Below are 70,865 nucleotides of genomic sequence, written 5' to 3'. Positions count from 1 at the left end.
TTTCAGTTGTGGTAGAGCAGGCCATAAAGCGATTGACTGCAAAAGAGAGAATGTTTATTTAAGTGATGAAGAAAGTAGAGAGAGTGAGCCAGAGACTGAAGAGGAAGAGGAGGAGGAGGAGTTTGAAGAAGGTGAGCTGACTGATAGTGTGAGTGAATTAGATGAGAAGGAAACTGAGGAGCAAATGGAGCCTGCTGACAACGGTGATGCTGCAGTAGACAAAGGTGTGCTGGCTGAGGCTGGTGATGCACCTGTAGATGAGCCCAGTGTCCCGGGTGAAGGAGCCTCCGTCCTTACAGAAGGGCGCACAGCTGGGACTGAGGAGGCCCTCACTGGTCAGGCTGCAGAGGTCTGCAGTGATAAGAATGTCACCCTGCTGCAGGATGAAGGGGGCTGTAATGATACAGCAGGAGATGATCCGTCGTCTCCAAGTGGTGCTGCACTGCCCACTAATAATGAGACAAACTCCGACATGCCCACTGTAGATACCACTGAGGGCAACCTTGAGCTGTGCCTGGGCACTGAACAGAACACGAGCAGCAGCAGTAAGAAGGAAATCAAAGAGAGCAGCAGTGAGTGAGGCAGACAAGATGGATGTGAGTGTGGAGTCGAGGGAGTGTAAGGAGACCTCACAAATCACCACTAGGAAAAGAAAGGAAGCAGTGGAGTCCACCAGGGCAAAAAAGACTTTAATGTCGGACAATCGGTCCAAAAAACAAATTGTGTCAGTTAAAAAGAAGGATATTGCAGATAGCGGTGAAGGAGAGAATACCTCCGCCATTTCTGATAACACCTTCTCAGTGTTTGGTTTGGAGCCTAAAGGGGTTTACAGCACTAAGAGCATCAGGAAGTTCTTGGAGTATTTAGAGGGAAAGACGGGCGTTCAAGTGCAGGATTACTTTACAGACCTTGAACTCTTTTGAGCTCAGCAAAAATATAAAGCACAATGCAGCTAATTTAGGGTTGGACCAAAAGGAGACCACCAGGTCAAAAACGTAATGAGCAGAGTGCAAAGATCCTCAAAATAAGTCCTGATGGATGGTGCAGTCAAGCCAGTGAATCTCGTGGCTTTCTGGTGTGTTTTGTGGTGTAACTATGGCTGAGCTACACGGGGTACCCTAAATGTCAATGGCTGTCGAGGTCATTTAAAGAGGACCTTGGTCTGTGAGTTTTTAAGACAAAAGCACTCAGGTGTGGGTTTCCTACAAGAGACCCACTCAGATCCGCAGACTCAGGCTGCCTGGGTGCAGGACTGGGGAGGGACGGGCTCTTTCAGTCATGGCACCAGTGTGGGCGCGGGGGTGGCGGTGCTGATTACTAAAAATCACCAAGGTGACTGAGGTTATGGCTGGCAGACTGGGAGTTGTGCAGGCAGAGGAGGGCCCCCACTCGATGGTTTTGATTAATGTTTATGCCCCCAATAACGGCACTGCCAGGGTGGGTTTTAATTATTAGGGGTTTGGATGAATTTACAAATAATGAGATCGTCGTGCTGGGGGATTTTAATTGTACAGAGGACTGGTTTATGGATAGAAATGGGGCCGAGCCGCACTTGGGGTCAGTCAGGATACTCAAGGAAATCGCTGAGACCTATGACTTGGTGGACGTGTGGCTCTCACTTTCCAGCTGACAGACAGTTCACGTGGCTCAAAGGGAGCAGAGGGCACCTCTCATTGGCCCACTTAGATCACTTTTACAGTTCAAAACGGCACCTCAATTTATTAACTAACACTCTCATCACTCCTGTCGCTTTTTCCGATCACTCTCTGGTTTCTGTTACTTTTCTCCTCCCATTAAATCTTACTGGCACTTCAGGACAGTCACTTTGTGGAATGTTTTAATTTCTTCTGGAAGCAGTGGAGTCCCACCAAACTGCAGTTCGGATCCCTGAGACAGGTGGGGGACGTGTCCAAGGTGCAGATTCGTCAGTTCTGTCAACAGTACGCTGAACACGTCACCAAGGCCTGCATTTTAAAAATGAAGAAACTCGAGGAGGAGATCACTGAGATCCATCAGACTCTGCTAAATGGCTACTCTGAGGATCTGCTGGACAACCTGAGCACAAAGAAAACAACATTACGGATTTATTGGAACTTGAGCTCACGGAGCTTTAATACGTTCTCTCTTTCAACAACTTAACCACCTCGATGCACCTACAAAATTTTCTTTGCTTTGGAAAAGAAGGAAGCCCAAGGAAAAGTTATTCATGTCCTCCAAAAAGACACTGGAGAAGAGCTGAGAGAGCCTGAGGACATCCGGGACTTTGCTGTGTCTTTTTACGAGACTTTGTTTTCAAAGGAGCCGCTCAGTTTCTCTTCTTCAGCCACTTTGCTAAAAGGACTGCCTCACATTTCTGATGATTTAGCCGAGTTTATGGACAGCGACCTCACTTTTCAAGAACTCACAATTGCACTCGAGAGTCTAAATACTGGGAAGACGCCGGGAATTGACGGCTTACCAATTGAATTTTATAAACATTTTTGGCCGTTATTAGGTTTGGACTTCTTCGAGGTGGTACAGGACAGTCTGCAAGCAGGGGAGCTTCCGGTCAGCTGTCGCCGGGCTGTCGTCACTTTGTTACCTAAGAAAGGCAACCTCTGCCTTCTGAAGAACTGGCAGCCCATGAGCTTACTCTGCACAGACTATAAAATCATCTCAAAGGATTAGCGACGAGGCTGAGAAAAGTGATGGGCAGCATCATCAGCCCTTACCAGTACCTACTGCGTACCGGACAGACAAATCCACGACAACATATTTGTGCTGAGGGACGTCATTTCTGTGTCGAAAGCTTTCAGTCTCGATGTTGGCGTTCTGTCGTTAGATCAAGAAAAGGCTTTTGATCGGGTCGATCACAAATATTTATTTACAACTTTAAGAGCGTTTGGTTTTGGTTTACGTTTTATAAGGTACATCAAACTGTTGTATTCCAACGTGTTTGGAGTGTTAAAATCAATGGGGTGTTAGGCGGCCATTCGCTGTGACCAGGGGGATTCGTCAGGGGTGTCCTTTGTCAGGGATGTTATATGCCATCTCCATCGAACCTTTTCTTAGGCAGCTTGATAAACACCTGCAGGGATTCACAATTCCGCTGTCTAAAAATCTTAACGTTTAAATTTCTGGCCCATGCAGATGACGTCGTGGTGTTTATGGATTCTGATGCAGACGTCTCCGCTGTGTGTAAATGTTTAACACTTTTTGAAGGAGCATCTTCTGCTAAAGTTAACTGGGAGAAGGGGAATGCGTATTTATCAGGGACTGGGCACATCGTCCTCCACCAGTCTTACCATCAGGGATGGTCTGGAGTAGGAAAGCTTTCTGTTACCTCGGGGTTGTGCTGGGTGGTGAGGACACTGAAAAGGACAACTGGGAGGGCTTTTTACAACAGATTGACTTGAGGTTAAAGAAATGGCAGTGGATTGCACCTAAACTCTCTTTTAGAGGAAGAGTTCTCATTATTAACAATCTTGTTGCCTCCATGCTGTGGCACAGACTGAGGAGTGTTGACCCGCCAGCAGGACTTTTACACTCCATACAAACATTATTAGTTGACTTTTTTTGGAATGGCATGCACTGGCTCAAGAAAGGACTCATCAGTTTACCGGTGGAGGAAGGAGGACAAGGGCTGATTGATGTCTGCTGCAAGGCCGCTAGTTTCAGGTTGATGGTTTTACAGCGCCTGTTTTCTCTTTGGAACCCTAATTTGGAAAAGAATCGCTCTTTCATTTTTCTATAAGATTGAAAATCTGGGTTTTGATGTGCAGTTGGAGAAGGGAGGAGGAGAAGGAGAAGGAGAAGGAAGAGGAGAAGGAGAAGGAGGAGGAAGAGGAAAAGGAGGAGGAGAAGGAGGAAGAGGAGGAGAAAAAGGAGGAGGAGGAGAAGGAGGAGGAGGAGAAAGAGGAGGAGGAGGAAGAGGAGGAGAAGGAGGAAGAGGCGAAGGAGGAGGAGGAGGAGGAAGAGGAGGAGAAGGAGGAGGAGGAAGAGGAGAAGAAGGAGGAGGAGGAGGAGGAGGAGAAGGAGGAAGAGGAGAAGGTGGAGGAGAAGGAGGAAGAGGAGGAGGAGGAAGAGGAGGAGAAGGAGGAAGAGGAGAAGGAGGAGGAAGAGGAGAAGGAAGAGGAGAAGGAGGAAGAGGAGGAGGGCTGCTTTTCTGATCTGGAGGTGGAACCCAAATTGGACATGACTGGTGTGAGGGAGGACTCGATTTTAAGGCTTGATAGACAAGAAAATATTTTTTTTCGATCTTTAACTAAAAAAGACGTGTATGTGTACTGCATTAAAGTTTTTCATTTTCCAAATCTAAAAACACCATCATGACGCCCTGGACTGAAAAATTAAATGTAAAGGCGGAGGTCAGGCCAGCATGGAGAGAATTTTATAAACCCCTAATAATAAGAGAGCAGGCGATTTCCAATGGAGACTCGTACACGGGGTCATCACGACTGATGTGTTTCTAAGTACAATTCAGAGCGATGTGAGCGATAAATGGGGAGACAGAGACAGTTTATCATTTATTCTTGTATTGTACGAGACTGCAAACTCTGTTTTTATACTTTCAGACAATATGTGAACAATGTACTGTTTCTTTTAATGATCAGAGATTTATTTGGGGCATGAAATACAACAAAACATCAAAATCAAAAATTCAACTTTTAAATTATTTACTTGGGCAGGCGAAATTAGCCATTTTAAAAAGCCGTAATAATAAACAGAGTAGGACGTTACCAGATGATGTGCTGTTTATCTTTAAATTTGATGTAATTTCAAGAATTAAGCTGGAATTTACGCATTATAAAACAATGTGTAATATCGAGGAATTTGAAAAAGTGTGGGGAGTGAATGAGGGGCTGTGCTCTACTGAGGAGGGGCGACGAAAAATTAATTTGGAATAACGAAGAAGAGCGGGTGAGTGATTGTGATGTTAAACGTTAGAAGGATTAGACAGAGCACTGAATACTAAATACAGACGGCTGGACTTAACTTAATGTGTGGGGACCGGGAAGTAGTGGAGGAGTCCTGTCTTATTAAAGGAAAAAAAAAAAAACTGGGAATGAAAAGTATTGGTAGGCATCAACATTATGTTTTAATTAATGTGTGGAATAGGAGGAGTGTAAAGGTGGAGTAGTGGTGGTTGTCTGATAAAACTTTTTGTTTTATCTTGAATATTGGGATTGTTTGTCTTATGACTGTATATATTGTTAATGTTCAAAATAAAGGTCATTTTAAAAATAAATATCTATCTATCTATCTATCTATCTATCTATTATATAGCGCCTTTCACATTATCTATCTATCTATCTATCTATCTATCTATCTATCTATCTATCTATCTATCTATCTATTATCTATCTATCTATCTCTATCTATCTATCTATCTATCTATCTATCTATCTATCTATCTATCTATCTATCTATCTATCTATTATATAGCGCCTTTCACATTATCTATCTATCTATCTATCTATCTATCTATCTATCTATCTATTATATAGCTATCTATCTATTATATAGCGCTTTCACTCTATCTATCTATCTATCTATCTATATCTATATAGCGCTTTATATCTATCTATCTATCTATCTATCTATCTATCTATCTATCTATCTATCTATTATATAGCGCCTTTCACTCTATCTATCTATCTATCTATCTATCTATCTATCTATCTATTATATAGCGCCTTTCACTCTATCTATCTATCTATCTATCTATCTATCTATCTATCTATCTATCTATCTATCTAAACTTGTAACTATCTTTATATTCTGTCTTATTTGCTGCTTTTACTGTGTACATCACTTTGTCACCCTCTGGTTGCTTATAAATGTGGTTTAAAAACAAACAAACAACAATAAATGTCACCAGAAAATGCAGATTGACGGTAAAGGTGATGATCAGTAAAACTAAACCATTAGTCGTTGCTCACAGAATCTGCGTTCCTACAGTAAGTATGCACAATGGAAGTTTAGAAGTGATTTCTAGTAGAGACCTTATTTAGTGTGAAAAGTGTCTGTCGGTCTGTCAGTTATATAGCGCCTTTCATATCCATCTATTGCCTGTTTTGCATTTACAATGGAGGAGGAGGAAGCAATGGTTGACCGCTGACGCCACTTCCCTCCGTCTGTCCCTTCCAGCCCAGTTGGCACACACGCTGGTTTCAAGGCCTGGTCCCTCCAACGACAAATGAACTTTTCTTGGACTTGGTAGCCCTCTGGGGTTTTCTTTTTTTTTTTTTTCTGATATTTTTTCCTGCAGACATCGGCTCGATAATAATTGTTGATCCCACCCTGGACCCCGACACGATATCCAGTTACGGTGTCGCCTGTCTCACAAAATCTCTCAATGAGCTTACGTCTCCAAAGAAAAAGAGGTCAGGCCAGAAGAATCACAGTAACTTCAGACAGGGGGTTGGGGGTATTGGGGTCTGTGCAGACCCCTGGCCCACGTTATCACCAGCATTCAGAAGCAAGGAGGATCAAATGATGTGTTTTAAAGCACTCTGTCTCAAGTCCATGACACAGTAACCCTAATCCTTAAATAAGGACAAAGCCCCTCAAGCAAAGATCAAAAGGAGCCCCCAAAACTGACAAATCCAAAGAAGAGCAGGAGAGCCGAACAAACCAAAGTTCCCACGAATGCCCCTCAGCTGCCAGCTTAGTCGCTTATGTAGGTCTGGGGGTGGAGCCAGAGCTGTAGTGCCAGGGGGTGGGGGGCCCACCTCCTTGGGCTCAACATGTAAAAGACAAGGAACCCACAAAAAAGAAGAAACAGAAATATAAGGAGATAACAAAAGAATAAAATCAAACAACAGATCTGGTGGACAAAACAACATCAATGAGAATTAAAAAGAAATTCAATACCAGAATTTACAAAATTATGTTCAGGGGTCAACAAAAGAGGAAAGGCAGCTTGTGCCAGGAATGAAGCGCTGGCCGTTCCATGCCATAGCGTGTATTTATATAACAGGCAATGTTTTGACATTGCTGTGCCAATTGGGCTTCACTTTATATAGCGCCTTTCATGCCGTGGCTCTGTTCAAACCCACTGACATCAAAGTGAAGCAGCCCACCATGCCAAGGCGCTTTCTGCTGATGGTGTTCTTGTGTCGAGGCCTGCAGTTACCTCATCGTCAATCAGCACTGCGAAAAAATGAAATAACGGAGACGCGGACGGCGCTGGAATGTCTCCCCTCGTTTCTGATCCTGATTAACATCCTCTCCTGAGCGCGGGGGCTTCGGCTCCCCCCTAGGGTGGCACGGTGCCTGAAGTCAGATTATTATTATCTTCTTCCACGACTGCAGCTGCGTGTCACTGTGCCAGCCTAACAGGATGTGAAAATCAGCCGCCCTGCTGCAGGAGCTGCCAGGGCAGACGGCCCTGCTGAAGATTCACGAGCTTCTCGGAAGCCTCAGCATTTTCTTTGGGCCACCGACTCCACCTTTGTCTGCCCTTCGGTTTGTTATTATGTGTCGTCCAGTTTAGTGGAGTAGTGATATGATGGGGACAGTTAATGTGACCTACTGCCTGTAACACAGCACCACCACCTGGCACCGCCTGATTGGCACTCTGTACCACTGTATGGCACCTTAACGTAAAAAAACACCTCATAAAAATCAAAGTGTTACTGATTACGAACTGAGGGGCAGGCGGGCAAACCCCATTTTATAGTGCCCTGCTGGGCCACACTGAGGGTCAAAGGTGGAGTAAAAGGAGGCATCTAAAAATACCATGTTAATGGTGCCACCTAGTGGGCCTCGTGGACCTCTGACCCCCAAATCCTCTTCAAGGGCCCTCTCAGCTACTCATTATGAGGCTGGTGCCCCCTAGTAGCTCCATGCCCGGGCTGGACACCTGGTGCCACATGTGTCAGTGGGTGTCTGAGGGGCTCATGCACTCTCATGGGGCTGGAAGCCCACCCTCTAGAGAAGACCCTCCGTAATATCAAGGCTGAATGGAGGGCCACAAAGGAAATGATGCCCCCCTCCATCTTCCTCCTCCTCCTCGTCCTACCTGGTTATTGTTATTATTATTATTCTGTTTTTATCTTTCTATTAAATACGGTCAGTCAGTCAGTGCCCTAACACAGGGTCATGGGGTCTGCTGGAGCCAATCCCAGCCAGCAGAGGGCACAGGGGTTAGGGTTAGGGCACACACACCTAACCTGCATGTCTTTGGATGGTGGGAGGAAACCCACGCAGAACATGCCAACTGCATGCAGGGAGGACCTGGGAAGCGAACCCAGGCGGGTCTTCTCACGGCGCCACCATGCCGCCCATTAAGTACTGTATCCATAGTAATTGATAATCTTGTTTTTTTGCATAAAGCATATTGAGGTGTTTCTGCGGGTTATTAAATATATTTATGACTTTTATTATTACTGACCCCGCCCCCTCCAGGATTAGCATAGCAGATTCAGAATGAAAGAGCGCCTTGTCACTGATGTCACAGAGGACACAATGGATCCTCCTCTTCAGTTACATTAATAACATAAACGCCCACCAAAAGGAGACAAAATGGCGCCACGCACCCAGAACAAGTGGTGGACATGCCAACCTGCTTGGCTCTCCTCTCCTCTCCTCTCCACTGGCGACACCCGGCTGGTACGAGCCTCACTTGTGCCCTTACAACAGCCCACCGTCTACTGCAGCCACCGCTTAACACACACGGGTCCGTTACAGCTGGGCGCCTTCTTCTTCATAGCAGGTCTTACCTGATGCCACCTGGAATGTGCTCCTCCTCCTCTTCCTCCTCCATGTTCGTTTTCCCTTCCAGTTGCCCCGCTTGTTTCTCCATCATGCCGCTGTGTCTTTAGCTGTCGCTCATTTGGATTTCTGGGCTGCTCTGCCCTCCCAGATGTTCCCAGATGGCTGCCCTTAACGTCTCTTCATCATCTTCATCACCGGTGCTCTGTGTTTCGGGTGCCAGGCCAAGTCCAATACTTTCTGAAGTCTTTCCTTTTTTGCAGCTTTTCTTCAGATTGCTCTTTTTGTTCAATGGTAACAAGCAGGACATCCCATAATAGTAATAAGGTGACATCCTCCATATTCAGTGTCTTGTGTGCTGAGCTTCTTTATCGTTGCCTCTTGGGATTTTGATCCATAAGACTATAACATACGTTACTTAAGGACCAGGAAATGAGGTTGGGTGTCAATCCCATGGACCCCCAAAAGCCTGATAGCCAAAATTATGGCAGGGGGGTCCCTGAAAAAGAAAGTAAAAAAATGCTAACAGGAGACTGGGCGGCGCTAGACAAGAGAGTGACAGCAGCAGACTGGGCAGGATTGGATGTTTTAATAGCAACTGGCAGGGTGGAGGAGAACATGGCAGCAGAATGGGCAGGGCCAGATGTTTGATTGGCAGCAGAATGGGCAGGATGGTGTGCTTGACTGGCGGCTCATCGTTTAAATCGGGAGAGTCAGAAAAAGATGCAGAGTCCTTCTTAGGAAGTGAATACCTCGGATCGCCGGGCTGCTTACCTGTACGGGGTGTCACCTCGGTGATGATGAAGAGCGGAATGGCGATACGGTGACATCTGTGTTTTAGTCTCAGTTGGTATCACATGTCCTGTGACTCCTCGCCCCCGTCAGACTCTGAGAGTGCCATGTTGCTGTTCACTTCGCCAGCCTGTTATCGGGGGCTCTTTAAAGGGAGGTCAGAGGGGAGCGGTCAGTGCGCAGCTGCGGTGGTCTTTGACAGGCGGCGTCTCGGTGCACATGTCATGAAACGCAGCTTTTCTGTGTGATGCAGACTTTGTGTCCGTGTATAATGGACATCCTGAGTGACTGCAATGCAATTCGTAGTACCAGGGGGTCCAGTGGACCCCCACCCTTAAATGAACAACAAGGCTGAAGTTGGCTGCGTATCTGCCCGCTTCTCAGTTAACACAAGCTGGTATTTCTTAGTTTTCATCCTCTCCTTTAAAAGCATGTGTTGTCAGAAATGGAATTTTAAAGAGCAGCATGAGAGACCCCCAGGCTCACAAACAAAGATGACTGCAGGGACACTGAGGCAGGTGACGGGAGTCACCCGACCCTGGAATACTCGGGCCAAGTCTGGATGGGACCGACACTTTCTAACTTGAAGCCACTCCCTCCTCGTATAGCAAGGAGGCCACGCCCCCTCTCAGTGTTCACGCCCATCTTCACTCCTCGTCCCTATCAGGTGAATCTTCCAAAATGAAGCCACCAATAGCAGGACAGTAGAGAAGCAGCAGTCCCATTTGACACACGGTGGGGGGCTGAGGCTGGTGAAAGCAGGTGAATTTCAACTACAAATCTAATTACTGTAAACTCCAGACAGAAGCGGGAAAGAAATATTGAATTTAAATGAAGCAGAGCAAGTAAAACATGTCAGTTGTCGTGGTGGTAGCCTAATATTATTATGCCCAGTGGCCATTGGAGGGCCTGGACATTTCTAGGAGTTGAGTGTCCATCCGAGCCGACTGACATGGTGACACGGCTGAAGCCACGCCCCTTCTCTCCCCTTGTTGTCTTCAGTACAGCCAATCGCCTTCCTGCTTTACTGGTGGGCGTGGTCAGGGTAACATAGGAGCGCCAGGGGATTTGTGGCACAAAATGCAGATGTCGGGCTAACCTCTGATGTGCACATTTTACATATTTTGAGATGGGTGGGGGCACCGTGAAAGGCGCTATATGACATGCAGGGTGACCGACGGGGCACAGTGGAGCGACGCTCGCTCGCCGTATGGTGAGCCGTGAGCGTCGGCTTTCTGCTGTTCTTGTTATAACTTTGAAGTTGTTATTCTAGGGCTGTCATTTTCTTTTAACCAATCAGATTGCAAGTTAAGGGGAGGCCCCCGAGTTCATGTTCCCTAACAGCTGATTAATAAACGGGATTTCCTGAAGATTTTAAATGATAAGATGAGGCTCACTGGCAGAATGTAAAGGATTGTTCTGCATTTCCAAACTACTCCCACAAGGTGGCAGCATTGCAGCGCCGTCCCCTGCCTGGGCTCGCCTCTTATCTGCTGGAAACCCCAAGCTGATACTTTAAATGCAACTCCTAAACTTTACTTTAGTCCCCTCAGGGTGGGCACTCAGGATGACAAGCGTCTCGTTACACACAGAGATCTGCAGGGCTCTAAGCTCAAAGCATAGCTGTCCTCGAGCCGCCATGCAGAACACACGACACCTGCAGCTGCCAACCACCACAATCAGCTCCTGAGGGTCAGTGAAGCCCACCTGATAGCAGACTGGTCTGAAGCGCACATCCACCAATGAGAAAGCCTCTTCCTCTTCTTCCTCTTCATCTCCTCCCACTTCTGTTCAGCCTTCTCCATACAGTGCGGACCCCCTGCTCCACCTATTCCTTTCCTTTGCCCGTCCCCCTCTCGTTTGTCATCCCCTGTCCTCACATGCCCACCACACCTTCAGTGTTTCTGCCCCTCACATGTCCACAGCAGCTCAGCCGTTTCTGTTGTGCCCATCAATGTCTTGTTTCTTCTCTTTTGTAGCTCAAGTAGAAGGTTAAAAATAACTAGGAAGAAGAAGAAGACGAAGAAGACGACGTGAGGTTTAGTGATGACCAGGACTGAGATGTCAGCCTGCAGGGGGAGCCGCTGACAAGAATGGAGAAGTTGAAATCTCGAGGCACCAGAGCAGAGCTGACCCGGCGAGTGGCGAAGAGATCAGGAGTGAGATCAGGAGTGTGGAGTGAGCCACGGATGAAGGCGAGTGGTAAAGGGGAGACCACCAGTGATGTCTGGAGCTCAAGGGCAGAGAGGAGAACGTGGAGATGGCTGAGCTAACAAAGCCCTTCTCCACCCTTCCACTTTCTGGAATGTCACCGGGGGGTTTGGACGCCTCCAGACTTGGACCAAAGAGGTGAGGGCTTGTAGGAGACCCCTGGTGCGGACCGCCTCTAGTTACGCATTCCCGAGTCCTCACTCCGTCATGCACATTTGTCTGTCCTGCCCCTCCAGACCCTCTCCAAATCGATGCCCACCATATGCTGACCTCTTTGCTTTTCTCGCTGTTTCTCTATCGGAGGCACAGATGGCAGCAGGTGTTCCTCTCCCCTCGTCCTCTATGGGGGTCTCCGGCCTCGGTCTTCTCTCTCTAACCCGTCCCCAGATTTTCATTGTGTGTGACGTCAGCTTTGTCCCTCCCTATAAATGGATACGATGCCCCCGTTCCTCTGCTCCACTCCACTGTTCATGGACCCTCCTCGGGGGGTCCCACCACATGTCGACTCCCTCGTCTCCTAAACCCCTCCACACTTCTGCTGGTTCTTCACCAGGTCCTGCTGCCTTTCCATCCTACCTTCTTTTCAGCTCCTCCTTCTTGGCCCTGGCCTTTCACGGGGGGGCTCCGTCCCCCACTACAGTCACCCTTACAAAGGCCTACGAGTGGGCCACCTGTGTGGTAAAATGGAGCCCAGCAAGCCTCAAAGGAGAGGAGCACAGATGACCGTTAGAGAAGGTGACCAACGGGTCCAGCCAGAGCCGAGCCGCCCCTCAGTTGGCACAGTAATGTGGGCATTCAGAGATGAAAAGCAGCCCCTCTCATCAGTCGACTATTCACGGTGATTTTGTTCTGTTGCTGTCCGTCGTCTCAGGGTGGGACACAGAGTGGGATCAGGGACCCGCCATGTAAAGTTCAGCCAGCAGGGGGTGCCACTGAGCAGACTGCCTGTCAGTTAATGACTGAAGTTGGGACTCGGCAAATGAGAGAAAGGCTGCCTAATGGACACCAGACAAAGGGGCGGAGCTTCACGCATTGTATAAGATGGTCCAACAGGTAGGGGGCACCACTGAGCGGAGAGGTCTGCCCATCAGACTTGGCAAACAATTGAAAAAACTTGAAACGAAGCCTACAACAGAATACATTAAGAATCCCCCGAAAAGGGTCAACAGGTAGGGGGCGCCACTGAGTTGACCGTCCATCACGGCTGCTCTGTTGATGTCACAGCGTTCAGAACGCATGTGCAGTTTGGGGACCCCAGATGAGGCTGAATCGTTTGCTCCATCCCCAGTTTGCTGCACATTTATTTGATATTGTGCCTCCACTGCCTTGGTGCTGCCAGGGGTCCCTACAGTTAGAGCGGTGACAGGTGGCTTGGCCGTGTGGGCTGAGCTGGTGACCTTGAGGCTTACAATGCAAGTCATTCGGCCCTCCGGCACTCGGCCTCAAATGTTTCATGAGCTGACCCAAATGTGCTTCATATAGCGCCTTTCCTACTGTGTACCCTCCGTGCTTTCCGGGTCCATTACAGTTGTTTTGTTGGAAGCAGCAGGTGACACATGAAGCTTGACGAGGTGTCCTCGCTGCCAGCAGTCGGCCGTTCCAGCTGATCAGCGTTCATGTGTTTTCAGATTAATAAGTGACACTGTTGGTGACACTAGTGTAAAGATTAAAGGACTCCCACACTGATTGACAGAGCCGGCCGTGAGGTGGCTGTTTATCGACACGACTTCTCTGAGCTTTGGTGTAACTTTAGTCACATCTGTGGTCAGCTGCGCCCCGCAGGCCTCGAGGTGACCGATGAAGCACCTCGCAAGTCCTGCCATTTTACCTAAAAATGAAGTCAGTGATGAATATATTCAAGATTGTCACTTTGGGGCAGATTATGTTCATATAGCGCCTTTCACAGCTGCCTCCTGAACTGCCTGCCCACCACAATGTGGTCTGATGGGTTTGTGCCCCTTTGGCTCCCCAGCTCTGGGAATCAGAGAAACCAACAGTCCAGCGTGGCTCACATACTGGAGGAAAGCCAGCAGCTGGCAACGGGTGACCAAGGCCAGCTGTCCATCCAGCCGTCACCAACCAGGCTGCACAGACACCTTGGGGTCACTCCACACAAGAGGCAAATGACAGACGTGACAGAGCAGCACATCAGGCTGGCCTTGGCAGTGCCCAAATAGCGGCTCTTTGGCCATCTGTCACTTACCAAAGATTTGAAGCCACAGTGTAAAATATGGGGGGGGGCTCTAAAAAAAACACCAGGCTCACCCTAAACAAACAAATATGAACATTTTAGGAGTCCCTGAAGAAAATTGATAAAGCATCTTATAGTGGAATAAGTGACACAGTGGCCATTAGTGGAGCAGAGGACAAAGCGCATCGCAGGACGGGCAGGCGGGCAGGCGGGCAGGTGACATGAGAGTGCTAGAGGGTGGAATGGTGATGAAATGGGTGGGGCTAGGCGAGTGTTTGACAGGTGTATGGGTGGGGTTACAGGTGTGATTGATTAAATCAAGAGGGTTTGATGAAGAAGGCGCAGCCAAAGGCTCTGCTGGGGCAAACTGAGACCCCCCTGCTGGGTTTGTTAGGCCTCATTTATTCAGTCATAATCTCTGACCCCTTTACATTAAAATCTATATACTGTATATAATTCACTAAGGGTACGCACGACAGAGAGCCCCGCCCACTAACTCACAGAGCCCCGCCTACCAACTCTAAGACCATGGTATGCGCACAACAGGGCCCCGTCCACCAACTCACAGAGCCCCGCCTACCAACTCTAAGACCATGGGATATGCACGACAGAGCCCCGCCCACTAACTCACAGAGCCCCACCTACCAACTCTAAGACCATGGGATACGCACGAAAGAGCCCCGCCCACCAACTAACCGAGCCCCGCCCACCAACTCAAAGACCATGGGATACGCACAACAGGGCCCCGCCCACCAACTCACAGAGCCCCGCCTACCAACTCTATGACCATGGGATACGCACAACAGAGCCCCGCCCGCCATCTCAGTTGCTCTCGATCAAACAGCAATAATTAGCAAACAAACAAAGAGAACTGGCAGTACCAGTGCAGAATTCACAACTGGTGTGCCAGTTTGAAAAGAGAAGTTTTAAAATGTGTTATTGAATCGAGCTGACGGATCTGAGAGGGAAGAGAATTCAGGAGTCTAGGAGCACCAGGAGAGACGCTCGACTCCCAGAGCACCGAGTGTGACGTGTGACACAGAAAGTCGAGCTGCAGATGAGGATCTGAGTGAGCGAGAGGAGTGCCAGTCTGGAGGAGATCAGCGAGGTGTGGAGAGCTTGAAATGTTCAGAGCGGGATTGTGTGTCGTATTCAGTCGTCAAGAGGGAGCCAGTGACGTGAGAGAGAATCGGTGTGACGTGTTCAGTGGATTTAGAGCAGCAGGTTATCATCCTGGCAGCAGAATTTGAAGAAGTTGTAAGCGATGGATACGTTTGTGTGGGATGCCATCTAGAATAGCATTACAGTAATCTGTACGTGAGGTGACTCGGGCATTAACTGATACTACAGTGCTGTGTTGGGTAAGAACAGGACGACGTCTAGAAATGTGTCGGAGATGGAAGAAGGCAGTCAGAGAAATGTGACCCTTCTTACCGTTTTCCGTTCTTATTCTTACACCACCGTATGCTATGGCGGGTTTCGGCTAGTAAAAAAATATTTAGAAGCAAAAGAAAATCAAAGAACAGACACCAGCTTGACGGAATGTTCCAGAAACTGACACAGCAAAAAACTTGTTGAGGACCTTTAAAATGGGAAGAGCCCATAAAATAAACTTTATAGGGTTATTACCAGGCTGGTGCCAGGTCTTTATGGCCAAGTGGGGACATTGAGTGCGTCAGTGACTTGAGATAAAGTGACAAGAGGCTGTCTGTCCATCTTATTATAGCGTCACTGCATCTCTCTATCTGTTATATAGTGCCTTTCTTATCTACACACCGACCGCCCTGTTCACCTGTTTAGCTTAAAGTGCCTTTCATGTCTGTCTGTACCTTAGAGCTGCTGTCACAAGCATCTACAATATGTGCTTCATAAAGTGACACTTCACCTGTTTGGGTAATTTATGTAGTGCCTTCTATCTATCAATCCATTATATAGTGCCTTTCACGTCTATCTATCTATCTATCTATCTATCTATCTATCTATCTATCTATCTATCTATCTATCTATCTATCTATCTATCTATTATATAGCGCCTTTCATATATATAAATATCCCTCTCCCTATCCTTGTAGTATATAGCGCCTTTCATACCTATCTATTGTACAGCACCTTTCATGTCTATCTGTCTTACGTAGCCCTTCTCCTGGGTGGGATGGCAGTATAGCAGGCAGTGCTGCCCTCTGCTGGCACCTAGACCCTGGTTCATTCCCTAGCTGAGGGGTTTGTGCTATTGGCCATGTCTTTGTGTCCCCAAGTTCACTGTCCCTGTACTGCATGTTGGGGACTCTTTAAGTTCTCCCCTCCAGTTTTTATCTTGGCTCACAAAATGGGCAGCTGAGGTGCCCCCCTGGCGGTCACAGTGTTACAGCACATCAGGCTTTTATTGCCCTTGGTCCCCAGATGATCTACTGATGCTGCTGTTCATGAACAAAGACATTTGTGACAAAGTGCAACCTTACAAAGGACAGTCAGGTCCTCCGTGATGCTGGGGACAGATATGGACATTTGAAGACGCCCCCTCAACATGCTCAGCTTTTACTGCCTGCTGGCTTACAGATTAAGTGACAGTGTCACCTGTCATTGTGATCAGTCTGATATAAGATATGCTGAAGATGGCTCCTGTCACTTTATGAGTTTAAAGGTCCCACCATAAAAAGTGCTTGTTTTTGTGCCTCATCTCCTCAAGCAGGGCCACTGTCTTAGTCAGATGTCTGCCATTGCTGCTGATAGAGCTGGCATCCCATTTGAACCCGAGTAATAAAATGAGAGACAAGAAAGTGAAGGGCAGAGACGTCCACACCTGCTGCGCTCCACTGGACATTTAGATGAAGAACCAGAAAATGAAAATCCACAACGGGGGGTGACAGCCTTAGGGAACTGAATAAAATGGGGGGGTGAACTGCTCAGGCAGCACCAGCACTGAAGTGACCTGTGGAGGGGGGCGTAGGTGACCACCACTGTCCAGAGTGGCATATAAAGGGCACAGAGGAGACAACGCGCCAGCACGTTCATCTTTGAATATTCAGCTCGCTTGCTGGAAGCAAATTAAAATATTTGTGGCCTTTGTGGTTTATTTGTCAGCCCTGAACATTCAGCAGTCAGAGCCTGCCAGGCGCTCCCTCTGCCATTTCAAATTAGGAAAACACAGGCTGGCAAAGCAGTGCCAACGAGAAAGTCACAAGGGACATCTAGTGGCGCAATTAGAAAATGCACCTCCGTAATCTATAGGGAAAATGAATTGTGTCCTCGGGATTTGACTCCGCTGGCCGGGCCGCATGTTTTTCAGCGTGTCTAAGACCACCAGTGGCTTCCTGGCTTTTCTCCTCCACGGCGTTTGTTAGCCGCCCACCTGTGAAGGACCAAAGTCCATCGTTGTTTGTTTGTTTTTTTTTCAAAGATTTGAACAATGAAATGCCCCCCCATTTCCCCCCACCCCCTTCGTTCCGCGGGCCTTCAGCCCCACCCCCTACTCAGGTGCGGCATTTAAGGCGGCAGCCGCGCTGCGAGAGAGAGAGAGAGAGGGAGCAAACGAGCGACAGAAATACAGAGAGAGAGAAAAAGAGAGAGAGAGCGCGTGCGGGCAACAGAGAGATTGAGAGAGAGAGAGAGAGAGAGAGAGAGCGCGCGCGCGCGAGGACAGAACGGAGCGAACGCGCTTGGGGGGCTGGCAGCCGGGGGTCTTGAATCAGCAGAACGCGGCTGTCTTGAGGGCCAACGCTGCCTTCGCACTACTGCGCTCCTCCTTCCTCCTCTTCCTCCATCAGATCTCTCAGCGCGCAGACAACAAGGAGAGACACGCGCGTTGCCAACGATGGGGAAAAAGAACAAGAAAGGCTGCGACCTGAAGGGCTTCCTGAAGAAGAACTGGCTGCTCATCACCACGGTGGTCGCCGTGGTCTTGGGTGAGTGAGTCCCTGCTTTCCGTTATCGGCGCCTGAACGCGGCGTGACCGGCTCGATTCACCGCGGGAGGGCCCACGGAGCCGGAGATGAGTGGCCGCGCATCGCCGACCGAAGATGCGCTCCATCCGTGCGGGCTGGCACCTGACGCCTCTCTGGAACGAGCCGACGGAGATTGGCCAAGGCGGAGGGACAGGCGGCGAGCCTCAGGAGACTCTTAGGTCTGTCTGTCGGGGGCGTTGGGGGGTCGTGCCCGCAGAGATGCCCCCCTACCAGTTGCTGTGTGGAACTGAACATTGGTGACTGAGACGGCGTGGCCGCGGCGCGGGTGGGCGGAGGGCACAGTGGGTTCGCTACTGAGTTGTTGGGGTGTAGGGGGGCCGCATTGCCGCCCCTGTCTGCTCAGCACACGTCCTCTAGAGGGCACAGTCCCGTCTGCGGTATGGCGGCTCTCAAGCCCCGACGGATGGGTCGATACGGCGCTCGGCTCTACGGGCACTGGCGCCGGCCGCTGGGCCATAACTTCTCCGTAATGCTCGGTTTTGCAGTATGAGCCGTGACAGGTTAAGTGACTTGCTCAGGGTCACACAGAGGGGCTAGGATGGGATTTAAAGCTCAGCCATCAGCAACACGTGAGGCAACAGTGACAAGAGCAGTGCCAGCCATCAGTAGCTTGGGACTCGAACACAGGGCAGCGGTCCAGACAGACAGGTGTGTTATATAGCGCCTTTCACTGAAGGACACCTTTAACATCCAGCACTGGGACATGTGGCACTGACTCATCACCCCAATGCTGACCTCCATCATAACGCCCAAGTGCTCCGCTGTCCTCCTTCATTTAGAAATGAAATCTCAAGAATGTCCAAATATGCCCACCAGGCAGCAGGCCTGCCGAGACCCCCAAACTGTATGAAGAACAGATGCCGATGAGGATTAGTGAATTCTTTGACCTGCTGCGTTTGCACTCCGGCCGACCCCACAGTGTCCCCTCATTCTAGGGGGTGACCCGCCGAGTGACCTGAGCTGACCACTGAACGCGGGGGGTCTGAACCAGTGACCAGCTTGCATTGGTGGGGTCGGGACTTTCTAAAACGAGTAGCCCTGCCATGCGTCCCCTCCATCCGTCTGCCCACCCGTGTGAAGAACACAAACGGCGGCCAAGCGGTAAAGCTGAAGTGGCGGCCATCACGGCTTAACGACGCGCTGTTGCCATCAATGCCATGACAAGCGCCACAGAGCAAAGGCTGCCTGAGCGTCCATGGTGCCCATGGGGTCCTTTGAACCCCTGGCTCTGCTCCTTCTGCCGATGTCACACATTCACATTCTTTTTCTCTTACTTTCTGATTCTTTTCTAACATTCACCAAAATGTCACTCTGTCTCTCTTGAGCTCTGCTCTGGTGGTCTCGCTTTTGTCTCAGAGAGCTGCTGGCTTCCAAACACATGGGACTGCGACTTTCATTAAACCCCCCCAGAGTTCTCAGCCCTTCTGGCCACATAGGGGGCGCTGTCCTGCTCCACCTAGTCCTCCCACCCTTCAGCCTGGGGGTCTGCCGTGTTGCCACCTTCTCTCAGTTAATTTTTATTCACTTCTGGCTTCCAAATCGTCACCACTGTGTCAATGTGGACTTTACACCCGGAATGAAGGCCTCTGGTGATTTTATGTGGCCACTCAATAAATGGGCCATCATGAGGTGTGTGACTGGGTGGGCCATCAGAGGTGGCAGACAATAAACACACTCACACACTCACGGAACCTTCAAATCATAATACACTTTATTTATATAGCGCCTTTCTCGTACCCCAAGCACTTCCCAGAATCCCAAAGTGAACAACAAGAAGATTCACCATTGGTGACATCTGCATGTCCTTTATTTTATATAGCGCCTTGGAGCGGTGATTGATATTCCAGTTGTTTCAATTTGGATTCTTGAGGTCCTCCGTAGTTTCCTAGCGCCTTCTCCGGGGTACACTAAGCGCAGGCAGACGTGACGCAGACTCCCACTGACCTCCAAGTGGCCATTCAGTCCACCATTTCACTCTGCAGCACCGGGGTCCGCTCTGCGCCTCGGAGACTTTTATTGTCGTCCAGAGCCTCCTTTCTAGCACCTTGACCCCCCAGCAGGGTCTCTTAATACCTGAAATGTACCCTCTGGTGCCGACTGTTGTGTTTTTTAAGGGGTCCACTCTGGTTTTATAGTTTTTATGCTATTGTTTTGTTATTCTTTGTTGATTATTTTTGGTTATTTTGCAATCTTAATGTTTATTCTTTGTTATGAGCCTGGAGGGGCGGGGCCTCTTAATGCTGCAGCTGTAGGCCCCGCCCCCACGCTATTTAAGACCCATGAAGGTCCTGACAAGGCCTCAAAATGTCCAAAATCAGACCAGAGCCCACCACATCTGAACCAGTAAGCAGCTGAGTGCCCAACTCAAAAGGCAGCCTTTAAAGTTCTCTGAGTCAGTGGGTGGTCCTCCAGGTGAATGTCATGGTGACTCCGCCCCCTAGGCAATGGGCATTCCTCCAGCTCATTGCCACCTCAGAATCAGTGGGTGGTGGTCCAGGTGATTGTCATGGTGACTCCGCCCCCTAGGCAGTGGGCATTCCTCCAGCTGATAGCCACCTCAGAATCAGTGGGTGGTCCTCCAGGTGGACGGGGTGCCCAGCAGGTGGCCAGCTCCTTGACTTTTTCATTTGTGCTCTTTTCACAGGCATCGGCTTGGGCCTCCTCGTCCGCGAATATGCCAAGCTCTCCAACCTCGACAAGTTTTACTTCGGCTTCCCTGGCGAAATCCTCATGCGAATGCTGAAGCTGATCATCCTGCCCCTCATCATATCCAGCATCATAACAGGTGAGTTTGCATGTTCTGCCCGTGTCTGCTTGGGTTTCGCTCAGCCGCCCCAAAGTCACAGTCGCAGGTTAGGTGATCTGGTGACACTAAGTTGGCCCAAGTGTGTGTGTGTGTGTGTGTATGTGTGTGCACAGCCTGTGATGCACTGCCACCCAGTCCTTGTGCCCAGTGCCACCTGGGACCTCTGGACTCGATGAGGTTTATTATAAAGTGACATCACATGACTTTGTTTGCCTCTGTGCTCCTCAGAGTTTATTTTGGGACATTTTTGTAAAATGAGTCTTTTAATGTATTGTTTGATTGTTTGTTGCCCTCGTTTGACAGTTTTACTCCCTCTAGTGGACATTCTGAGTATTTTTGGGAGTTCACCACTTATATTAGCTCTGTTCGTATGTTGAGTCCATAGGGGGCCGGGCCCCCGCCTCACTCTTCTTTTCTTGTTTTCACAGGAGTGGCCGCCTTGGACTCTGAGATGTCTGGGAAGATCGGGCTGCGTGCCGTCGTTTATTATTTTTCCACCACCATCATTGCCGTCATATTAGGTAAGTCGCGTTGTTGTCCACTCAAGTTGTGTTGTTGATGCTCGTTCGTCACTTCTTTGCTTTGGCTTCATTTTTTGATCAGAAAATCAAATGAGACCAAATATCAAACATGAAAAGGACCAACTGCTCACCCCAAACCCTACGGTGTACAGACCCTGAATATTCCAAATCTGAAAGGCATAAAGCCGAAGTCAGTGGCACCAGTCAGGACCAGTCAGGACCGGCCGGGCCCTCCGCACTTCACATCGGCATTGGGCCTTAAGCGCCAGTCGAGGGGCAGGCTTTCGTGGCCAGCATAGCCCCATAAAGGGTGACAAGGGTCTAATGTCCAAATCTCAGACATGGGAGAGAGGAACCTAAAGACCTCTGGCCCACCATTAAAAGAAAAGGAAAAAAAAAAGTAATGGTCCGTATAAGTCAGGGTTTATTTATTTACAGAAATAAAACTGGAAAGAAAAGAAAGAAGTCAAAAAGAATGAAATAAAGAGAGAAACAATTAAGAGAATAAAGAAAAAGAAACAAAGCAATGAAAAGAAATACAAAGAGTCCGCCGTGAGCCACAAAATGGACGTCAACCACATGACCGGAAATCCAAAAAGTGCGGCAGGACGCGATGACAAAGAGGGGAAGGCCCAGCTGATGGCCGCCATGGCGTTGGATTTTGTTTGTCTGCTGTCTTCACTTCTTGGTCCAGATGTTTCTTCCTCTGGTTTAACTGCTCCTTGGACTTTGGGGATTGTGCACTGGATTTGCTTGCCTTTTACGTGTCCCCTCCTGATTGAAATTGATGTTGAATATAAAGAAGGTTTGTTTTTGCCATTGTGGGAGTTTTTTATGCTCCTCCTCGTCCTCCTCCTCGTCCTCGTCCGTTTTTTGACTGTCGTCCTTTGTAACTGGATGAGCTCACCCTCATGTTGCGGTTGGGCCTGTGAAGGCCTGAAGCCTGCTGCCCTTGATGGTAGGCCTCAGTGGTTGAAGCGTGGAGTCGAGCCTCGTTTAGGAAGTCGTGAAAGAAGACATGAGAGCAGGAAGAGATGAAGATTATCAGGAACGGTGAAGATGAAGGAGAATTCACAAGCTGCGAGCTTCCATTCCACTGAAGTTTATAACCTCACCAAAGTAACAGGGACTACTAAGGAGGTGCTGAGAGATTCAACAGGCTGACGTCAGACAAGCCACCAGCGGCAGGTCACACTCGAGGGGGCTAGTGGGTGAAGATCGAAAGCCCTGACGCGTGTTGATGACTGAATGTTCGTATTAAAAGAATTCATTTACATTTGTTTATTTGGCCAACACCTTCACCAGAAGCGACTTGCAACATTTCTTTTTTTTCCGAGTAGCTATAGGCCAGTAAGCTTAACGTCAAGGCCGGATTAAGACCCCCACAAGACCCCTTAGCAGAGACTCGACCGGACTTCTAAAGATGACAGCGTGTGGACACCTGATTGTTTGACGCGAGACCCCCATACTGATAATTGCAGATCGTTTTCATTGAGCATCTGGCGAGGGTCCTCCCCGTCGGAGACCCCCGGTCGCACACCCAGAACACCCTGGTTGTAGGGTGGCACCTGCCTGACGTGCATCCCAGAACAATACAGGAGAGGATGGAGCAGGACGTGTCTAGAAAAAGAGTGCGAGGCCAGACGAGGAGAGGAGCGTGTGCCACTGCTGACCGCGATTGGCAGGAGCCGTTGGATAAGGTGCCACGTGAGGGTGAGGGGAACTGCAGCAGAATGTTGGTATCCAGCAGGGGTCAGTGAATTAAAGACCTGACAAGAGTGCAAGCGATAAGCGGGCGAAGTGCGCAGAGGATCCGCTCGATTGTCACAGAAGGACTCGGGTGGGCAATGAAACTGAATGTAAAGACGTAGAAAACACACAATGGCAGGTGGGAAGGACTTGGGGGTCACGGTGGACTTGTCACTGTCCCCATCCCCGCAGTATGCAGCAGCAATCAAGAAAGCCAGTAGGGTTATATAGCGCCTTGACGTGTGGCCTACGAGGTTACGCTTAAGTTTGGTGACGCCCTGCTGAGACCTCCATGCTACAACAAGTGCTGATTCAGGCCTGAGAGGGGACCTGAGTGACGTGTTCAGGTTGTGGAGGAGGAACTTTAAAGTGAGCTTTCAGCAAGAACACCTGACATGTCGTAGGCAGCTCTGGTCACCCAACTACAAGAAAGACAGTGCAGCACTCGAGACCTGGTGCATCATGGGACTTAAGGACATGGCCGACTGTGACAGACTCGGAGAATTAAACCTGTGAGCAGAGGAGACGGCGTGGGGACCTCATCAGGTCTTCAAAATCCTCAGAGGCCCCGAGAAGTTCGACTGTCCATCTAAGGGGTGACTTGAGGACACCTAGTGGAGACTAAAGGAAGAGCACTGAGGACTCAAACTGGGAAGGTCTGGGAATCCGAAACGACGTACCGAGGTGTGGAGCTGAAGCAGGAACCTTGAGAATCTTTAAGAAGGATCTGGACGAGGTACGGGGGGCCGCTTTGCGATTAGCCGAACACGTAAGTGACTGAATGGCCTCCACGCATTTGTCAAATTCCATTGGCTATTTCACACAGAGGACCAGAGACTCATGGAGTGAATGGTCAGGCAGCGTGATGGACTTTCAGGGCCTTCACATCTCCACTAATAAGATGGAGGCGATTGTTGGCATGAGTGGCCTGTCCTCGTCACAATTTCTCTAATGTTGTAAATTTGTGACACCACCTCCCTTTGTTCCTAGTCATTCACAGTTAACGTGTGGAGCTGTAGAGGGCGCTGTTTAACATGGTGGTGGGCACCTTGCTGGGTTAAGTGGTGAAGCTGACATCATCGTCCATTCATGAGCCCCTCCGACTTGTCTTGTAGGAATTGTGCTGGTGATGACCATCAAGCCGGGGGTGTCACAGAAGGCCGATGACATGGACCGGACCGGCTCGACGCCCGATGTCAGCACCGTGGATGCCTTGCTGGACTTGCTCAGGTAGCAGCGGGCGGTTGGCCTTCGTGTTTTGGGGGCACCGAGAAGCGGACTGACACCTCACCGTGTCTCTCTTTTTCATTTAAATGACAGAAACATGTTTCCAGAGAACCTCATCCAGGCCTGTTTCCAGCAGGTAAGTGGGTCACGTGACAGGCAGACTCTTACCTGGAGAAAGGGCAAAGGCCACCAAGTGTGACATGTGGGCGGGGCATTAGGAGTTGACAAAGAATGGCACCAGATGTGACCAACGCAAAACACTTCACGGCCAGTTATGTCCTGCGTGTTCTTGTCGTGTGTTGCCCCTTGGCACATCCACTGCCATCAAGTGTTCTAGATGGGCACTCCCTGTCTAGTGACTCTGGGCACCCAAATGGAGAGAGGAGACCACAGGGTGGCCGCTGAAGAGGTGCTGAAGTCACTCTGTGTCCTCTGTCAATTACCAGGCTGCCGTTGTCACCTTATGACAATGACAGAGCTGCAGACATGCCCTCCACTCCCATTGGCACAAATGAACGCCCCTTCTGTTTTGGTAGCCATCTTTAGTTCTGGTCCATCAGAAATCATCCTCTTCTATTACCTGGTGGATAGGGGGCTGGAGCTTATTCTGGTGGCACTGGGGGCGAAGTAGGAGCCCACACTGGATGGGATGTCCGTCCTTCATAGGGCACCCTGGTGCACACAACCTCACATTTCTTCATATCCGTCAACCTGGCAGAACGTCTTTAGAATGTCGAACCAGGAGGACATGCAGACTCCAGGCAGTCGGCCTTAGAAGTGTTAGGGTTAGCGTGACTTCACAGTGACGCAGGCCCAGTTGTGTGCCAACACCCTGCCACGTGTGACGTCTCAGATCCACTTAATTCATGTTCAACTTTGAGTTAACCTGCCATTGGGCCACAGTGTGTTACCCGGGCAGAAACCCAAAGGGTAACACATCGACTCCTTGCAGGACTTGAGCCCTCGTCACTGGAACGGTGGCTCGGCCGTCTCAACCACATTGCCACCATGTCGCTTCTCATGTGACATGTGCTTAAGAATGAAGAGGGAGATCCAAATGCAGGCGACATGGAATGAAACTTCCAACACATCACTGGGCACAAACAGTGGCACAGGGGTTAGTGCTCAGGCGCCCGGGTTCAAGTGCTGCCCTGTGTGGAGTTTGCTTGTTCTCCTTTCATCCTTGTGTAACTTTTTCTCTTTTCAATTCCAAACACAAGTGTGTCAGGCTGCTTGACCCAGTGTGTCTGTGTATGACTGTGTGTGCCCTGTGGTGCCAGTCCTATGCCATCCAACAATGGGATCAGTGGGTCTGATGGGTGACTTTATGTTCATTCTGTTAGTTCCTTCCTGCCTGTGACTCAGCCTTCTGGCTAATGACTCGGTGTCCATTCGTGCCATACATATGGCATGAAGATGGCACAGACGCCCACGTGAGAGATCAAACTGTTTCATGTTGTTCATTGTGTGTGTTTTCTAGTACAAGACAAAGCGTGAAGAGTTAAAGCCACCAAGTAAACCGGAGACGAACAGCACCACGTCCATCATGCCCACGGTAACCATGACAACCGCTGTACCCGAGGTGAGACTCATTGAAAGTAAATGTGTGGGATATGGGAACGTGTGTCTGATTCCTGCCTCCCCCCTCCAGACAGACCACCAGCCTAACTCAAACCTCGCATTCAGCGCTCTCTGCCAACATGAACTGAATCTTCACCCCGTTGCCAGTTTCTCAGCCTGTGGGGGTTCTGGAGTGGTCCGCCAGCCCTCCATGGGATTCACAGACAGGTCCCAGTTTAGGGGGAGTGTCCGGGAGCCTTTTCCAGTTGTTGAGCTGAGGCTGACGTGCTCCTCACACCCCATTGGAATGGCCGGCCACCTCAGACGTGACCCAGTCAGGACGGCTCCTTTGACGTGACATCCACCTGTCCATCTGTCTGTTCATCGGAGGCTGGAGCCAATCATTACAGCTCTGGGCAGACAGGAGAAGCCAACCCTGGACTGGATGCCAGTCCCTGGAGGAGTCCACGGGCCTTCAGACATTTAGATGTCACTCTTTAATGAGCACATTGTTCAGTGGTGACGATCGTGGCGTTGGCGGTGAGCCGGACTGACGTCACTAAGGCTGTGGACTGCAACACTCCAGGCTGACCATTCAGTTCCCACCATAGATGCCAGCTGTGATGGTCCTCTGGTTCATATGAAAGGCGCTATAGGGTGCTGGTTCAGTCCCCACACTCTGTGACCCTGAGTGGCTTGTTTCACAACCCAGTTACTAATGGCACCAAAGTGCACTGGGATGAAAGGCGCTATATGGGAATGATGAGCTCACCAGTAAACCCAGCGCTTCTCAAGTTGCTTTGGATGTCCAGCACATCGGTCGGATTTGGTATAAAATGGCGTCACCTGGACTGCTTTCCTGAGTGGCAGTGATGCCACGTCCTGTCACTTGAGTCTGCTGGGCCGTCTTTAACTCGGTGCCCACCTTCGTGGTGCGTTACGGGGGGGAGTCTCTTTTGCCGTAATAGAATTCCAGCACATTCCTTCACTCAGACTCATCCAACTGTTTTTTGTTTTTCCTCCATGCAGAACGTAACCAAGGATTACAAAATCGTTGGCCTCTACTCCGATGGCATTAACGTGCTGGGTCTCATCGTCTTCTGCCTGGTGTTTGGGATCGTCATCGGGCAGATGGGCGAGAAGGGCAGGCTGCTGGTGGAGTTCTTTGATGCCCTGAACGATGCCACGATGAAGATAGTGCAGATCATCATGTGGTAGGTCTGATACCTCTGTCATTCGGTGAGTTTGCTGTGTCGTCCCGGGTGCCCCTCGCCCCTTCTGACTGCCCCTCGTCCAGTCGCTCCCATGTCTGATGTTTGCCACCCGAATCCATGGCCTCTGTTGTGTGGTTGGACATCTGACTAAAGTCATTTTGAGGTCTCAGGCTGACTACTTCTTCTGTGCCCCGGTGCTGGGTGTCCATTCAAAGTCCTTTTGTTGGATAGACCCCAGGCTATCACTTCTCTAGAGGCTTCCTGCATTGTGATGGCTTCCATAGATCAGTTTATTCCTTGTTAATTTTTCAGTCATTGTCATTTTTTGAAGCATTGTGGCCAAGAATGTGCCCTATGATGGACTGCTGTGCCCCTACCCTGTGCCCATTAAAGCCAGGATGGGCACCAACCCCATTACTAACTGACTAGCTCACAAAAGTCACAATGAGGCTTTACCTCAAAATCTAGCCTCAGGCTTTAACACGGGCCTAGAAATCAAAACGAGCCTCACCCCAAACTCCAGGCCCAGGCTTCAGGCCTACACAGGCCCAGCCAGAACAACACTCAGAAAGGAGAAGGGGGACCATAAACCCCTGGCTGAATAACAACAAAATAAAAGCAAATTTTACATTTTAAAGGTGTATTCACCAAATAAACAAAAAACAAAGACAAAACGGAAAAAGGTTTGCTTGGAAAGGTGAGCCAAAGCCGCTCCACAGTCCCAAACATCTGGTTATTTAAATCAAACCAACGTCCGAAACATAAAATATTGAAAAGTAAAGTGAGGAAAGTAACAGAGCCTGTTGCAGCGACCTTCTAATGGTCTACTGGGCTCTTAAGTGGCAATGGGTGGTCTCGTCAGGTGATCCCACCCCCCAGGGCTCAAAACAGTGCTGTGAAAAAGTAACTGCCCCCTGCCCAATATCTTCTATTTTGTACATTTGTCACATTAAATGGCTTCTGATCTTTACACAAAATGAGGTATTAGAAAAAGGAAAACGGAGGAGACACAGAACGCCAGCTGAGAAGAAGCAGTAAAGTTATTCAGCCGTTGTGAAAAGGTAATGGCCCCCCTTAGTGACTTTGGTGACTCCACTGACTGAACACGGCCGGCCTTGTGGAGTTCAAACATCACAATATGCTGACAGTAACGTTGTCCTCCACCAAAGGAACGTCAGAAGAGATAAGAAGCAGAAAAGTTGTTGAAAGTTCACAATCAGGAAAGGGTGACAAGCCCAAGCCTAAGGCTCTGGGATTCCAGGGCACCACAGCCAGGACCCTCATCTCCAACAGAGACCATTTGTATGGTGCAGATGCTGAGGCTTTGGACTTCAGACCCTGAGGTGGTAGGTTCAAGTTCTGCTACTGTGTGACCACAAGCAAGTCACTTCATCTCCCTATTCTCTAATTGGGAACAAAAGAAACACGTAAGTGACCGAATGGCCTCCACTGTTGTGGTCTCAGAACAGGGGGACACAGTCGGAGACTCGTCAAGGACAGATTTCACAGAACTCTTAGGAAGTGTCCCTTCACATGAAGGAAAAAAAACATCAGCCAAATAATCACATGTAACTGACCCCAAGGGCACAGTGACCACTCACTCAGGATGTCCCAGAGGATCCCTGAAGACCATCTACAGAACGGCAGGCCTCTCCAGCCTTCACGACAAGAATGGGATTCATGGAAGAGAAGCAGGATGGTAACAACATCAGAGCACGAAGCATTACGGTGGTCCCCAAGTCTTTTGGAATACTGAGAGATGAGTCCAAAGTAGACCCTCCTGGGCGACACAGGACCCAGTATGCCTGGCACTGGGCTCACCATGAAACGCTGGGGTGCTGGTGTGATGATGGGGAGATGCTTGGAAGACTTACCATTACAAATTGTGCCTTGGCCCAGAATATTCTTAAGGAGAAAGCCCACCTATCTGTCCTGACCTGAAGCTCAAGCGTCCCTGTCTCGTGCAACAGGACAAGCAGCTCGCTCACAAACGCAAGTCGACAAGTGAAGAGCTCAGCTGTTCTGGGCTGTCCTGTCAAAGTGCTGACTTGAACCCAACAGAAGGCACGCGGCCTGAGCAGCCGATGCTCACAAACCCCCAGTGTGTCTCTTTGAAGAAGGGTGGGCGATGTGAAAGACGGACCTCCAATGATAGCAAGTGCTGCCTGATCTTGAAACTATGGGGGCAATGACTTCTTCACAAGGGAAAGGCCTGATTTACAATCTGTACTGCGTGCCCACTTGGGCTCCTTTCTTTAATGTCATCCATTACAAAAGTGACAAATAAGAGGAGACCCTTCAGTCCCTTTGTCACTCGTTTGTTTAGCTGTCCCCTTATCTCATCAGGGTCCTTCTTAAAGGTTGTTGAGGTTTCTGCTTCAAGTCCAAGTCCCGGTCATTTGCTCCTCACAGAAGCAGGAGAGATCAGGAGGGGGCAAATACTTTTTCACAGCTCTGTTGAAACTGCAAAGGGCACACAGGTCAGCTGAAGTTTAACACAAAACAGTATTTTAAGGTGAGCGTAGACAAGAAAGCACAGACGTAATCAATAACGACGGACACACCTGAGCCCACCGTGACACCCCGGCCTTATCGCTGTTGAAAAATTGAGTGGGAATTTCAATTTTTTGTGCTGCCACCCCTTGGATGATTATTCCTGGGCTGGAGTCTCATGTGACGCGTGGGCATCACGTCCCCACCATGGGCTGCCCGTCTCGAGATGCTGACTTTGATTGTTCTTGTTTTCCAGCTACATGCCGATTGGGATTTTGTTCCTGATTGCTGCTAAGATCATCGAGGTGGAGGACTGGGACATTTTCCGGAAGCTGGGCCTGTACATGGTGACCGTGCTGGCAGGGTGGGTATCTCCGTCTCTGTGCCGCACCGCCATTGTCTATAAAATGAATCGAAACGCGAAGCTCTCTGCTCGAGGTGTTGAATCTGATGCCAGCCGTTCTGTGTGGCTGCCCACAATATGGCCGTGGATACACAAAAAGGTGGCAATCGTGAGGTCACAAACAACAAAGAAGAAAACCAACAAAATGGACAAAATTTGGACTAAAACTCAAAGAGTCCCCCCAATCATTGCACTGCCAGTTGAACCCTTACCCACTTGTCCTCCTGACTCCAAATTCCATGGCCAAGTACTGGCCAGCTGGGTCATTTCTGGGGTCACTTCCTGTGCCCTTGGCATCACTTCCAGGTCAGAGCAGGCTTCCCACTGGCTGTAGTGCCCCCTGTTGGCTGCAAATGGCAGGAGAGCTATTGGTGCCCATTAACCCCTGGACTGCCCACCACCAGACCTGACAGTGATGCCACTTGCCTGGGTGGCTGCTGGGCAGACCTCGTGATGCCATGCCTGTGCTTTGTTACCAGTGAGTAATCCACAGTTACCTTGCGGAATGTTCAGGGGGGCGACTGACCTTGGCGGCCCCCGGTGTAGGAGACTTGATTCTGCATTCCTGATGGAAAGATGTGCCAAGATGTTATAAAAAGTGCCAGTCAATTCCAGGAAACCTACTGTGGGTGTGCAGATGTGTCACCACCTGCTGATTTCTGATATAGAGGCTCGGTAATAAAACGGCCCTGTGCTCTGCCCACTTGATTCCATGGCATTGCCCTTTAAGCTGCCATTAGAGCTGAGACATCCTCCATTGTCTGACAAGTGCCAAATCCTCCTGTGCCCGCACATCCCACCACACATGCCCGCCCACCTGTTAATTACGTTTATCACCAGCCCGGATTGGCCGCTGGGGGTCCTCATCTGGATTGTCCTTCTCTCTTCACCCGCCCTGAGCTGCTGCCCTGTCATGTCAGATTTGAGTTTCTGTTTTTATGCCACAGGTTTTGTGCCCACTGAGTGAAGTCCAGCAGCACTTTTTAAATAAATGGGGGCATCTGATACGTCAAGTCTCGCTGTGCTTTGACGGTCGTCTTTGGCTGTTTACCTCCACTCCCTTTAAGTGGTTTTCATTGTTGGGGTTGTGCCCAGTAAGGAGTTTTAACTGGAAATGAGCAAAACAAAAACCAGGGACAGACTTGTAGTGGGTGACGTCACCAGCAGAGAGGGTCCAAAGAGCACAAGGGGACTCAAAGCCTAAAACACGTAAGACGCCATCGATTTGTTTCAGAATTGGGAATCTTGGGCAACGGGAGGGAGGAGTGTGATGTCACTGCCAGTGTGGTGACCTCCCGGTGCCACGTGGGCACAGCAACCACAAACAACGCAGTTAGAAATGTACGGAAAACTGAAAACGACCGGAAAATACAACAAAAAAAAAACAAATAACGGAAGACGATTCTGTGTATTGTGAAAAAAACGCCAAGGAATAATCTGAGTGCCAAGGTTCAAATTGATGACGCTGTCTGCTGCCCCCAGTGGACTGATCCAGTACTGACCTGCCATTTTATTTTAGGGCCACTTTGGATAATCCCGTTTTAACTTTGCTCCTTTTTACTTTCTCTTTCCCACAGGCTTGCAATCCACGCCATTTTCTGCCTTCCGCTCATTTATTTCATCGTTGTGAGGAAGAATCCGTTCACGTTTGCATTGGGAATGGCGCAGGCCCTCCTGACGGCACTGATGATCTCCTCCAGGTAAGGCGATGAGCGTCGTTTTCTTGAAGATGGCATTTTGTTGCCTTTTAAGATTTGGTTTCACGGCGAGGCTGTCAGCCCCCCAACTACGACCTGCAGGCTGAAGGCTGCACGGGCCCAAAATGGAGAAAGACAGTGGCTTTGAAATTCCAAATGTCCTGCCATGCCTCTCGGTGAGAAACTCGGGCCTGAAAAGACGAATCGGATATAATCGGACATAACTGAAAATACTTACTTGAAAATGGAAAACACAACCACAAAGGCTCCGAAAGCACAGAAAGGAGATTCCTGAAAGGCAACCCGAAGCTCACACGTCCCAAATCCAAACCCGCAGGGCGAAGCCAATAAACGGAGCAAAAACCAAAATTGTAAGGCTGGCAAATCAAATCAAACAAAAGTCACAACAGACTGAGCCCAATGTACAGCGGGCACAGCGGCAGTGACATCACGGTGGCCCCGCCTCTTGGGGCACCACTCACAGAACACAAGGGACACGAGAGAACCGACAATACTCAAGAAACAGAAACGGAAGGTTTTTAACAAAAATTATGAGAGAAAAACAAAACGGAAAAAAGAAACGTAAACTGAGCCACCCACCGAAAAATAATTGAGACGCGAGCCTCGGGGGGCTTTGCACCCTAAATACCCCAACTCTTCTGTGACGTTTCAGTCGTTATTGACCCCATGAAAGACGTCATTACGATGGCAGGCGATGACAAGAATTCAGAATTTAACTACGGGATCTGGGGGGTCTTCTCGAGGGTCTCTAATCAGCAAGTCGTCGTCTCATAACAGGCTCAAGTGTCCAGTTTGGTGTTTTTCCGTCCAGCCGTTTGAGCTCCAGACAGACAGACAGACAGACACTCGGCCATCATCGAGATATCGATATTTTGAGTTTCAGGGGACCCTAAAGCCTCGAGATCTGCCGGAATCCGGAGACCGAAATTTTGGGCGAATCTAAAGCGTTTGGCTCCTCCCCCATAGACCATCGGTTATAGAGGGGGAGGGCTTTTTGTGGGCTCTGTTTCCGTGGAAATGCATCCCATGATTGACCGGGCACCCGCGACAGATGACGTCACTGTCACGGTCATATTAAGGTGCGTTCCCGGATCATCTGACGTTTTGACAGTGATTGCAGGTCCGTGCGATTTTTCTCTCGAATCCCGAATGTAGAAATCTGAACTTTGATTTCTGGTTTCGTGTTGGCGGCTTTTTGATTTCCCCGTTTCGACCTTCGGCCCTCCGTCTTTACTGACTCCACGATGGAGACGCGTGTGTAGCCCGAGGAGCAGAAAGACTCCAAACTGGACGTCTGTGACCAAAACGTTAAAACAAAAAAAACAAAGTCGTTGTCCCGAGAATTCCACACAAGAAGTCACACAAAGCACGCGATGCCAGCTTTTAAAGTCGCGCCCCCTTTCTTAAAAAACGAGACCCCCAAATGGCGGCGCTGGATCAAAAACCAAATGGCCATGCGGAAAGCACAAAACGTGCGCATACCGTGAAATGACGTCACCTCAGGGTCCTGGTAGTCCTTGAGGTGAATAAAGAACGACAGCAGGCGGTCCCACTAGAAATAAAAGCAGGATCTCACCTCCATATTGGGAAGCCCCCCTCACTTCCAGTTTCTCGGCGTATGTTTTAAGAGACGGACTAAACTAACAGTCACCTTCCTCACCCTCTGCCTGTGCTCTTCATCCTCAGCTCTGCCACTCTGCCTGTGACGTTCCGCTGTGCCGAAGAGAACAACCGAATAGACAAGAGGATCACCCGCTTTGTGCTGCCCGTGGGGGCCACCATAAACATGGACGGGACAGCCCTCTACGAGGCCGTGGCTGCCATCTTCATCGCCCAGCTGAATGACTTGTCCCTGGATGTCGGCCAGATTGTGACTATCAGGTGAGACCCCAAGATGAGGACTGAGAGGGCAGGGAGAGAATGAGAGCAGGCTGAAGAGCAACGGGAGGGTCATTACTGGGGGGACGGGGGGGGAGCCGAAAAGGACAAACATGAAAACTGGAGTAGCAGGACACGCACTGGAGGAGGAGGAGGAGGAGGAGGAGGGCTTTATAATTGGAACACAGATAGCGAAATACGTGATGCGCCAGTAAATATGACGTGTCACGTCAACAACATTACCAAAGCAGACCACTGGCATCTGGCACCAGTGTCACAAACTGGCATCGGGCATCAAAATGGTGACAAAATGATAAATAAAATACTAAGGTGCTTCATTGAGACAAATTCCATCTCCAAAAGACAAGCTGCAAGTATGAGCCAGCGAAGTCCAGAACACCATTTTAATTAAAAGTGACGTTCATGACAAGAGTGAGGCGAATCACTAGCGGGGGTGCCCGTCCATTAAAGGGGACACACCCAGCCAGCCTGGGGTCTGCAGGGGCACAGCGAGGTCTCTGTGCTGTAAATCCACCAAAAGGGGCGCCAGCCTCAACATGTCAGACCAGCGGGCACCAGGACTGGAACTCAACATCAGGCTTCACCCCCAGGCAGCCGGACCCCAAACTCCACAGGCCCCAAAATACATTTAGATGTTCAAAAATACCCAAAAATGGCCTTCAAGGGAGAGGAGACTGTAAAACCTCTGGCATGAAAACACAAAGGCACCTACAAATCTTTAGACTGAAAGAATTTATGAACATGAACTAAATAAATGACAAAAAAGCAAAATACAAAAATAAACAGAAAGGGCAAACTTAAGGGGCAAATCGAAACAAGAAGGGGAGAGGTGGGCATAGACAGGGCGGTCAAGACTCGCCAATACGATGGAATTATAGGAGGAGATGAGCAGAGGCCTCTCGTTTGTAAAGCGTCCTGAAAATTAGGGTTAGGGTTAATAACAATAACTTGAATTGTCTGCAGCTCTCTGGTCATCTGCTTCTGCTGCTTCCTCATAGACCTCCGCCATGTTAGTGAAGCCCGATCTCCATTACTATAAAAAGAAAAGCCAAAGATCAATGAAAGCAGAAAATCCACAAAAGTCGTCGCACCTCAGAAGAGCTCAATGGCCATCTGGCAGCCTGAGCCACTGCTGGGACTTCAATAGGCAGGGGGCGGGCCTACAACATGGTGACCCCGCCTCCTGGAACAGGGCACATAACTTAACACGACAAAGAAACAAATTAATATTCAGCGCCTAGTAACAAGAATGGGAAAATAACCCACAAAACACAACTGGCACGAGCTGGGTTTACACTTGGTACACAGTGGGCACGGGGCACTTACTTTTTATATCAAAGGACTGAAGGGATTACAATGCTGAAAGCCACACAGCAAATGTTAATGTGGATAAACAGGCATCCTCCCTGGCCAGGTGCCAAGTGTGCCAGCCTGATGTGCCCACAGAAGTATCCTCTTACCATTACCTTCACCTGAGGATAAAAATGAGTGTCAGAAGATTACTTCATGGAGTGGCACCCTAAAAAGGGATAGGGGTCAGCATGTCCTCCTCTTCTTCTTCTTCTTCTTCTTCTTCTTCCATGGCTGTGTTCATACCCTGAGGCCAGGAAGTGGACTGTCAATGGGTCTCCAGAGCCTGGTAAAGAGGCTGGCAACCCCAGGCCAAAAATGATTCTTCACTGCCTGCACATGAGGGCAGATTTGGAGTTTGGGTTTCAGGGATCTGTTCTACCAAGTCTCACAGACCCCAACCTCCTGAGGTGTTTATTGAGGCAGCAGTGCCAAGTTCTGACACAGAAGATGGGGATCTGACTCCCTGTGCTTTGCTTATTGAGGTGGGCCATATACACTGCTGAGGTCATGCCACTCTGTTTTTTGTTTCATCATATGAGGTGGATGCCCGAGATTGGGGATGCTTTTGGCCAGTCAGTCTGCTTCCTCATTGCCAGTAATGCCAACATGCCAGGTACCAACTGAAGTACAACCTTGGTGTTCTGAGAAAGGCTGCTGAGGCAGGGAAGTGGCATAATGGATGGGTCAGTGGGGCTGACCGAGGGGGCTGAAGGGCCGACAGAGAGTCAATGAGGAGTTCTGTTGTTTGTAACAATATATAATGGGCTGATGTGAAAGGCACTATAAACACAGACAGATTAATATGAAAGGCACTATATAATAGATAGATAGATGGATTGATAGATGTGAAAGGCACTATATAATAGATATATAATAGATAGATATACTCTACATGTAATACGTATAAAAGGCAATATATAATAGACTGATGTGAAAGGCACTATATAAAAGTTACATCAGGTCTTGTAGCTTTCTCCTAATACTTAAATGAATCTCTTTTTGCTGACAACACATCAAAATTTTTAATTTCCTTCAGAAGCCGTCTTGCATGGCCCCGGTCCTTGGTCGTGCCCCCCAGTGCCCGCTGCCTAAGTCTTCATTCTCTAAGTCTCTCTGTCTCTTCCTCTATTGTTGTAATGCTAGGAATTTCCATTTTTTTCACAGCATTACGGCGACGGCTGCCAGCATCGGGGCTGCAGGGGTCCCTCAGGCTGGTCTGGTTACCATGGTGATTGTCCTGACCGCCGTCGGCCTCCCAGCGAAGGACGTCACGCTTATCATTGCAGTCGACTGGCTCCTGTAAGTTAATGGTATCGGTGGCAGTTGGTCTACACGACTGATTGACATTTCTCATGGATTCTCTCATGTTATTTATTTTTAAAAAATTTTCAGCCCACACTAAACTTTCATCTGTAGCTTACATGATGCCAGGAGGAGAGCCTGGCATGGTCTCTTCTAATGGCACTTGGCGTTATTTGCTGTGGGTGCCTTTTGATTGATGTGGCTTTAGTTTGTTGATGATGAACCTCAGTAACCAGTGTGGCCACCTAGTGGCTGGGCTGTAAAGGGCAGCTGGTGATGCCAGTTTACAGATGGGCATTTTATGAACTTTTGTTGACATTTTGATGGGAAATTCAGTGGATCTGGCCCTAAAATCAGAAAACCCTTAAAGGACATCAGGATGACAATTAAGGGCCTGACCTGCCAGCTGATGGGCACCCTGACTAAAAGAGGGCCCACTTCCCTTTGCTCTTTCGGCTAGTGAAGGACCAGTCAGATCCGCAATAACAGCAGTGGCCAGGGGCAACAGATGACTGCCCCCTGGTGGCCCTTAGCTGTTATGCACCTCTGATCCCTAACTTTCACCCGTCCTCATCTGGCTGGGTGGGCACACGGGGTAGCCGGTCTGACTGTTCCCGACTGGCTCAATTGGATGGTCTGAAAGTCCTCGTGGACTTTGATTGATCAAACTAACGGCTTTGTGTTCTCTATGCAGGGATCGTTTCCGGACCATGATCAACGTGCTCGGCGACGCCTTTGGAGCGGGCATCGTCCAGAAACTGTCAAAGAGCGAGCTGGAGAGGATGGACCTTTCTTCAGAAGTGGACGTCGTCAACCCGTTTGCCTTGGAGACGACCATCATGGACGAAGAGGAGCACGAGAAGAAGTCGTATATCAACGGGGGCTTCACTGTGGATAAGAGTGACTCGATCTCCTACACGCAGACCTCCCAGTTCTAGGGGGCGCCGCCGCTCGTTTGATTTCCTTTCGTCGAAGGCCAAGGCCTCCGAGCAGACAATTAGCCTCACGCTGCTCCATTCTTTTTGTCATTCCTGGCAAATCTGTGGGTGAAACTGAAAAAACACAACGCAACAATCAAGCGAAGCCCAAGTGGCCGAGTGAGTCTCTCCACGCCTCAGAGGCCGTCAGGGTCCACGTGTGCCAAACGGATGAGGGATGAGACTTGAACCCACATCTCGGAAGAAAACATTTTGCCTGAAACAGTGCATGGTGTTTAGCAAAAAAAAATCAAGTAATTAAGCCAAAAATGAAAAAAGAGCATCGGGCCAAAGCGAAGCAGGACTAGCGCCACGGCCAACTGAGTCCTGGACTCGCCCGCCATCCTTTGTGCCATCTGCCACCCTCTACCTGTCACTGACACTTTAAAAAAGCTGTGAAGTTTGACACTACTGAGCCGCCTGCTCCCGCTTGGTCCGCCTTCTCCTCTTCACCGTTGACTGTTTTTTGGTCTCTTGTGCCTGCTTTTGTACTTTTGGTGCCAAATCAGATGCCAGTCTCACTTGATGTGCCATCACTCCAAGGCCTCACGTTCAAATCCCATGCTTTCTTCTCATCTTCTGCGCTAAACAGTGCCAGCTAGTGAAGCTCTGTTTGTCTGAGACGTCCATGCCAGCGCTGCCCCTGCATGCCCTGGCCACCAATTTAGTGCCCATCTCTCTGTTAGTTTTCAAACCTGCACTGTCTTGTCCAAGGTTGTTCAAAGCAGGACCCAGACACAGCTGGGGTGCCAATCCAATGCTGGGCACATTCACTTATGCCAGACCAGTTAGTCTTTTAGGAACAAACACACTCGCATGGCGAGAACATGCCAACGTCTTTGAACTGGCCCACTCCGGTGGGCATCTACTGTGGCCCAACAGCTGCCAGGAGGGTCATTGGCTTGCCAGCAGTGCCCCCAGGAGCATGTCACTTTGTTGTGGGCCTTTGTCAGCCGCTCTCGGCTCCCCTTGTTGCTGTGCCAGTCGTACACTCGTCCATACAGCTTTTCTTCGTAGTCTTTACTGTAAGCGGGTGTAGCCCTCACACGGGCACCAGTTAGCCTCCCACTGTGCCCTGTTATGTTCTGCCAGCTCAGGAAGCTCGCACTGAGGCTTTGCCCGCAGGACGCCACCGCCGTTCTGCCTCTCCACAGTCAGCCTTACCCCGACTTCTACAAGCAGGCCCTTGGCCCGCACAGCTTCGCGTTTCTACCTTTTACATTAAAAATTCAGACGTTTGTCTCCGTTTCCCGTTTCGTTCACACCACCCATGAAAAGACTCTAGTCGCGCTCTGATTGGCTCGTGCTTATTAGGCGGGCCTTCCCTGATTATTATGATGTCGCATTCCCTGAGCTACTGAAGAGTTGCTTCCCGTGGCGCTTGTTGGGCTGCTTGTCAGCGTTTGGCACAGTTGGAATTCTTCACTAAAGGCAGATAATCCGCCAATCGCTACAGTTTAGCGGTAAATCTCGCGGTTGGCGACGTTACCATCCCTCGAAGGGTCGCTGGTTTTAGGTATCGCTGGGCCTTCACTGTGTGATTTTTCAAACTCACGGTCAGGTGCCTACTCCCAGTGCACGGCAGCGTCACCAGTCGTATGCGAGGCCCGCGATGGGCACGTCCCAATACACACGTGCAGTGCACACTCGCTGCTGGGCCCACCCAATCAGCTTCAGGACATTTGATGGCCACGTCAGAAGTTCTGCTCTCGAGGCCGCTCACGGTACGCAGAGCCGACTCAAACTTCTGATGGGACAAAAATTCTTCTGATTGTACGACGGGCCAATCGTTACTGTTTGCCACCCAAGAATCCTGCCACTCTTGTCCCATGACAAGCTGCCCATCTGCCCTGGAGATGCCCCTGTGATCCTCTCGGCTTCCCACTTTGTTGAATTTCTCGGTGGTGGTTTGAAGGAATCAAAGCTGATTTGCTGCCTGCTTGTATGCTTGAAGCGGGTATCGCCTCGCTCCAAGCACCACTTCTGGTTGCCGTACTTCTGTTCAGTGGCGTGCAGGATGAATGTTCTCACTGGGAAGCTCACATTTCCCACATCCACACTTCCCAGCATTAAAGTGCCATTACTGAAGTTGGGCAGAGGTCGCTGACGGCTGCCACGCTCTTCTTCTGCCGAGGACATGTGACAATCTGTCCGTCTGTCAGTGTTATCATTTGTGGGGCACCGTCTGTTGGAATGTGCTTTATAAGGCATGTAGTAATAAACTGCATTGCATTTTCATTCCAACAGATGGTGCACTGCTGTAAGGAATCTGAAGGCAAACCAAGCAGCAGACAAACGGACACCATGACTTAATAAAGGAAATTTTAAATTGAAAAACAAAACTTAAAGGAACTGGAAGGCATAGTTGAGGGGGTGGCAATGCCATTTGAACCCGTTAAACATTCTGCTGATCTGTCCTCATTAAAGCAGCGAAACGAGATCAGAAATAAATCCTGAAAATAAAAACAAATTCCAACAGCAACTATAAAGAACACATGCTGCCCTCCTAGGACCCGAGTTTGAGACCCCCGTGGACAGACCTCTGTGTCACAGTCGGTGGATTCCAGCAGGATTAGCACTTCATCAATCAGCCAATCGTCTTCCTCAGTTTAAAATTTCCTTCATGAGATTATTGTGTCAGTTGGAATGAAGCCTGCAATGCATTTTATTCACACACATGACAGACGCCTTGGCCTGGCCGTCACGTCACAGGAATGGCACACGTCCTTTAGATGACACTTACCAGATTTCTTATGCGCACTGAGGCTGCGTTTGATAAGAGCAGCGCTAGAATTCCGCTTCTTTTTATTAAAATGTTGTGCTTTCGTGTAAAGTGATCAATGAAAAAAAACGTTTGGCTTTACATGATGGGCGACTAGAAGACCCGACCAGCCGTGCCGTCAGCAGTGCGTGACCTGGCTGTCGAAACGCGACGACTGTGCCACACTGAGCTGAGGAGCCGGGAGGCCAGGGTGCCATCTGTCTTGTAGTCTAACATCCTCCAGGTGACGAGGCCGTTAATCGGTGACATGCCCTCTGACCTGAAGTCATGCAGTGTGGACTTTTGGGAGCACATGGCTTAAAAGCCACACCCCCATGAAAATAATCAGAAAGCCCCGCCCACTAAAACAATCAAGAGCCACACCCCGTGAAGTAATCAGCTGCTACACCCACTAAATAATTGCAAAGCCACACCCCATGAACAACAGTCACAAGCCACACCCTTTTCTCGATTGGTAAGCCACACCCACTTTCTTCCCATAACTTTGCTGGGTGGTCTCCTGACTCCATATTTAAAATGGTGCCCCAAAACCACACTGAACTACGGTAACAGTGCCAAGGGGAGCCCCTAACGCCGCTTCTGGAGGTTCAGCTCCCTTTAGTCTTCCTCAGGACTTCCCAACACAAACACTCCGTCACACAAAAGGGGCTTCACCTGCCGCACCCAAATTCAGCCCTGCATGCCAAAAGCACCACAGCGTCACTTACAGAGGACAAAACAGATGTCCTGGTGGTCAAACGGGCAGGCCGTGTCCTCCAGTGCTGTTGAAGTGCCAGCCTGCCCTGCCATGCCAATGCTGATGAGCGCACTTTTCTTTTCTCTCCTGCTACGTCCTTTCTGTATTTTTAAAGTCGATCGAGCAAACCAATGAATTGTCTTCATAATTAAAGATTTCTGTGACACTCATGGAGGGGCTCGCTTCTTTCTTGCTGTCCTTTCTTAAACGCTTTCAGACACGATGAGGTCCTCTTGACTTAACGGGGTGGCAGTACTGGGCGCAGTGCAGGAAGCTCTCCTGGACAAGATGGTGGTCCATCACAGGGCCCCCCATACATCTGAGTCAGGCGCGTGCAGACCTTGGGGACATGAAAGGAGGAAGACGCACATGAAAATGGGGACCAGAACAAAGAGTCGATGGGGCACCACCGTGCCAGCCCTGTGAACACTCCAAACTGTTCTCATCAGGACCGTGTGTGTGTGTGAGGGTCCAGCAAAGGCATGGCATCTCGTCCACCTGAGCTAACTGGACTACAGGATGGGGGGCTCGCTACGTTGGACCAACGTCACCTTTGACGCACATTTCAGTGTCACATGAACCTCGCAGCTCTGCTCAGAATTACACGACTGAGGAGATAAAAAATAAACGTGTCTGCATTCTGTGACTCCATCTTGAGGGTACAACACCAGGGAGGTGCCACAGGGGTCCCAAAACGAGGAGCGTTGGCATCGAGTGCTGAAACACAGCAGGAGCAAAATGTGACCTGAAAGCCTTTGGCACAAACCCCGAAATCTCATGCCAGCCATAAAAAGGCTCAGGGGGGCAATCGCCGGGCAGAGGGTTAGTGCCGCCTGCTAGCACTAAGGGGCTTCCGTCTCTGCTCTTATGATGTTTAGATGTCCACCTGAGGGGAGAAGGGGCCGTTCAGCCCAAGCACCCATCCATGGTGTGACGAGAGGGTCCGTAAACCCTCCGGCCCACCTCACTATTTGCACACTTATTCTGGGGGTCTGCTGCTCACAAACAGTGGCGTTAGATTGACCCTTGACCTGTGACTTTCTGTTTTGTTGCAGAATTCACTCCTTCATCTTTTCATGTTTTTCTTCCTTTTATTTGTCACATGGGGACAACTGGGAGTGTGTAAGGTTGGCATTGTCTGCCACTGTGGATAATCTAACAAAACTTCCTTGTGTGTGCTTTAGTGAGAAAAGGGTGTAAGACCCCAGAAAAGGAGCCAAAAGAGGCCTTACCCCAAGCAGCCTGACCCCAAACTTAACAGGCAGGCTTCAAGGCCTACTCAGACCCCCAGCTTTTAACAGGTTTAATGTCCCAGAGATACAAAAGGGAGAGGAAACCTGAAAACCTCTGGCATAAGGTGGGGGTGGGGGAGTTTGGGCGTGCAGTGGGAAACAAAGAATCTTTGTAAATCAAATCAAAAATGAAAAAAGATAAAGAAAAGGTAAACAGAAAAAAGGAAACAAATCCACAATCCAGAAGCAAACATCAATAAGACAGAAAGCCCCCCAGTCCATGAACTCGAGTGGCACACTGCTGGGACCACCACAACAATCCTGGGCTGTCACGAGTCACTTCATGGTGGCTCACTCACTAAACAGAAGGAACAAATTCATAAAAACAAAATCATAAAGAAACACAAACGATATGAAGAACGGAGGAACGAAACAACACAGCTGGGCAGCACCTGCTGGCGCCAGCATAACGGGACCCTCTGGTCTTACTTCACGGCTCCTCACATTTCATTTTGATCCTCAACTCTGGCAGAACAACAAAAAGACCCCATTAACAACATAAACCTAATCCAGCTCAGGGTCTGGGGGCAAGAAGGGGTCTTGGGGTCTCCCTGTTCTCCCTTTTCAGACTCGTAGTGATGCAGACCTGAACAGAGTGCCTCACATCCCAATGTTTGAGTGAACTCCCTTTTATACGAGAGAGAGAAGGGCAGGACAGAAGGTCACCCGGGGAGTAACTGAGACCTCCAAGTGTGCCCAGAATATAAGCAGCCTAACTGGCTATTCTCACATGCCCCTCCCCAGCCCCGCCTCTCACTTGTGAATAGCCAGCCAGTTATCACACCCCTCCCATCCCTCTGACTCCGCCCAGACTCATTCTCTATTCTCACTTGCCCCTGAACATCCCGCCACTTGCCAGTTATCACAATGACTCCACCCAGACTCATTCTCTATTCTCACTTGCTCCCCAGCCCCGCCTCTCACTTGTGAACAGCCAGCCAGTTATCTCACACCCCTCCCATCCCATCTGACTCCGCCCAGACTCATTCTCTATTCTCACTTGCCCCTCCCCAGCCCCGCCTCTCACTTGTGAATAGCCAGCCAGTTATCACACCCCTCCCATCCCTCTGACTCCGCCCAGACTCATTCTCTATTCTCACTTGCCCCTCCCTTGTGAACAGCCCACCCCTCCCATCTCACTTGTGAACTCATTCTCTATTCTCACTTGCCCCTCCCCAGCCCCGCCTCTCACTTGTGAACAGTCAGTTATCACACCCCTCCCATCCCTCTGACTCCGCCCAGACTCATTCTCTATTCTCACTTGCCCCTCCCTAGCCTCGCCCCTTACTTGGTGTCCCTTGGTGCCCCTCTTGTCCCATTCAGACGTGTGATTATGTAGACCTGGTCAGAATGGCCCTCTGTCACCCCAGCATGTCTGCTCTTGCCAGCCTGGTCACCATCAGGGCTACAGAACGTGTGCCCCACAGAGTCCAATGAGTGCACTCAGAACAATATAAGCTGTTTGAGTCGTCTAACCATTCAGTATAGCAGGTGGCTCCTTGTCTTGGTGGTCTCTGCTCTGGCTCTGGTGTGGTCTCTTTATGATTGCAACAGCAGCCTCAGTGCTTGGTTGGCACACGTCTTGGACCAGGGGGCTGTTGTGCGTTTCACTTTAGTTTGATTCGATTTCACACCTCGCCTCGCCTTTCATCTTTCTGCACTTTGTCCACGGTTGGCACAAACCTGCTGGTCTCTTTGCGTATTTCTGTAATTTCAGCGAGCGACTAAACAGCTGCATGTAGAGATCAGCCTTTACTGGTTCTGCTTATCTGTTTGGTCTGGTGGTCTTAAATGTGCCCCGCAGTGGTGGCAGTCACCCTGGAAAGAGCATACAAAGGACCAGCAAAAGTCGTGTCTTGCATGAAAAACAAAATGGCATCGGAGAAAATGCTAAATATTTACAACTTTTATAAAATGAGTTCAGAACTAAAAATAAACACCGGAAATGGAACCCGAGAAACCCCCCAACCGCAAGTAAAAAGTCAAATGAACGAAAACCAAAGCAAAACCTGGCAGAAGATGATAGTGCCATGCGGGGCTCTGACTACTTTGGCCCTTAGACAGAAGAAATGATACAGAAAATGAATGGCCTGCCTCTTTGGGTGGCACCCCTGAAGTACAGTGGGCATCTGGTGAGGCACAGACTCTCTTGTCAGTGATGTCACCTGACATACTGGCTATGCTGCCTGGCACATCACACCATGTGAAGGATTATTTAAACGATGGGCACACTTTTCTTTAGAAACACTTCAGAGGTCAGGACATTGAGGTCAGCTCTTCAGCCTTGGCAGAACTGGGTTCTGAGTTGGCGCTGGTCTTTATCTTTAACAGGGAGCAGCAGAAGGGGTCATCGAGAAGTTGGCACTTTGGGCATAAAGAAGTGACCACAATGCACCTGAAATAACTGAAAATGAAGGGGGCCAGGAAGAGAGATGGCAGCAGGAGGGTACACTGCCACCCTAACCCTCCTGTTAGGGCATTCCATTTTGATTTCTTGGGCTGTTGGCTCAGATCTTCTCACACGCTTGCTGGTGTTTGGTGTCTGGACTTTTAATTTTAATTTTAGGCGTATTCTCTGCACATCTACCAGTGCCATCTGCTGGTGTTTTCACTGGAGTGCTGCTGCTGTGCCGATGCCCGCCATTGATGGTGGGTCCTTTTGGTTATGTGGTATCTGTGCCAGCTCTCCTGCCTGCTCTTTGTGCCTCCCATGCTGTGTTTCTGGATGTTTGGGTGGTTGTTACCATAACATCACTGGCGCCAGCTTTCCTATGAGGATGACCCACCAACATCACCCCCCAGTGTTGCACTGTCTGCCATTGGACTATAATTCCTTTCCGTGGCATCCTATAATGTAGCCAACATCCTGAATAGAACGGATTGTCTGCTTGAATGTGGACTTTGTGACACTAAGTGACACTAATGGACGTCCCCACTCTCTGAATGTTCTTACCGGATGTCCTGTGATGCCTGCCATCTCAACCACAAACTGCCAGCTCCACAGTCACAGAAACACAAATGGGGACACGCCATCTGTGCCCCACCAAGTCACCCACCGGCGGTAGCGTAGCCACAAATTTGTTGCTGGGTGGACGTATTTGAAATGAGGTGGGTGAATAAAATTTCGCCCAGATAAGATGAGAAGTGAGGGGGGTCCTCTAACAAAACCCAGCTCAGTGACGCACACAACGCTGGAAGAGGCAGGCACACAAACTCAAAGACCCGGCCATTAAAAATAAAAAAGCCATCCGTCTCAGCTATTAAAAGAAGAAAACTAAAAGAATGGCCTCACTGTGATCCAGAAAACAATTGAAAATGCATAGGGTGGGCGGGGCAATCGAAAATGATGTAGTGGGCGGGACTCTGAGTGGGCGGGTGCTCGCCTATCCACGCCCACCTTTGGCTGCTGGCTGCTGCCCGCCGGTATGAGGTGGCCGGCTTGTCCTGAAGGTCAATGGCTGAGTTTGGGATCTCAGGCGCCATGTGAGCCTCTGGTTCGAGTCTGCGCTGTCATAGGACGATGACAATGACCTGCCACCCGTCCCGTTTCACTGGTGGCTTTTTTTGGTTTTTCTGTTCTTGATTTTCACGTGTGCTGTCGCTGTCCTGTCGATTGAATTTCTTTCACGGAGGCTTTGATGAGATATCCGTGTCTTCATTTAGTGTTTCTTTTATTTTTACTTCTTTGTGCCCGTCCGTACTGCACTGACCAGGAAAGTTGGGTTTGCCGTTCCTGCGCTCTTCTGATCTTCGGTGGACTTTAACAGGTGGCGCAGTAAATGCTGGCTGCCAGGTGCAGCGGAGGCGCCAGTCGGTTGTTTGAACCCGGATGCCCCCTCGTGTCTGTCCCCCTAACTGCAGATGTGGATGCCATGTCATGACGTTTTAATGGCTTCCTGAGGTCTTTGTCGTAGAGCAGTTTTGACCCAAGTCTCACAGTAAAGCACCTTTACGATGTCGGTCCGGATACAAACGCGGCTGTGTGACTCGTTCAAGGCCCTCCGCGTTCTGAGGTTACGGTCCGGTGTCTCAGTGCAAAGCAAATGTCCAGCCTGCAATCCCCGCAGACCCTTTGGCAGCCAGTCGGGAGTGTCGGTTACTGAAATAAAATCTGATAAACACCAGCGGGTGGGCAAAGAACTTCATCCACAAAGTCCATCAAAGGCTGAAAGGAGACCTCATGGAGCAGACAAAGCCTCGGTGTGTCTCGCTAAGTGAAACACCGCAAACGCCAAGCGGAAGGAGCGGCAACCGGCGGGCGGCAGATCAGGATATGAACGTCAGCCGGGCAGCCACTGAGTGCCCACACGGACACGGGGTCTCGTTAAACGATCTGATCGGACTGAACGAAGAGTAACTCGGTGACGTCCTCTCCCAGCACGGCCATTGCTGGGTGACACTGGCAGGCAGTGTGGCGTAATGGCCGAGGCTTGGGATCGCAAAGCCCAGTCCTGTGACTGACACGGTGTCACCTCGAGCCGGTCGCTTCACCTGCATGCCCTCCACTTGGAGCACCAAAGGAGGAAATGGAGCCCATGGGGTGTGAAGTGGCGAAAGTCGCCTTAGATGATAAGAAATGAAAGTGAATTTGTTTAACATCTGCACGGAGAGTCCGCCGGGCCGCCTCGCATCTCGCTTCTTGTTCTCACCCACAACTTTGAGTTTCGTGTGGTAATCGATTATTTGGTGTCAACCGTTTGCTGTCAGTTGGTGTCCAGTGGGACAAATTTGAAGCGTTCTCTGCTGGGACTGCTTTGGTATTTTTTTGAATATTTGAGAAGTGATTTGAGTTTGTGAAAGGCGCCTTATAAAGAGTACATCACCAGAGACAGAGAAAAAAGCACTGAATAATAGGTAGGTAGAAGACACTATATAACTGATAGATCGATGAGGTATAATGTAGATATATTTACTTTTAAAATAATCTTTTATCAAATAACACGGCAAACTTCAATACACCATCACCACAACTCTTTCAGTACGTGTGCTATATGTTAGTTAGGTAGATGTGAAAGGCGCTATATAATAGACTGAGATATGAAAGGCACTATATAATAGACAGACAGACGTGAAAGGCACTATATAATAGACAGACAGACGTGAAAGGTGCTATATAATAGACTGAGATATGAAAGGCACTATATAATAGACTGAGATATGAAAGGCACTATATAATAGACTGAGATGTGAAAGGCGCTATATAATAGACAAACAGACATGAAAGGCGCTATATAATAGACAGACAGACGTGAAAGGTGCTATATAATAGACTGAGACATGAAAGGCGCTACAGTACATGACATCCCTGCCCTCCAGCAACGTCTTTTGATTTCCAAGGAGTCAGCCGCCCACCACAAGCTCCAAAGACACATAAGTACCCCCCACTCCCAATGCCACGCAGGCCCTTCCCACAATCCCCTGCAGTGATGCCGTCTTCCCCCATCCTTTGAGCGACTGCCAGGCGGTGCCCCCGTGACGGTGCGCCCGCTTCTCGCCAGGCCTGCTCTGCTCTTCTCGGTCCTCCTAGGTGTAAATCTCGGCAGCGGCTAACGAGTGAAGAAACAATTAACAAGAAGGATGGCCGAGGTCCTCTTCAGAGCGTCCCGCTGTAATTTGTATTTTATGGCCTCCCTCAAGGTCACCTCGTCTGAAAGGCTCGATGTGCACAATGAGTGTGAATTAATTTGGAAACAATCACATCAGCAGATCTGCTCGAGTCGGCTGGGCCAGCATGGCGCACTGCGGAGAGACCAGCACAGCACTTCCTGGCTTCCTTTGAGCGGCTCCAACCCGCCCGTAAACGGCTTTGTGGGCATCAGTCCGAGTGCCAAGTGATGTTTTTGTGGAGCTCCTAATGAGCCGGAGATGCCGCTGACCGCGCTGTGCTGTCCATCAATTTGTTGTCTAAGCTGCTTATTCATATGGGGGGCTATGGAGGGGCAGAGCTCAGCCAGCGACGATCTGCTTATTGATAAATGGAAAGCCCTGTGGAGATGCCAGGAGGGCATCACAGAGCCTAACGGACGTCTCTGTAAAGTGAGAAGTGGCGTTGAGGGAGGTCAGGAAGTCCACCATCGAATTCAGAACGTCCAGTCCTCCAGTGTGCAGCTGGCGTGTTCTCCTTGTCATCGGCCCGGCACACAGGGACTCTACACTGGCACATTCGGACCCCTTCAGTGGCCAGGATTGGCTCCAGCCTTGTGCCCAGGCCTGCTTGCTCCCCACGCCCTCTAGTGGACAGATGGATGCAGCACCTGTTGGACGGGCTAATAATTAGTTATAGAGGACCACTTTGCTGCCCAGGCGTCCACTCTTTCTATTGGCTTTCCTAAATTAGAGCACAATGGCGTCATGTCCATCGGGTGAATGGCCGGGTGGTCCCGCACAGTCATCGGGGCATTTCTTAGAGCCGTCGGGGTCTTCACTTCATCTAGAAGACTCAGTTGTTTATTGCAGTCTGAGTCAAGACGCTGGTCCTTCCGTGCTGTCCTTGCGTCCCACAGGGTGACGTGTGTCCGGGCCACTAATCACCCTAAACTCTGTGTCTGAGGGTCTCATCCTGCCTTGCAGCCACCACAGCTGGGTGAGGCCCCACAACTCTGTGGTGCAAGCAGATGACGGATGGCACAAGAACTGCACCCTGTATAGTGCCGTTAGGTGTTTTATTTATATTGCCTACTTGATGAAGACCACCCCTCTGCAATGCCGAGTCACGAGGAGATGGAAAGGCGCTAAATGAATTCAGCAAGTGACGGGTCCATCCCTCTGAGCTCCACTTTCAAGAATGAGGAAACCCCACCGCCTGTGGAAAGGCGCTATAAAAACAAGGCAATGCCACCCCCCAGTGGCAATAGGAACTGTCAAAGATGAATGGCCGATAAAGTGCCCAGCGATGGAGTCGACAATAGAAAGACCACCCAACAGCGTAGCCACTAGGGGTCACCATACATGAACTTGTACTTTTAATCCAGGAGAAGACGGACACTCACGGCACCCACTCGGATCAGACATGCCACTCTCACCAGACTGCATTCACATCAGCAGTCCTTATATAGCGCCTTACAGCGTAGCACATTACACAATCACTGCGTGTTTCATGCGCTGGTCCATTGAGTGGATGGCAGCCACTGGGTCAAAGAGGGGGCGGTGGGACACCAAGGTGAAGAGGACTTTAGGACAATGGAAATCGTCCCTTGTCTCCGAGACGTCTCAGCGTTCCGATGCTCAGTTAGCGGCGTGAGAAACTGAAACTCAGCACGGAATTCATTAAGGAAACAATCAACCTGAAGGGGGCGCCGGTGAGGCATACTGAGTGGTACCCATCTGAACCCTTCAAGTGAGTGCCCGCCTGGGGAGAACACGCACAATCCACCCAGAAGGCGCCATGCTGGTGAGGCCGTCACGCCAGGTGCTGTGCCACTTCTTACATTTCTAATTTTCAGGCACTACTGAATCCTTCTGATGCCCGCTCCAAGATGTCCGGTACACTGAGAAGTGACAACGGTTTTGGAGTCCTCGTCCTCTTGATGTCCTCCACATTCACAGACCTCATAATCCATCATCAGCGGGCTTGCCCACTACTGGATCTAAATGCCAGTGCCCTGAATATGCCCCATCATGCCCCTTTGTTGTGCCCTGGTGGCATGCAGCACAAGTGCAAAGTGCCAGGATGGCCAGGTGGGTTCCCATGGGCCAAGTCGCCCTTGCTGTGATGCCAACTCTCTGCAGGCCATTGCAGAAGCCTGAAGTGCGCCACCTGTGGGCCTCTGATAAGATGCACGCTTGCCAGTCTGTCTTTCTGCTCAGAGGCCCTCATTGACCCCTCTGACCGTTGGAATGGCGACCACTTAGAAGTCAAGTCATGAACGCCTCACTTCACCTGCGTGTTAGCCAGCTGACCTTTGTGCCCAGCAAGTCGTGTTTGACAAGGAGCGCAGACACGCCCCCAGTTTAATGGCACAGCCAGCGGCCTGGCAGGTTGGTACACAAAGTTAAAGATTAATGCAAATGCAACTGGAAATGCCAGGGACTTACACCTGTGCTAAAAGTGGCATGACGACTTGTGAAAAACAGCAGAGGGGTGGCAATTGGGCAGCACATTGGCTGCCATCTAGATTGGGGGGGTGGGGGGGCAGTGGAGGACATTCAGAGTTACAGCAAGCCAATGTAGACGAAGGCAGCAGAGCCTAGCAATGGGCACTCAGCCTCAGATGTCAGGCAGAGGGTGCAGGGCACAAAACAGAGGGCTTGGGGACACAACTGCCAGTGAGACATATGTGACAAGTGTGAGGTGGGGCTTATTGGCACAGGCCTTATGAAGGATTTATCTTAACATGTGTCCATATAGAGATTGACCGACATGTCCTCTCAGAATTCTGAAGAAGTCTTGGAGTACTTTGTAGAAGCCCCTTTGGTGGCCATGCCAGCTTCGGCTCTTCTTGGTGGGTCTCTAGAAGCTTTGCAGCCCTGGCTTTGAGCAGCTGAGCCCATTCTACCTGGCAGATCCTCTGAAGCTCCATTAGCTTGAGCTGCGATCTTCAGATCTTGTTCTGAAGGGCTGAAGTCTGGGCTGTGGCTGGGACCCTCAAGGACACCCCCAAGACTTGACAACGCTGGAGTGGCTCAGGGACTTGGCTGTGTGTTTCAGGTCATTGAACTGTCACCCCAGTCTGAGGTGGCCTGCACTCTGACCCCTCAGTGTTTGGCTGCATTGGTCCTCCTCTCAGTCTCCTGGTCCACCACCATTAGGCAGGTGGTGGTCTTCATCAGACACAGAGTTCCATGTTTGTCCCATCGGGTCAGGTCAGAGGATTTTGGTCCTCTCAGGGTCCCTCAGATGCCAATGGGGTATTAAGACACGGCGAACACAAAGCCTTAAAATATTGGAAAAGAGCGCCCTGAACAGGGGGTGCACTTACTTTTTCACACAGTCACTGTGTGTTCGTGGTCCTCGTAGTCCCGGCCAGTGGCTCTGGGTGATGTCCTTGGCCCCCCGATGCTCCGGCTGTGTTGGACAGAGCAGGCAGATATTCAGACTTGGGTGTAAAGTAAGGAGACGTGAGCCGTGACCGCCGTCGTTATTTGTAAAACGTAATTTAATGGGAGATTTTATAAAATGAACAGAAAGAGGAATCATCATTTCTACAAACCTACAAAGGACTGGGCGTCGATTGTACTTCAGAACACTAAAGACGACGACGGTGAGACGTGAGGTGACAAGAGGTGACAACAGGTGACAAGAGGGGAGTTCAGTTCCAGTGGAACACAAAGTAACAAACACCCCCAATGAACAACAAGCCCCCAAGTTCCAGATCTTCTTGTTGTTGTCTGAAGTTCCGGCCTTCTTCTCATTTAATTGTTTCATTCGTGGCTGCCACCGCTAATGTGGTGACAGATGGCACCTCTCTCTTCTACGTTTCCACCGTAATCCTTTCATCTACAGCACCACATTCTAAACACACGGCAAGCCAAACCATTAAAAAGTCGGACCGCTCCAAGTCCTCTACGTCGTCCCTTATGCCATCTCTGGGCCGCTCCGGTGGGCAGGCGTCACACGTCATGCAGGGTGTGACCGATGACAAGCAGGCCAGGGAGCCACCTGGAAGGGAAGTGAGAGACTTTGAAGGGTGAAAAACACAAAACCAATGACGGAGTCCGGCGTGGCACTCTGAGGATCAGCTGACGGTGATTCTTTATTCTGATAGGCTCAGCGAATCAAAGCGTTTCATTCTGGAGGAGAGGGGGCCGCAGGCATGGGGTCCACACCAGGACTCCCAGGTCCTCGACTGCTCCTGCCCTTAACTCAAATCAGCTATGAGGACACCTAGTGGAGACTAAGAGGAAGGGCACTGCGGTTTACTTCTGGGCAGCTCTCTTTACGCCAGGAGCTGCTGGGGTCTGGAAAAAACTACAAAGTGAGGGAGCCGACGTGAAAAACTCGATGACACATCAGGCCGAGCCAACAGATGAGCTAAGGGCCAGCCCAGAATGGCCACCTGCTGGTTGGTCAGACTTGTCACGCTCTTAAATATGTGACATGCACGGCCGGTGCCTGCAGGGGGCAGTCACCTGGTGGTCCACTCCAATGGAGGTTTACAACAGCACTCCTCGTTACCTTCCTCAGGAGAGCCTCCTTTCCAGGACACGTCTGCTCGGCGACACACTCGGGGAGATGGCCCGTCGGTCGAGGACTCTGTCCACCTCGGATTCCGTGGCGCCCTGTCAAGCAACCAATCAAGGACATCTGGTCAGATTCTCTTACATCATGCGGGACCCTCTAATGTGAGAAAACCCAAAGTTGCTCCCATTTCACGGATTTCATGTTCAGGGAGTGAGCTTGAATTCATTTGATTGGTCAATTTCCTTCAATGGATGCTTTTCTCTGCCAATCACAATAAAGCGACCAGTCAGCTGGCCAATTACATGCCATCCTTTACTGACTGGCAGAAAAAGGAAAGAGAAGACAAAAAAAAAGTGTGTGAGGGGGCCGAAGAGAGGAACACAATCAGCGTGATGGGTGCTGGCGGGTGACTTGAAACACAAGCACAGATGTGTCAGCTTGGCAGGGCGTTGGGGTCTGTCGGTGACGAGGGAGCTGCCAGCTGGCCAGTTCAACGGAGACTGTTTGAGACGGTGAATTCTTTTAGCGCAGTCATGTTCATCATCGGGGGGCTTTGACGTTATGAGGGCTGCACTGGGAGTGAGCCGGGATTGGGGTTTTCAGCAGTGGGGGTCTTCTTGCACCACATGAGCTCCAATGAATTTGTAAACATTTCATTCAATTCCGGTGTTCTTTGACATTTGACCCGCCGTGAATGTGGGGATCCCTCTTGAGACGTAAAGGGGCGGAGTCTGATGTGCTGGCAGAAGGGTGGAGCTCAGAGAGAGAGAGAGAGAGAGAGAGAGGGGCTGGCAGAAGGGGTGGAGCTTAGCAAAGGGACTGACAGAAGGGGCGGAGCTTAGTAAAGAGATAGCGACAGAGGATGTGAGCAGATAGATAGGGAAGGCACTATATAATATAATAGAAAGATAGAACTTTATTTATACCCCCAGAAAATTAAAAAAGAATAAAAAAGGAGGTGAAATCTGGGAGAAGGACACAGTTTGAGGGGGTGGAGTCTGAGGGGACATGCTGTCTGAAGGGGTGGAGCCCGTGAAAGAGACACAGTCCAATGGAGTGAAGACTCTGAGTGTGTGTGTATGTGTGTGTGGAGGAGACTTTTAAAGAGCAGCCCTTATGAGGCCCTCTGCCAGCCTGGCTCTGGGGGTCTCTGAGGAGTCTCAGGGAAGATCCTGGGTGGGATCTGCTTACAGAGATGGGGACAATGAGGACAGACGTTGTGGGTTCTGTAGTGTGAGATGTGCAGGCAGGGGACACAGTTGTGGAAGATCAGAGGAGCAATGGAGGGCGGCAGGCCGAGGACAGTCAGCATAGCTTATGTGACATTAGGGAGCGAGGGGGATCATCATCATCATCATCATCAGGTACTCGAGAATGCAAATGAATATTCAGAAATGGGCAGTCTCTGTTCAGTGCTAAATGGTGAGAAACAAACAGCTTCCTGACGTGGCAAGCAGTGCCAGCGCCTCCTCTGACTTCAACATGCAGTACTGGCATCTGAACGTGCAAAGGACCCCCACTCCCGGACCCCACTTTCGACTGACCGCCATTATATCACAACGACCCAACGATGTTAGTTTCAGTGTATTGACGGGACCCCCACACTGTGAATGACCGTCGTTTCATTGTGGTGATCTACAGTTCATTGAATGGCTTCTTTTCTAAGTGGCACCTCTCGTGAGTCCTCATGTGGGCCCCCACGACCCCCTACACCCCCATGCCCCCGTGTGACTGTTTGACCAACTGCCACTGCACTGCCAGTAATTTGTTTCCACTTAAAGCACTAAATACGACTTTGACTCCCCCTGAAGAGCGAGTTGTGTGAGGCCACAAACGCAGGCAACGGGTCACTTCAGTGGGCTCAGACCTTCAGACCCCCAGCTGCTCCTGCACACACCTGAGCAAAGGCACGAAGAGAGCAGCGAGGGTCCGAGGGTCTGCCGGAGCAGTGCCAGGCGTAAAGAGACGTTGGCATGATGAGGACTTCGACGTTCAGCTATTGAGGCGAGTTTAGCGCAGATTGAGCTTTTGTGCAATGGCGCCACCTGTCGGGCAGAATTAAAATTCATCTTTAACAATTTGTGCTGGCGTTGGGGTTTACTTTCACAGACGTCATCCCACAATGGCACAGTTTGAACTTATTATGGGTGGACTGCATGTTTGTCCACTACACACAGCAAGTAGCAGGTGGGCAGTGAGTGGGGGTCCTGCCTACAGAATTACAGCTTTAATAATCTGACACGAGCAGCTGAGCGCTGACAGCATCGGTCACCATATAGCAGTAAGGGGACACACCGTAAAGCTGCCACCTCCTCTCTAAAGTGCCCACCTCACTTGATCTCCACTTCCCCCTTTGGCTTCTCCGGACCCCCATCCCATCGGCCATACTCACGTAGTGCAGTCGCTCTCGGGCACCTGAGGAGGTCAGCAGTCGTCTCACTCGCTCGTGGATCAAATCCCAGGAGTATTCATTGTCCCCATGCGCCCTGTGGGGGTGAACAGAGGTGACCGTGAAGCAGCCGTATATAGCGCCTTTCAAACCTGTCTGCATAGGGGGAGCAGATGCACATCTGAGGTAAGCAACCCCACCCCGAGACGAGAGGGGGCGCTGTCACTCATGGAATGCTCTCTTTGTATTTGTGCAGCTCCAAGGCGACGCCCAGTGACGACAACTGGCTCCGCCCCTTCTGCTCAGAGGACCATAACGTCACGGTGCTCCTTGTGTCCTTGAGGATGACGTCTCATTAAGTTTCAGAGTCACCGCAGGACAGAGTGCCACCTCAGACCTGACCATGCAAGTGAGGCGCTGCCACCTGGTGTTTGCTTGTTTTTGTACCCCAGGGTTTATTTCTGTTCTTGTTGACGTCATTATTCAAATAGGGTGACCCAGCTGGCACCCCAACATTTACTCTGGACCTACCTCATGTCATATGTCACTTGACCACAGTAGAGAAGTCAGGCATGGCAACTGAACTGGCATTCAGCTGAATGATGGGCACCAATGGACGTTACAGATTCGTACTGTGGGGACATTGAGGAGCTTTTTGCCAATGTCCCCACCGAGGAGAGGGCACAGTGGCATTCACATACCACTTGAGGTGCCCATCAGACTGCCACTGCCCTCCCTATTGCCACTGACCTTTGTTTAGGAGACGAGCAGCTGGCTGCAGGGCTGGGTGACTGTCGAATCGTTGAGGCCAAGGATGGCACATTTGAGGAGCTTTTTTGGGCAGGCTTGGCGTTCAAAATGGAGATGCAGTCGCTGAGCTCATCGGTGTCAGTCGAGGTCCAGTTGTCTTCTGGGTCATCCAAAGTCTACAAATGATACAACGGCACTGAGTTAGTCAGCACAAAGAGCTGCGTTGATGGCAGTGCCACGGGCGCTAATGAGCAACATTGGGCAGCAACGTGCAAAACTGTCCACACCTGAGACGCTCAGATCTAATGACGGGTGTTAAGGGCTGACCTTACTGGCAGTCGGAGAATGGAGGACATGGCCAGCCACTAGCGGCAATGCCCGGGCTGGCAAGAGTGACAGAGATCAGAGTAGGCGATGCCACACACCGAATGAGGGCCCCCACCCCTTCCAGGGGTTTTACTTTAATGGGTGCAAACGTGAGCCCCTCCCCCAAAGTGTCACAGGCCCTTGAGCTGCGCCATCACGAGGAGGGACAGACGGACAGACGGAGAGAAGGACACTTCACTCATCCCGAGGTCGTGTTCTTCTCCCCGTAGTGAAGTAATGAACCGTAAAAGACCCGACAGAAAGCATTTGGGTTTTTCATTCTAATTCAAGTCATTCCTGTCCCTCATTTATTACTGACGTATGGTGCAGGTGGGCCTCTGGAGGGGTCCGTGGGGGTCTTATCCTGGCCTTGTCCTCATGTCACCCACATACAATGTGATGGCACGGAGCAGGTCAGGTCAGGTGCACTGTACATGACATACCAGATGAGAGGGGACAATGACAATAGGCTGACATTTATGACAATGACACGCCTGGCCTGGGCAGACGTCACCCGTGTCACACACACACACACACACACACACTGTCACATTGTACCTGCTCTTGGGGTCTTTGCAAGGAGCTGCTCCTGTGGGTCACTGCGGGACAAAAAGAGAAGCCAAAAGTTGGGAGGACATCGGAGTGACAGGGTGGACATCAGCATGGCAGTAGGGGACAAAAAAAAAACACAAAGAATTGAGAAATGTGACAATAAATCAATCAGTCAATCAAAACACCAAACTGTGTCATCAGATGTGTTTCTATTACGTATTCCTTTGTGTATTTTATTTCACATCACTGGATTCAAAGTGAATATAGCGCCTTGAAGGGTGGCACACCTCTAGGGTGGACACAGCAGGCCGGCCTCAAGGTGGAAGACCCCAGACTGCCCACCCAAGGACTAAAGGAGCCCCCCATGGGCTTCAGAGTGAGAACAAACCCCACCGTGGACAACAACCAAGCGAGACGCGGCTTCAGTTAGACACTCACCTGTCGTCGGCCGGAGTGTCGGGGAAACACTTCGAGATCTGGACCTCCGCAGAAAAGCTGGTGACCCCCTGCTGGGCTCGTCTTTGGTCTGACGGTCGTCACGGTGGGGAGAGAAGGACAAAGGTGTTAGCGGGGGGGCAGACGAACAAAGAAAGTAAAACTTCTGAAAGCAAAAGGAGCCGTCAACACAAAGAAGTGTCCGCCAGCGGCCACGGGGCTCATCAGGAGGAGCTTCACTCAGAAAGGCGCTATATAACGTCACAAATTCAGGACATTCAGGCCTTAGCCTGCTAGCTACCGACTGGTGACCATGAAAGGCGCTATATTAGGTGGCATAATCCCTGGGTCAGGCACCTTGAAGAATTCCATTTGTGTCACTTAACCTGCCAGTGCCCAGCTGTAGACCTGTACGTGCAACACACACCTGAAGGCGCTATATAAAACGACCAAGTCAGCTGGTTCAGTACTCGCCATGTGAATGAGTCACTGCAGGGTATCAATAAGGTGTCTCGGGACGGGATAGTAACGTCACATAGTAACTGGGGTCAGTCGCTGACGCCAATGTGTGACCTCGAGCAACTCACTTAAACTGCAGTGCCCAGCTGTGTATACGTAAAAATGTGTTACATTTACTAGGAAAGGCGCTATATAAAATGACAAAGTCACTAGAGAACAGTCTCCATCATTGACTCACTGGTCCACCCCGAATGAGAAACTGCAGAGGAATGGCAACGGTCATCTAGCGTATATCACGTTTCTGCAGATAGGACGGACTATGAAAGGCGCTATATAACATCTGACTGCACCCTCGTCTAACTGCGCAACACCAGCCGAGTCATGTCATCTGAAATGCGGAAAAGTGTCTACTGCATACAGAAGGAGTCCTAACTATGAAAGGCGCTATATAACCTTACAGTCGCTGGTTCAAACCGCACCATTGAATAATTAAATGAGTTCTGTCTGTCGGGGCTCACACTTCTGTGTCATGTGACCAAGTGTACTGCATATATGAGGAGTCTAAGGGTTGGACCGACTATGAAAGGCGCTATATAAGTCACCGGTTCAGACCCCACTACTGACGCACTGTCCAGCCTCAAATGAGCAACGGGCATACTGCACATGTGGTGATTGTGGGGATAAGGCAGACTATGAAAGGCGCTATATAAAACTGCATCGTTGGTTTGATGCCCTCTGCCTCCCACTTTGCCCTCCACTTGACCACCTGCCCCCAACTCTGGACTTCCTTTCGGACATTCTGATCTTAACAAGCCCCCCTCGCTGACCTCTTGTGGCAATTAGAGTCTCTGCAGCGCCCCCTACAGTACAGCAGGCCCCTGCTATTTCACTCCACTTAAGACGCCTCCAAGTTTCTGTTTTGTGTCTATAAACACAAACAAGGCAATGATGTGCTCCCTGGAGGTGCTGCCCCCAACTGCTCTGCCACCCTGATGCCCTCCATGCCACTTTCCGTTATTCCATCAAACACCTCAGCCCAAATCCACCAACTCTGGCTAGCCACCTACCTCCTGCCGTGGCTTTGAGTCCCACTCACGTCTGGCCACAGGTGTGTGTGGTGCCAGGCTCAACGGGCACAGCATGTCCTTCCAGGAATACTCAGGTGGTCTTCTCTGGAGACGGGGTGACAGGGAGCGGGAGCGGAATTCCACTGCTGGCTTCCCACGGCTTCTGCCTTTTAGGGTCGCTGGCCTCCTGGTGGCACTCGCTCGGCTCTTCAGAGGTTTGCTCTTCAGTTTTTGTGTTTTCCCGATGTTTACTTTTCTTGACGACTTTTCCTGCATTTCACAAAATTGAAAAGAAGAAAACAATCCAGTAAAGTATCTATCATATAGCGCCTTTCAAAGCACATGCCATCACAGGCTGCTCCATTAGAATGGGCACTAGAGGCCAATGTGCCAGAGTAATTGTCAGTGTGCCCCCTTGTGGATGAAATTTGAAACTACAAATTCCATTTTGGTGGCTGAGCCTTCTCACCGAACCCAACGTTATGTCACCAGCAGGGAAAGGGGGCTTCACCCACCAGAGTGGGCATCTGGAGGTACTGAGCTGTCTGGATAGGAAAGGTCAGCTGAGCAAATGAGCAGCGTGGTGAGCGGCTACTATCCCCACTCACTCGGGGGGCACGTGTCTGCTTTTATATAGTAATATACCCACAATAAGGTGAACTTGGCAGTCTGGGTATAACAGGTGAGCTGTGCACATGAATGGCCTGCTCAGTGCTTAGGGACTCAGAGGTGGCACATGTCTGGCTTTATATAGCGCCTTTGAGTGGGCGAATGGCCACAGAAGAAAATGGCTGCCTGAATAGGAAAGGTCAGCTCTGTAGGTGAATGGCGTGATCAGCGCTCAGCGAATCAGGGATGGCACAATTGTGTCTTTTTATAGCACCTTTCACAGTTAGCAGCAGCCCAATTTTTATGTAGCATGGGGAGTGGGTGGGCCCTATGGGTGGACATCATGGCATCTGCCTGAGCCTCCTTGAGGACCAAAAAGCACAGCCTGGCACTAGGAGTGGAGAGGCAGGCTTTGGGCACCAACAGCATGCCATGGGTGAATGGCACCATACAACACAAACTCAATGGCAGTGAGGGGACGACAGACACAGGGTGGCCTTACCAAGGATGTCCTGGGGCTGGAGTGGCCGTCAGAGATGGGCGAGAACTCGGCGATGACTGTTTTTGTTGAAAACTCCAGTTTTGGTGCAATGCCCTGCAGAGGATGACAGACAGAAAAATGTTCATAAAGACAAGCAGGTGGCAGAGAAAATGGCATAGCGGGTGAGGAGCCAACACACCATCTGTATGGCACAGCATCTAGTAGTAATCAGCACTAATAAGTGGGCATCTTCACCAATTATGAGGGAAACATGGGTGAACAAAACACGGGCAACCCACTGAAGCAGAAGCTGGGCCAAAGGAGGCGGGCACCCTAGGCACATCTGTAAGTCATCAGCCAACAGATGTCAGTATGACACAAGGGAGTGCTGAGCCAGAAAAATGCCAAGGTGGCCAAGGAGCTTCTGTATTTAAAGAAACCAGTGAAAGGAGGGATGAGCAAAGGATCATCAGGTAAACACACACACACAGCAGTAGCTGCCCCTCTGGGTCTACCAGTGTAGGACTTGAGCCTAATCTACCACCCTGTTTGCCCCTCAGGTGCCATACAGATGCTCTTCATCACCCCCTACCCTCACTTCTCTTGACCCCAGGTGCTGTTCCTACGGTCAGTCTCAGGCTTTCTGACCACTCGCCCTCTGACCTTTCGTCTCCACCACTGACCTTTAATACCCCCCCATAGATCCCTCTAGTGGCTGCCAGGCTTCACTGCACTGTTCGGTGCCCCAAGCCCCCCCCACTGGGCAGAGGGATGCTGTCTTGGCCTGTGTGGTCTTCTCTCATATTGTTTGACCTCATGTGGCCAGGGGGTGCCAGTGCCCTGTCCTCTAGTGCCCCAGGTGGGCATTACACACTTTTTTCTTTCACTTACACTGGTGTCTCCAATTGCACATTAAGATCACCCAACTGTTCACACCTTGCCCTGGTCTCCAGTCCTCACCTAACATGGCAGACACTGGTGGTGCCTTCCTAACGAGACCCTAGTGGTGCCCTGAAGACAAGTCCTGATTGTTGGATATGCTGACCTTAGGGACAGGAACTCTGTGGTGTCAAGTCTTGTCTTTTCTGAACTGAGTCGTTTGTTTGGCACCATTCTACACTGCACAGGATGCCCATTTGTGCCAGCCTCTGTGATATTAGTCTAGACATGGCATTGCGTTACGGACCAAAGGACCGCATCATGTCGAACTCTGTCTGTTCGGGTCTGTAGTTCATCTTCAGGACAAGGCACATGTCACTGACCAAAGCCAAATGATGACAAGTGACATGGAGATCTGCACCCACCATCCACACCGTGACACAAATGACAACCTGACTGTCACCTCTGCCTCTATGAAAGAATTCCCATTGGTTTGGGGGTCCACTTCTGGAGCAGAAACCAACCAAACCAAGAAGTGTCAACGCTGGACCCCTGGAATCTTCAAAGGGGAACTAAAAGTGAAAGCGGAGCTGGGGTCCTTAAATACTGGACCCCCATGAAAGAGGAGTCCATCTTCACAAGCCGGACATCTTAATTAAAGTGATGTGGAGGGAAGAATTACTGTAAGAAGCGTCCAGCCGCCCACTTTATAAGCTCGCGGGGAATCCCCCTACCCCACCCCAGAGGAGACGCCAACCCCCTGACATTCGTTTAAAACACCAGCGGCCCACATTGAGGTGACACGCAGCATCCAGCAACTTCCAGCGGCGGTCAGACTGGTGGTGTCAATGAGAAGCCCACCGTACAAAGGAAGAGGAGCCATAAAAAAAAGAAAGAAAGAAAGAAAGAAAGAAAGAAAGAAAGCTGTTCTGTGAGTGTGTGGCGCCCTCTTGTGGCCATAAGCAGAATTAGAGAAAAAAGCGACGGCATTGAAACGACGAAGTCTTTGGACATTAGCCGGCCTGCCCGCACTACGGCGACAAAAGAAGAAAAAAACTCGAAACCCACCCAATGTGCCTACAGACACACACAACCAACTAATGGAGTCCCACAGACGAGAACTGAATCTGAACAAACGGCCGCATGCCAAGCATAAAAATAAAATCCTCAGCTCTCCTCAAGGCATTTGAAAGTCGCCTGGCACCATCGAGCTCAACGACCGGGAACTGCCAGTCGACTTGAAAAGACCCCAGAGGAGCAGGCAGAGGCACAGGGAGAACACGCAGACCCCACATGGACAGGGAGAAGGCACAGGACTGAACCCGGGGTGCAGCATCGGGGATAAGCACTGTGCCAACATGCCACCCTCAGCAAGGGCAGAGCGGCACTGGGTAGAACAGGCGGGTCTGAGGGAGATGAGAGGCGCTATACAACACTAAACGTTACACGTGAAGGGTACAACATGAGAAAGGGGTAGGAAAGGCGCTATATAATAGAGAGGGAGCTTTCCTCAGGGTGAAGTTTGGACTTCTTACAGAAGCTCAATAACTAAATAAATATTCTTATAGCATGACAAGCCGATACTGTAAATGTCACACAGTGTAGCCACCAATAAAGTCAAAGTCTCCTTTATATAAACTGTATCTAGTTTGTCATTGTATAGCAATAAGAATACAAATAATTATTTAAGTAATTAATTTATTGAACTTCTTAAAAAAAAAAACCTTTCTCCCTGAGGACAAATGAAGTCCAATTTATTATGAAGTGCCTTTCACGTCCAGCTCTCTGTCTATTTACGTGTACCGTGCGCTTCACATCTGATCTACTGCCTTATGAGATCTTTATTAAATATATAGCGCCTTTCACGTGCCTCTTGTATCCATAAGTGTCACGTGGCTCCTCACATATCACACACACAGAAAGAGCAAAGGCGCTATATAACAGCAGCGCCGAGGGAGGAATTTATCTTTTTCGTTTTTAGGAATTTTATTCTGGGAAGTTAGACCCACCCCCCTGCTTTGCCCCGCCCCTTCGACCCTTATTCGTGAATGAGCACTTTTAAGATTTCATCCCTCACTCGTCCCCTCATTTCTTTGCGGTCAACTCACAGGGAAGGACGACGTCCGCCTCATCAGCACCTCCCGGTCGACGCCCGGCAGCATGGGGGCCAGTTTGGGTTCTGGAAACAGAAATCTTCAGACGTCTTCTTCGTAGCCTGCCAAGGCTTCTCCCCCTCGAAAAGAAGAACGAAATACAAAGTGAATGGCCGCTCTCGTCCTCGTGCGCAATCCCGGACCAGACAGTGACATGCCCCCCGAGACAGACACGTAGACACACAGGGGCTTCAACACCGCACTACGCTGATGCGACTCTCAAGATCTGGACCCCCCAGGTCAGAGGAAATGTACTGGTGGGGGCTTAATTACAATACACATTAAACCCCCCTGATTTTCGATTACCAACACAAGCACAACAGACGCGAGCCACAGGAAGCAACGCCGCTGCAGTGACCCGTTTCTGCTGTTCGTTGATTTCTATTCCAGCCGTGTCGGGGGCTCCAACCATTTTCATTCCAACCAGTTCCTTAATCAGAAGCTGATCTCGGCTTTAATCAAAGCTGCTCTTAAGTTCGTGGCATGTCGGTGTTTCAGTTTTCTAAGACCACCATTGGTGACCTGAGCAGTTGAACGTCACCAGCCCTTCACCTTATTTTTAATGTCAGATGTTGTGTGAGGGACACCTGTTAGCCGGTCACCCCAAAGGTCATGTGAAATGACAAATTACCCTCGGGGGTTAATAGTGGGCGTCGACTCAACTTGAGAACACGTTGTCCCCGTTCTGTGTCTTGCTATTGGTTAACTGCTAACTGAGGGGGCGGAGTCTTAAATAGCAAGGCAGCCAAAATGAAGGCAGAATAAGCAACAAAAACTGGCCACTCCTTAAGAAAAGGGTCAGAAGGGAAACCTGGTAGACCCCTCAGAACCGGAGACCCCACTCTTAAAAATCAAAATGCCAGAGAGGTTCTTCAGAGCGATGCCACAGGGCAACCACGTTTAGTCTCCAAAAGACCCTTCTGCATAAAGAAAGGCTTAACAGGGATTTTTTTTCTTTATTTAGTTCTGCACACAGTGAATGACCAGGACAGGGATGTGTGAAATACCAGTGGGTCGTCACTTCAGGGGGACGTCAGTAGCTCAGGCTAAGGCACATAATGATTAGTGATTTTTTCTTCTACATATCAGGAAGTTTCTCAAAGAATCAACTTGAAATGTTCGAGAATGAAATGGTGCTGGGCAAGCACTGGGGCTGCAAGGAACCACAACCACCATTACGACATAACCAAGGACCGTAAAGGAGTGCAACGTGCGCCCAAACTGGAGGACTTCATACACCGGCTTAACGAATTCTTACAAGATGGCGGATTCACAAATGTCCCCGTGTCACTGGTCCTTGACAAGGGGGTGGCTTTTATTAATATCTGTACATAGAAATAGACATTTAAAAGTCTAAATATGAAACTTTACACACGAGACGCACCAGCTAGGCTGGACTATCTTTACTTTGAATTGTCTTACTTTATAGTCATTCTAGTGTACATTCAGACAAATGTGTGCGTGTCTATCTATCTATTATACAGTGCCTTTCATATCTATCTATCTATCTATCGATTATATAGCGCCTTTTATCTATCTATCTATTTATTATATAGCGCTTTTCATATCTATCTATCTATCTATTATATAGCGCCTTTCATATCTATCTATTATATAGCGCCTTTCACTTTATCTCTCATATAGCGCCTTTTATCTATCTATCTATCTATCTATTATATAGCGCCTTTCATATCTATCTATTATATAGCGCCTTTCACTTTATCTATCTATCTCTCATATAGCGCCATTTATCTATCTATCTATCATATACAGTGGTGTGAAAAACTATTTGCCCCCTTCCTGATTTCTTATTCTTTTGCATGTTTGTCACACAAAATGTTTCTGATCATCAAACACATTTAACCATTAGTCAAATATAACACAAGTAAACACAAAATGCAGTTTTTAAATGATGGTTTTATTATTTAGGGAGAAAAAATCCAAACCTACATGGCCCTGTGTGAAAAAGTAATTGCCCCCTTGTTAAAAAATAACCTAACTGTGGTGTATCACACCTGAGTTCAATTTCCTGATTACTGCCACACCTGTTTCAATCAAGAAATCACTTAAATAGGAGCTGCCTGACACAGAGAAGTAGACCAAAAGCACCTCAAAAGCTAGACATCATGCCAAGATCCAAAGAAATTCAGGAACAAATGAGAACAGAAGTAATTGAGATCTATCAGTCTGGTAAAGGTTATAAAGCCATTTCTAAAGCTTTGGGACTCCAGCGAACCACAGTGAGAGCCATTATCCACAAATGGCAAAACATGGAACAGTGGTGAACCTTCCCAGGAGTGGCCGGCCGACCAAAATTACCCCAAGAGCGCAGAGACGACTCATCCGAGAGGTCACAAAGACCCCAGGACAACGTCTAAAGAACTGCAGGCCTCACTTGCCTCAATTAAGGTCAGTGTTCACGACTCCACCATAAGAAAGAGACTGGGCAAAACGGCCTGCATGGCAGATTTCCAAGACGCAAACCACTGTTAAGCAAAAAGAACATTAGGGCTCGTCTCAATTTTGCTAAGAAACATCTCAATGATTGCCAAGACTTTTGGGAAAATACCTTGTGGACTGATGAGACAAAAGTTGAACTTTTTGGAAGGCAAATGTCCCGTTACATCTGGCGTAAAAGGAACACAGCATTTCAGAAAAAGAACATCATACCAACAGTAAAATATGGTGGTGGTAGTGTGATGGTCTGGGGTTGTTTTGCTGCTTCAGGACCTGGAAGGCTTGCTGTGATAGATGGAACCATGAATTCTACTGTCTACCAAAAATCCTGAAGGAGAATGTCCGCCATCTGTTCGTCAACTCAAGCTGAAGCGATCTTGGGTGCTGCAACAGGACAATGACCCAAAACACACCAGCAAATCCACCTCTGAATGGCTGAAGAAAAACAAAATGAAGACTTTGGAGTGGCCTAGTCAAAGTCCTGACCTGAATCCAATTGAGATGCTATGGCATGACCTTAAAAGGGGGTTTATGCTAGAAAACTCTCAAATAAAGCTGAATTCTGCAAAGATGAGTGGGCCAAAATTCCTCCAGAGCTGTAAAGACTCATTGCAAGTTATCGCAAATGCTGGATTGCAGTTATTGCTGCTAAGGGTGGCCCAACCAGTTATTAGGTTTAGGGGGCAATTACTTTTTCACACAGGGCCATGTAGGTTTGGATTTTTTTTCTCCCTAAATAATAAAAACCATCATTTAAAAACTGCATTTTGTGTTTACTTGTGTTATATCTGACTAATGGTTAAATGTGTTTGATGATCAGAAACATTTTGTGTGACAAACATGCAAAAGAAGAAGAAATCAGGAAGGGGGCAAATAGTTTTTCACACCACTGTAGTGCCTTTCACATTCATCTATCTATCTATCTATTATATAGCACCTCTCATATCTATCTATCTATCTTTCTCTCGCTCTGTCTCTCCATTCACACGCACACACAGGGACAGCCGGACACCTGTGGACTCGCGCCACTGTTGATGCCTTTTTATCTTTCTTTGGATTTCCGCTGCCGTTTCGTCCTTGTGTTTGACTTTCCGTCGAGTCCGAGTGTCAAGCCGACCTCAGAACCAAATAACTAAGCGTGTGTGCTGAGCAGAGCGATGGCGACATCATGAACGAGCTGAGCTAGAAACAAACAACAAGAGAAGATGAAGAAGCTGCAGTTACCTGGAGGAGTCAGCTGGATGAGCTCAAATTTGACAGTTTCACCTACAAAACAAATAAAAAAACAAAGGTAGCCATCTTTCCCAAGAGCTTATTGAACGATCGACTTTGGTGACAATGAATTGTTCAGAAACGCGGAGCCCGAGGAAAACCTTTTTTTTAAATTTAAAGAAAACCAAATCGTGCCCCTGTCATTGTGCCCTCCGTCTGGTTCCCTCTCTCTCTTATATATAGTCATATAGTGTAGTGACCGCAGGGTCCGGTCCTGAGAGGGACATGCTGTTCAGATGGCTGCAGACTGTCCTGGGGGTCAGCAGGCATGGGGGGTCCCAGACACAGCACTTAGAGAACTTCAGACACGTCTCCTGGATGCCAAGCCCATCAGCCCAATGCGTAGCCACTGGTGGGCCTCACATTTGGACCCTGGCCTTGGCTCGGCTCATAGGGAACTGGGGGTGTCCATGTGGCACAGGGGTTACTTCTGACCCCAGCAGTGGTGTGAGTGAGCGGGCAGAGGTGCTGAAGGCCTGAGCAGTGTGGCACAGGCAGTGCAGAAGAAGCCAAATGGAACTCAGAATGCCCACCCATCTGTCCATCCATCCATTTCCAGTACTGAGTCAGGGCAAGCAGCCTGCTTGCCTAGTGGAGGACCCCAGACACCAATCCTGAGAGCAGCTGGCAGAGCTGACCACTGTGCCACCTGCTCTTTTAAAAGGAAATACAGGGCACAGGAACATAAGACATGAGGCAGACAAGAGGAGACCATCAAGCTTTTTTGTTTAGCTGATAACTAAGATGTCCCACCTGAAACAGGCTGTCCAGGTGTGGAGACCCCAGACAGGCGCTGGGACTGCCACTGGGCTTTAGTTGCTCTGCTCTGTCACCGCTGTCACCAGCTCTCCTCGTCACCTGATTTCTGTGAAATTTTACCCAAAGTTTAAAGGTTTCCTCCTTGGCACCCACTTCTGCCTAAAGGGGGTCAGCCATGTGTTTTTGCCCTCCTTAAACAATCACAGCATGAAAAGACACAGGAAATCATCAGGAAAGGGGCGGGGCGATGACATCACTATAATAATAATGAGGTGGGGGCGTTTCAGAGTGTCTATGGACAAACCGGAATGCCAAGAACTCAGAATGCCCACCCATCTGTCCATCCATCCATTTTCTCGCACCTGCTTGCCTAGTGGAGGACCCCAGACACCAATCCTGAGAGCAGCACGTGCCAGGCAGGACCTCCACCCATAGGGGGCGGCAGTCTGTGACACGGTATACCTGGGAGGGCATGCAGGGTCCTGTGACCCCCTCCAGACCCGAGGACTCTTTAAACTTACATACATTCTAACAAGTCGGCCATGATGGCAGGGTCCATCGCTTGTGGAAAAACCTGCAAATGGACCAAAGAAAGGCAAATGAACATCGAGGGACGAGCAGGTCACATTCATGAAATGTGACCGCCGACTCCATGCTGGTGGCCGCCTCTGTCACCTGAGGGTGGCCAAGGTGGTCTGCTGACCGTTTTCAGGCTCCACCCACCTTTTTGAAGGTCATTTTCTCGTGAAGCAGAAGTGGAAACACCGGCCGGAGACATTTGGACTTCTTATACTGGCCAAATAAGGAGACGCTAAGGTAGACGTCATCTTTGTCTTGTAAGAACACACCTGGACAGGTGACCTGTGGAAACAAACCACAGAAACGCTTTGAGCTTTCATCAGTGCCAACATATCGACGGGGGGGTGGGCAGCAGGCGTCCTCACATTAACAGCTCCTGCCACCTGCTGGACTCACTTGTCATGGCACTCTTATCAAAGTGTCGGGGTCAGCCGGGGGTCTTTCCCAGGCTCATGTCTTTTACTTGGTTTGGCACTTTAGGTCATTTCTTGAGATGTTGGTGTTGGTTCTGCTCATTTATCACAGAGTTGTTATTCTTCATGTCCTGCTTCTTTAAATGTCTTTACGTTCCCTGTTGTTTTTGGGTTGGACCCCCAAGAGGCAGGACCACCTCCTGCATCACTCCTAAGGACCTCCCCCCAGTCCCATAAAAGGAAGGGCAGTCCTGTGCGGTTCATTGCAATGCACTTTGGTGGTGTCAGTACTTTGGCTTCTGAGTGTTGCTGTTCTCATTGGATATTCGGTTGTCTTAGGATGCCGATTTGGGATTTGGGATTTGGAGTGGTTTGTTTTTGGATTGCCACTTTTGGAAGCACCTTTGCCTCATTTCTGCTCATTTGAGCATTTTATAATACTTTTCTTTACTAAACATTTTTGTCACTGATCTGTTTTAAAGCCAGGGGTTTATAGTAATCCCCACCCTTGTGTGGCGTTTTGATTCTATTTTAGAACTTTTAAATATTTTTGAGCTTTTGAAGCCAAAGCCCATTTGGCCTGATGTAGGCCAAAGCCAGCCAGTTGGGTAGGCACTCGGGCTGCAGAGAATGGGCTTTTTCTGGGCAGGCTCGTTTGGATTCTGGCCTGCCTTCTGGTTCATATTTTGGAGGCCCCACACCACTTTAGCCACCTGGTGTGCTGCAGACATTGCAGTGGCCTCCCAAGAAGCTACTCTTAGCAGTCAGAAGGAGGCGCTAGAGGGTTTTCATTTTATGTTTCTGTAGTTTAACAGTCGACCTGCGGACCCCTCGTTTTGTGCCCTATGGCTCCCCACTCATTTCTGAACACCTTGTAAGTGTAGAGTCATTAATGCCACCCCTGCAGTGGCACCTCGGCCTGGACAGTCACCTCACACCCAAGTGACTTCACGTCTTCCACATCCCTGATAACTCCTGACTGGGAGGAAGAGCGGACAGAGAAAGGAACTATTTAATGCTAAGTAGTTAAATGTAAAAATGATATTAAAAAAAAAATGAAGTGAAGCTAGCTTTACTTCATATAGCGCCTTTCATTAGAATCAGAAAAAGAGTGAAAGCCAAGTAGCACTCAAAATGATTGCAGTACAGAGAAAAGGAAGATCAGATAAGTAGCCAGTCTTTACCTGAGGTTGGTTTATATAGTGCCTTTCACGAAAGAAAGAAAGAAAGAAAGAAAGAAAGAAAGAAAGAAAGAAAGGAGTGGTATGTGAAAGGCGCTATATGTGGCAGGTAGAGGATGCTGGGATGTGTGGAGGACGTGGGGGGCCCAGAGGAGCAGCATTGAGGCAGGACTGGCAGATTGTGCCACAGGCCATCACTTCAGTGACATCAACATGCTGATCATCTGCAGAAGTGTGGTGTCCTCCACAAGTCGTCAGGGGTACACAAGGCTGGGTCTCACACACACGTGAGGTGAACTGGTCATACACAAGCCCCCACCTGAGACCCCGTTCAAAGGTGTGCCTACAGGTGAGTCCTGCATGCGGTGGCCTGTTGTTCTACCAGGCTTCAGCTCCTGACTTTGGTCACCCCAGTCCCTGTATGACCCTCCAGAGATGAGACCTTCAATGGCCAGGCACGGACCTGAGTGACCGCCCCGTGGGGGTCTACGGCAGCAGTGAGCTAGCCAAGAAAGCCAGTGGACCCTTCACGTCGCCCCTATTATGAATGTCACTTGTAAGCAGGGAGGCCCGTCTGATGTGTGGACCCTGCTGGGCGATTCTCATTTGCCCCCCAAACCCCCAATCACACACAGGTGATGTTGTTAGCAGGGGCGCCTGTAGGCTCCTCGTCCAGCCCTTCCTTGGTCGTGATTACCACACGCTTCATTTAAAGCAGCCCACCGTAACACGGCGTTTTGTTCGAGGGTCCCACAACAAACAAACACCCCGAGGTACGGAGGCCGCCGCTCGCCTTCCTTACCGCGTGAAGCTGCAGCTCAATGACAAGCTTCACCGCCTTCTGCGCCATGTCGAGTCGCCAGCCCCGAATCCTCTCCGCTCGCCTTTGCGGTTCAGTTGCAGATCGCAGGAAACAAACCGAGCGCCGGCTGAGGAAACGGCAGGGAGCGGCCGGCAGTAACGGCCGCGGCAGTCTAAAGCGTCGCGTCACCATGGAGACCGGCGGGCACGCGCACAGGGCCTTCTCCGCCTGAAGGCGTCGCGCGAGCCCGCGCCTGTGACGCGACTGCGGGGCCGCCATGCGTGTCGTGCCCGTGAGAGGGGACGGCGTGCGGTCAGCTGGGTGGACAATGGCCGCGTTTGGCCGCCCGTTTCTAACGAATGGTGCCCTAGGGTGCCAGGGCCGTTGCTGCCGATCCCCCCTTTTAAAATCCACATTTCAACAGGTAACCCTGCGCCACCACTGGACCCTTCTAACATCTGATGACAGAAGTACGTGACAAGGACACGTCAGTCACAGAAAGCCCCTCGTCACTTAAGTCAAGTAAGTCCTGACAACAGCTGTGTGTGAATCGCGTGCCACCGAAGAGGGACACGCTAAACATTCATTCATAGCACACCCCAGTACAGTAATTCATTGCTTTGGACCTCCTTATTATTTTAGAATCGTCCACGTTGCTTTTGCCACTAAGATGTTTTGTAATGGAGGATCTACCAGTAAAACAGAAACACTCAGCATAAGAATGGTCAGGCATGGCCGGGTCCTCGTAAGGATGAATTTCATACACACTTCGTCTGCTTAGGGCCCCAGGAGGATCAGCGTGGCGTGTGGACATTCAAGGGATGAGGGGGCTCCGCAAACACCCATGAAGAAGACCACCGGTGCCTCGGTGACCCTGACGACCGCAGATGGGCAGAAGTGAAGAAGTCAAGTCGCAAGTGCCAGTCCTCTGTACCTGTGCAGTGTGTTCATTCCAGGCTGTATCACTTACGCTGGCTCTTGTCATTCAGGGTCCCAAATGTCACGGGTGAATAGCGATGGGCACCACCATCTCGTTACTGGCTGAGGTGGCCTCAGAGCGCAGGTCTGTCCTTAAGATGACACTGACCTGCGTGTCCAGCTGTGTTCTGATGATAGGAGTGGCATCAGCGGGCATCACCCCAGTGACAGAACATTAGACAAAGTGGGACGAGAGCAGGCTGCTCAGACCAACAAAGCTCGCCAGTCCTGCCCACCTCATTCCTCCAAAATCAGCTGAAGTGGAGTTCTGAGGGTCCC

The 70,865-nt window shown here is 49.8% G+C and overlaps 2 protein-coding genes across 4 annotated transcripts; one reads left to right on the top strand and one right to left on the bottom strand.

Annotated features, from left to right (window-relative positions):
- Positions 1 to 17,448: 17,448 nt before the first annotated feature.
- On the top strand, positions 17,449 to 40,763 carry slc1a1 (solute carrier family 1 member 1). The gene is made up of 12 exons (XM_039759822.1): positions 17,449 to 17,793; positions 20,498 to 20,638; positions 21,088 to 21,180; positions 24,045 to 24,159; positions 24,250 to 24,292; positions 25,637 to 25,738; positions 26,746 to 26,930; positions 29,680 to 29,787; positions 31,404 to 31,526; positions 33,231 to 33,425; positions 35,961 to 36,095; positions 36,793 to 40,763. The coding sequence occupies exons 1-12, from the start codon at positions 17,703 to 17,705 to the stop codon at positions 37,034 to 37,036; spliced, it is 1,575 nt and encodes a 524-aa protein (XP_039615756.1). The 5' UTR covers positions 17,449 to 17,702; the 3' UTR covers positions 37,037 to 40,763.
- Positions 40,764 to 50,962: 10,199 nt separating this feature from the next.
- On the bottom strand, positions 50,963 to 69,783 carry LOC120533112 (spermatogenesis-associated protein 6-like). 3 transcript variants are annotated; one of them, XM_039759820.1, is made up of 13 exons: positions 69,609 to 69,783; positions 67,357 to 67,494; positions 67,155 to 67,207; positions 65,827 to 65,868; positions 62,101 to 62,225; positions 59,135 to 59,227; positions 58,024 to 58,293; positions 56,501 to 56,588; positions 56,069 to 56,109; positions 55,145 to 55,320; positions 54,398 to 54,491; positions 52,000 to 52,103; positions 50,963 to 51,483 (listed from the first exon to the last, which is right to left on the bottom strand). In XM_039759820.1, the coding sequence occupies exons 5-12, from the start codon at positions 62,152 to 62,154 to the stop codon at positions 52,005 to 52,007; spliced, it is 915 nt and encodes a 304-aa protein (XP_039615754.1). In that variant the 5' UTR covers positions 62,155 to 62,225; positions 65,827 to 65,868; positions 67,155 to 67,207; positions 67,357 to 67,494; positions 69,609 to 69,783; the 3' UTR covers positions 50,963 to 51,483; positions 52,000 to 52,004. The 3 variants fall into 3 exon arrangements, with proteins under 3 accessions (XP_039615754.1, XP_039615753.1, XP_039615755.1); XM_039759819.1 differs by having other exon boundaries at positions 67,159 to 67,207; XM_039759821.1 differs by lacking the exon at positions 52,000 to 52,103 and having other exon boundaries at positions 67,159 to 67,207.
- Between the last annotated feature and the right edge of the window lie 1,082 nt (positions 69,784 to 70,865).

This window comes from Polypterus senegalus, chromosome 7, assembly GCF_016835505.1.
Source record: "Polypterus senegalus isolate Bchr_013 chromosome 7, ASM1683550v1, whole genome shotgun sequence".
Classification (NCBI taxonomy): Eukaryota; Metazoa; Chordata; class Cladistia; order Polypteriformes; family Polypteridae; genus Polypterus; species Polypterus senegalus.
This window is presented reverse-complemented; position numbering and strand designations above follow the sequence as displayed.

Excerpts from the sequence above, each read along its gene's own strand:
- LOC120533112 (XM_039759820.1), bottom strand. The coding sequence starts at position 62,154 with ATGCTGCCGGGCGTCGACCGGGAGGTGCTGATGAGGCGGACGTCGTCC. Across the intron at positions 59,228-62,100 it reads GGCGGACGTCGTCCTTCCCT|GGCATTGCACCAAAACTGGA; the intron begins GTGAGTTGACCG and ends CATCCTCTGCAG. Across the intron at positions 56,110-56,500 it reads GACACTCCGGCCGACGACAG|TGACCCACAGGAGCAGCTCC; the intron begins GTGAGTGTCTAA and ends TTTGTCCCGCAG.
- slc1a1 (XM_039759822.1), top strand. The coding sequence starts at position 17,703 with ATGGGGAAAAAGAACAAGAAAGGCTGCGACCTGAAGGGCTTCCTGAAG. Across the intron at positions 20,639-21,087 it reads CATATCCAGCATCATAACAG|GAGTGGCCGCCTTGGACTCT; the intron begins GTGAGTTTGCAT and ends TTGTTTTCACAG. Across the intron at positions 36,096-36,792 it reads ATTGCAGTCGACTGGCTCCT|GGATCGTTTCCGGACCATGA; the intron begins GTAAGTTAATGG and ends TTCTCTATGCAG.